The sequence below is a fragment of the Nerophis ophidion genome, linkage group LG05 (assembly GCF_033978795.1).
Source record: "Nerophis ophidion isolate RoL-2023_Sa linkage group LG05, RoL_Noph_v1.0, whole genome shotgun sequence".
In the NCBI taxonomy this organism is placed as follows: domain Eukaryota; kingdom Metazoa; phylum Chordata; class Actinopteri; order Syngnathiformes; family Syngnathidae; genus Nerophis; species Nerophis ophidion.
The window spans coordinates 58,097,669-58,158,516 of record NC_084615.1 but is presented as its reverse complement, the minus strand read 5'-3'; the positions used below and the strand labels follow the sequence as shown (position 1 = coordinate 58,158,516).

General features: G+C 38.6%; 2 protein-coding genes across 4 annotated transcripts; both read right to left on the bottom strand.

The window, feature by feature from the left end:
• Nucleotides 1-11,509: 11,509 nt before the first annotated feature.
• mgarpa (mitochondria localized glutamic acid rich protein a) lies at nt 11,510-46,552 on the bottom strand. Of its 2 annotated transcripts, XM_061901612.1 has the most exons (8): nt 46,256-46,551; nt 37,349-37,449; nt 34,088-34,193; nt 32,237-32,257; nt 24,024-24,266; nt 17,718-18,976; nt 15,201-15,243; nt 11,510-13,463 (listed from the first exon to the last, which is right to left on the bottom strand). In XM_061901612.1, the coding sequence occupies exons 1-7, from the start codon at nt 46,329-46,331 to the stop codon at nt 15,208-15,210; spliced, it is 1,842 nt and encodes a 613-aa protein (XP_061757596.1). In that variant the 5' UTR covers nt 46,332-46,551; the 3' UTR covers nt 11,510-13,463; nt 15,201-15,207. The 2 variants fall into 2 exon arrangements, with proteins under 2 accessions (XP_061757596.1, XP_061757597.1); XM_061901613.1 differs by lacking the exon at nt 15,201-15,243 and having other exon boundaries at nt 46,256-46,552.
• Nucleotides 44,316-52,434, bottom strand: ndufc1 (NADH:ubiquinone oxidoreductase subunit C1). 2 transcript variants are annotated; one of them, XM_061901617.1, is made up of 4 exons: nt 52,268-52,434; nt 51,836-51,939; nt 49,923-49,989; nt 44,316-44,327 (listed from the first exon to the last, which is right to left on the bottom strand). In XM_061901617.1, exons 1-3 carry the CDS (start codon nt 52,311-52,313, stop codon nt 49,930-49,932), a joined length of 210 nt encoding a protein of 69 aa, XP_061757601.1. In that variant the 5' UTR covers nt 52,314-52,434; the 3' UTR covers nt 44,316-44,327; nt 49,923-49,929. The 2 variants fall into 2 exon arrangements, with proteins under 2 accessions (XP_061757601.1, XP_061757600.1); XM_061901616.1 differs by lacking the exon at nt 44,316-44,327 and adding an exon at nt 49,206-49,290.
• Nucleotides 52,435-60,848: the final 8,414 nt, after the last annotated feature.

Here is a 60,848-nt window from a genome sequence, read left to right as displayed (position 1 = left end):
ACATGCCAATACGGCCTTTTTAGTTTACTAAATTGCAATTTTAAATTTCCCGCGAAATGTCCTGTTGAAAACGTCGCGGAATGCTGACGTGTTCGCGGACTGTAAGGAAATATTAGCACACACACAGCTAAAAGTCGTCTGCTTTAACCGCATAATTACACAGTATTTTGAACATCTGTGTTGCTGAATCTTTTGCAATTTGTTTAATTAATAATGGAGAAGTCAAAGTAGAAAGATGGAGTTGGGAAGATTTAGCCTTTAGCCACACAAACACACGGTGATTCCTTGTTTAAAATTCCCGGAGGTAAAACTTTACTATGGATCAGAGCGGTCGAGCGAACATGGATCCCGACCACTTATCAACCAGCAGTTTTCGGTGAGAAAATTGTGGCAAAAAGTCGCCTCTTACCGGATATCAGCTGAGCTTGTGCCGTCCATACAGCTGCCGTCGACTTCCATCAGACACTGGCGTCAACACACCCGTGGACACACCCTTCCGACTATCAGGTACTGTTAAACTCACTAAAACATAGGCAACACAATAGAAAGATAAGGGATTTCCCAGAATTTTCCTTGTAAATGTGTCTAAAAACATCTGAATCTGTCCCAATGCAATCGCGGTTTTTTTTTTTTCGAGTCCGTCGCTATCAATATCCTCAAACACGAATCTTTCATCCTTGCTCAAATTAATAGGGAAATTGTCGTTTTCTCGGTCTGAATAGCTCTTTTTGTTGGAGGCTCCCATTTAAAACAATGTGAGGATGTGAGGAGCCATCAACATGTGATCTCATCGTCTGCGACTTCCGGTAAAGGCAGGGCTTTTCTGTTAGCAACCAAAAGTTGCGAACTTTATCGTGGATGTTCTTTACTAAATCCTTTCAGCAAAAATATGGCGATATCGCGAAATGGACCTATCCCTGTTTAAATAAGAAAAATCTCATTTCAGTAGGCCTTTAACCCATGTTTTCAAATAGGGCTGACTTGCTAATTTGTATTTTTCTGACATTTGGCAACCAATAGTACAGAGTATTTTTTTTTTTCAAACTTTATTTGTATTAGCACTTTTCATGCACACGTGTCACAGGCAAGTTGCAGCACAAAGTGCTTTACACCAGTGGTTCTCAACCTTTTTTCAGTGATGTACCCCCTGTGAACATTTTTTTAATTCAAGTACCCCCTAATCAGAGCAAAGCATTTTTGGTTGAAAAAAAGAGATAAAGAAGTAAAATACAGCACGATGGCATAGGTTTCTGATTTATTAAATTGTATAACAGTGCCAAATATTGCTCATTTGTAGTGTTCTTTCTTGAACTATTTGGGGAAAAAAAGAAAAAAAGAACTAAAAACTTTTTGAAAAATATACAAGTGATTTAATTATAAATAAGGATTTCTACGCATAGAAGTAATCATCAACTTAAAGTGTCCTCTTTGTGGTTTGCTATAGTGATCCATCTGGATTCATGAACTTAATTCTGAACATTTCTTCACAAAAAAAATAAATCTTTAACATCAATATTTATGGAACGTGTCCACAAAAAATCCAGCTGTCAACAGTGAATATTGCATTGTTGCATTTCTTTTCACAGTTTATGAACTTACATTCATATTTTGTTGAAGCATTATTCAATAAATATATTTATAAAGTATTTTTGAATTGTTGCTTTTTTTAGAATATTTAAAATAAATCTCACTTACTCCTTGGCATACCTTCAAGTACTCCCAGGGGTACGCGTACCCCCATTTGAGAACCACTTCTTTACACCATCCATCCATCCATTTCTACCGCTTATTCCTTTTGGGGTCGCGGGGGGCGCTGGTGTCTATCTCAGCTACAATCGGGCGGAAGGCAGGGTACACCCTGGACAAGTCGCAACCTCATCGCAGTGCTTTACACCAGCTAATAAAATAAGAGCATGCATGCAAGCACAGGATTGAGGTGGAAAAACACCACTTCACTGTGTGAATGTGTGTATGAATGGGTGAATAGGGAAATAGTGTCAAAGTGCTTTGAGTACCTTGCCGGTAGAAAAGAGCAATACAAGTATAACCCATCTACCATTCATTTATTTACCAATGATTGTCACACACACACTAGGTGTGGTGAAATTAACCTCTGCATTTGACCCATCCCTTTGTTCACCCCCATGGGAGGTGAGGGGAGCAGTGAGCAGCAGCGGTGGCCGCGCCCGGGAATCATTTTTGGTGATTCAACCCCAATTCCAACCCTTGATGTTGAGTGCCAAGCAGGGAGGAAATGGGTCCCATTTTTATAGTCTTTGGTAGGACTCAGTAAAGACTGTAAACAACCTACCGATATCAGGGCGGACAATCCAAACACGAGTCCACTGAGCAGGTGTTTTTTAGATATTAATCTAAAAATAAAACATATATAGTAAATTACTAAAAACATAAAATAGTGTGGATAATAGTAGTAATAAAAACAATAAATAAAAAAGCAAATAACAGAATAACAATTAACAACGTAGGAAGAGTTTAACTGTAAAACAAATCTGATTAAAGAGGTATGCCTTTAACCTTTTAAAAAAAATGTATGTATATAAAACATTTCTGCAGGCTGAAACTGAGGTCTGAGGCTCTTTGGCAGGCTCTCCCACAGGTGGGGGCCATAGTGGCTAAATGCCACCTCATGAGTCTTTGTTGTGGTATTCGGTTAAGCTAAAAGTTTGGTGCCAGAAGACCTCAGGATTTGTGTGGGTTAAAATCGTAAAAGCAGGTCAGATTGATAAGAAAACATTCAAAAACTAATTTAAAAACACGTAAAAATCTACCCAGAAGTGAACAGAGAGCCAAAGCAGTGACATTAATACTGGTGTAATGTGGCCCTGCCCTCTGGTTATGGACCGCACGCGTGCAGCTGAGTTTCTTAGTAATTGTAGAGCTCTAATATTCTTTTTTGGGGGAAACCAGAGAGCAGAGCAATAGTGTAAACAACAGGAAATAAAAGCATTTAGAAGATATTTTAACCCTCCAAAAGAAAGTGAACGAGGAGTTTGTCAAAGCACTGCCATTGTTTCTAGTTTGGAAAAGGCTATGGAGTTTAACCCAGAAAAGAGTAAAGACTGTAAACAAACAATGAAGACACTGCAAAAGCAAAACATCCACTTGTGCATAGAAAATAGTGATGTGAAAGAGCAAGAAAGATACAGAAAGAAGTGACGCTTCAACCTGCTCAGTGGCCTTGTGGTTAGAGTGTTCGCCCTGAGATCGGTAGGATGTGAGTAGGGCTGGGCGATTTGATTTGGCTTTTACCTGATATTGATTATTTCACTGAAGTCATTTGTATTTTATATTTATATAGCGCTTTTTGGTAGAGACTCAAAGCGCTTGTACATAGTGAAACACAATATATAAATTACATTTAAACCAGTGTGGGTGGCACTGGGAGCAGGTGGGTAAAGTGTCTTGCCCAAGGACACAATGGCAGTGATGAGGAACCCTCCAGTTGCTGGCACGGTCACTCTACCAACCAAGCTATACCGCCCATTTATGTTACCGTATGTATAATATTATACTGTATATTTACTGTATATTAATTACCAAAGACTGTATTGCATTTTATTAATCTTCATATGTTTTACTTATATTTTATTCTTTATCTCTATTCAGGGTTCTTACTATTTTACATGTTTTGTTATTTTTATTTTCCAACCTTCCTCAGATGAGCCATCTGCCTCAGGGGTTATCGGGCATGCTTGTGGGGGCGCTTTTGTGTCAGCGTCTTGGTGGCCATGGTCTGATGACCTCCTGGTGCAGATGGCTCTTGTGATGGTGTTTACTCACATGTGATAATAGGGAAATAGGTCACCAGGGTATTGTTTTTTACTTTGTAAAGCACTTTGCATTGCATTTATTTTATGTATGAAAAGCGCTTTATAAATAAAGTTTGATTGATTGATTGATTGAAGTGGGGGTCATAAGCCAGTTGGACACAACCAGCCCCAGTCGGGTCGCCTGGCACACGGTGTGTATTGCAAGACCCGAAACACCCTGTGAAGCCAGCTCACAACACTGATGATGTGTCCAAGCTTGTGCATAGGAAAGGTTGATCGGTAAAATTCAGTAAAGAATTGGAGTGAACAAGGAGTTAGGATCTTGACATTAGTGACAACACATGAGAGCCTAACAAATTAATACAAATTCAAACGTTTTTACAATTTTACAAATTTACAATAACCTTTATTTGGAAATATCCCAGGAGTTCACAGCTTTTAACATAATTTTTCGAGACCTGTTTTTCATACCTACCCTTGTTCTCCGAGTAATTTCACTTCATCAAACCTTTTTTAACATTGCGCACTATAACGTAATAAAATTATGTGCTTTGATTTCTGCTGATATCGTATCAAATGAATATCGGTATCGGTCAACACTTATGACTACAATATTGGTATTATATGGGAAGTCAATAAGATGTACTTAAAGATTTTATCTTTGCGGTATGACATTATGATGATATGCTATACAATAGGTTTTCCAGCAAATATTTAAGCGCCCTTTCATAAAATGATGTACCTTCTTTAGTTCAACTTCCCTGGAATGAGAACAATTTGTAAAACAATATTTAAGGTGTGAGAACATCATAGCGTGTAAAACATGTGAATGACAGTCTCTATAGTGTCTGAGGTTGAGTAAGGTGAAGTTGATAGTGTTTAAAATCTTTTCAACGTGATTTTTGAAAGTCAGAGAGGAGTCAAAATACTTACATTCTGTGATCAAATCAAACTCCTCCTCCCTCAAAATAGTTTAAAAAAAAACGTATGCATATATCTTTTTAATACTGTATTTAAGAGAAGACACATTTTTGTGAGGCAATCTGGGACTTGGCTTAAGAAACTGTAAGAATGCATCCAGCTTCTTGTCAAAATCTGCTGGTGTTGAACCCCAAGATGCAGGATTGGCAGGCGTAACACTGGAAAACATGACTTTAATGTCAAAAGGAAATGCAGGGAAAATAGAAACAGGAAACAATCATTGAGCCCTGACTGGAGGGCAAGACAGGCATTAATAGTAGCCAGCTGATTAACAACCGGTGTAACCAGGCTGGCAATAAGCAGCAGATGAGGGGAAATAGCGCTCTCAGGGAGACAAGCAGGAAAAGAAACTAAACATAAGAGTACTACACAGGAAATAAACACAAACATAGGAAACACCACCAGACGTGAAGTGACAGATCGTCACAGTACCCCCCCCACCCGCCTTTAGGGACGGATTCTAGACATTCCCCTGTCAGGAACTGCTGGTGGGGAACCTTAAAACCCAGAGATGGCAGGCGTAGCGAAGGTAAACAAGACTTTAATGCCAAAAGGAAATGCTGAGAAAACAGGGACTAGGAAAACAGGCAACAGGAAACAATCATCTAGTCCTGAGTGGTGGGCGAGACAGGCATAAATAGCAGCCAGCTGATTGGCAACAGGTGTGGCCAGGCTGCCAATCAGCGACAGGTGAGGAGAAATAGCGCTCAGGGAGACAAGCAGGAAAAGGAACCAAACATAAGAGCGCTACACAGGAAATAAAAACAAACCTAGAAAACACCACCAGACGTGAAGTAACAGATCATCACAGTACTCCCCACCCGCCTTTAGGGACATATTGTATACGTCCCCCTGTCAGGAACTGCTGGTGGGGAACCCTAAGATGCAGAGATGGCAGGCGTAGCGCAGGAAAACAAGACTTTAATGTCAAAAATGACTGCTGCTCCAGGTCTACTACTAACCACATTGTGAAGTATGCGGACGACACAACAGTAGTGGGCCTCACCCGTGACAACGACATGGACTACAGGGAGGAGGTGAAACATCAGGTTGACTGGTGCAGAACCAACAACCTGGTCCTCAACGTCGACAAGACCAAGGAGATCATCGTGGACTTCAAGAAGCACCAGTCCGGCCACACTCCACTCTTCATCAACGGCACACCAGTGGAGATGGTAAGAAGTACCAAGTTCCTAGGGGGTGCAGATAACTGACAACGTGACCTGGTCCCTACACACTCTTGTAAAAAGAGCTCAGCACCGCATGCACTTTTTGCGTCGGATGAAAAGAGCGCAGCTCCCTCCCTCCATTCTCACCACATTCTACAGAGGCACTATGGAGAGATCAACTGCATCTCTGCCTGGACTGGAGTCTCTGCAGAGAGGGAAGGACGGCGGAAAAGATCATCAGGGCTCCTCTTCTTTCTATCCAAGAGATCGCAAAAAGCCGCTGCCTGACCAGGGCTCTGAAAATCTACAGAAACCAAGGAAACCACCACCAGATATGAAGTGACGGATCGTTACCCTTTTTCTGTATTCTTTGTGCAGGAGTATGTATTATTACTGCATCATCGGCGTACAATATGTCCATCCCATCCATCCCATCCATTTTCTACCGCTTATTTCCTTTCGGGGTCACGGGGGGCGCTGGCGCCTATCTCAGCTACAATCGGGCAGAAGGCGGGTTACACCCTGGACAAGTCGCCACCTCATCGCAGGGCCAACACAGATAGACAGACAACATTCACACTCACATTCACACACTAGGGCCAATTTAGTGTTGCCAATTAACCTATCCCCAGGTGCATGTTTTTGGAAGTGGGAGGAAGCCGGAGTACCCGGAGGGAACCCACGCATTCACGGGGAGAACATGCAAACTCCACACAGAAAGATCCCGAGCCTGGATTTGAACCCAGGACTGCAGGACCTTTGTATTGTGAGGCAGACGCACTAACCCCTCTGCCACCGTGAAGCCCCGTACAATATGTGAGTATTACATATGCTGAGAAGATAGAGAAAATAACTGGTTCATGTATGGAACAATGCGGACCCCAATACAATCCTCAAGACAAGTTAATATTAACACATTGCCTGGTTGTTGGGATATGATTGCATCCTTTTAGAGCCAGCTCAGAAAAGTTGGGTTGAACTTTTTAGATATAAAACAATGGCTTTGACACAGCTTCTCCAATCAAAGAAGTTCTTTTTTTTAGCTAGCCAAATATCATCTGTATGACGGCACTATGTTTTTTTTTAGGACTGCTGCAAAAATGTGTGTCTTTCACAGGTTTTTTGGACTGATATTGCGGGCCATCAGTTGAATAGCTCAAATGATGTACATATATAAATCACACTACAAACAATGTGTGACTGCCAAAATGAAGGGGAGGACTTAAAGGGGAGTCCTTATAGAAACACCTCAGTTATGTAAATCACAAGTTTGGAACCCAGTGTTCTATGTTTGTTAGCAAGGTTTAAATGTGTTTACACTGGTCCAACATCCTCTGCACAATATGAGCACTCCAGTTTTGTTTTGTTTTTTAGAAATTTCGATAGGAAAAAATGTTTGTCTCCCAAATTTTGAACTGAATTTGTGGTCATTTTTTGGGCCGCCAGTTGAATAGAACTGTTGTGCAGCTTTGATTAAAAACATGTTAAAGTCAGAGGCAACAATGGACCATTGACCAACCGGTTTTACCTCACTATTGTCTATTTTCTCATGCTTACCGGAAAGTTTATTCATACTATTCCCTTTCATATTTTCTATGATGCCAATAAAAATGTTTGCTTATTACGTGTTACTTTGTTTCTTGCTGGCGTCAGAGCTGTTTTGAGAAGGTGCTGGTTGACCTACTTTTAATAATTCATATGGACTCTGAGTCTAAAGCCATCATGTTTGCCCTAGTGGTGATGGTATCAATAATTGACTTAACTTTTGGCAGGAGAAAGAATTTCCTAAATGAATTCAATCCCTTAAAACATTCAAACCTTGTTAGGCATATAGTCCAATGTAAACATTTGTTTATAGGGTTTTTGACGTATACAGTCCAGAAATACAAATAAACACATGCAGAATTTTATTTTCTCCCCTAAATAATTAACGCACAAAAATTATATCCATCCATCCATCCATTTTCTACCGCTTATTCCCTTTCGGGGTCGCGGGGGGCGCTGGCGCCTATCTCAGCTACAATCGGGCGGAAGGCAGGGTACACCCTGGACAAGTCGCAATCTCATTGCAGGGCCAACACAGATAGACAGACAACATTCACACTCACATTCACACACTAGGGACCATTTAGTGTTGCCAATCAACCTATCCCCAGGTGCATGTCTTTGGAGGTGGGAGGAAGCCGGAGTACCCGGAGGGAACCCACGCATTCACGGGGAGGACATGCAAACTCCACACAGAAAGATCCCGAGCCATATAAAATAGGTACAGGCAAATATTGACATGAAACCAGACAGCAATACACAAAACCAGACAAAAGGTCCATCAATTACTTTTCAATCATGGTTAAAGGGGAACATTATCACCAGACCTATGTAAGCGTCAATATATACCTTGATGTTGCAGAAAAAAGACCATATGTATTTTTTAACCAATTTCCGAACTCTAAAAGGGTGAATTTGGCGATTTAAACGCCTTTCAATTGATAGCCTGTTGGAGCGATGACCTTTCACCCGTGATGTCACAACATGAAGCGATCCGCCATTTTCTCAATCTTATTACACGCACCAAGTCAAATCAGCTCTGTTATTTTCCGTTTTTTCGACTGTTTTCCGTACCTTGGAGACATCATGCTTCGTCGGTGTGTTGTCGGAGGGTGTAACAACACGAACAGAGACGGATTCAAGTTGCACCAGTGGCCAAAACATGCGAAAGTTTGTTCTGCACACTTTACCGACGACAGCTATGATACGACAGAGATAGCAAGAATGTGTGGATATCCTGCGACACTCAAAGCAGATGCACCCAACTTTTAACATTGTGCACGAATGCACAAAGGTGAGTTTTGTTGATGTTATTGACTTATGTGGAGTGCTAATCAGACATATTTGGTCACGGCATAACTGCAAGCTAATCGATGCTAACATGCTATTTAGGTTAGCTGTATGCATCATTATGCCTCATTTGTAGCTATATTTGAGCTCATTTAGTTTCCCTTAAGTCCTCTTAATTCAATTTACATCTCATGACACACTATCTGTATGTAAAATGGCTTTTATTTTTTTGCAGGTCCAGACAGATTTGTTTTTGTATTTTTGCTCTCTCTCCCTCACACACTGCATCCAGCCTTTCCCTCCACCCACATTTAATGCCAAACAAACACATACCAATTGTTGGTTAGAAGGCAATCGCCGAATTCGTCCTCGCTTCCTCCCGTGTCGCTGTCTGTCGTGTTGTTTTCGCTTGTATATGGTTCAAAGCGATATGGCTCAATAGCTTCAGTTTCTTCTTCAATTTCGTTTTCGCTACCTGCCTCCACACTCCAACCATCCGTTTCAATACATGCGTAATCTGTTGAATTGCTTACGCCGCTGAAATCCGAGTCTGAATCCGAGCTACTATCGCTATACCTTTCTGTGCAATCCGCCATATTTGTTTCGGGTGGCTTCACGCTGATAATGGACGGGTGGAAATACCGATGGCGAAAATCAGGCACTTTGAAGCCGTTTTTTGGGACATTGCGTGATGGGTCAAATTTTGAGAAAAACTTCAAAAAATAAAATAAGCCACTGGGAACTGATTTTTATTGGTTTTAACCCTTCAGAAATTGGGATAATGTTCCCCTTTAAATTTGAGAACAGTTTCTTTTACAAATTTTAGGAAACTGCCGCATACTTCCTGAAATTTCACTGAACAACCGTTCAATGTCAGCTTAATTTTCTCTAATTTAAGGAAATAAAGAATATCTCTAATCTAAATAACATAGCAAGAAGGCGCTGCATCCTTCCAATTTAGCTCAATGAGTCTTCTGGCCAACAAAGTAGTGAATGCTACCAAGTTCTTTTTTAATTTGCTAAGAGAAGATGACCGAGGCGCTACCCCAAATAGTCCTTTTAAAGGATTGGGTTCGACCATTTTGGACAATTACCAAATACCAAGTATTAAACATTTCAGTCCAATAACCACACAGGGATAGACAAAGCCAAAACATATACACAACCCAAAGCCAGTGGAGTTGGCACATTGTATAATTCATAAATAAAAACAGAATACAATGATTTGCAAATCATTTTCAACTTATATTCAATTAAATAGACTGCAAAGACAAGACATATATTGTTCTGAGAAACATCATTTATTTTTTGCAAATAATCATTAACTTAGAATTTAATGGCAGCAACACATTGCAAAAAAGTTGGCACATGGGGCACATCCTTTTAACAACCTTTAGTAAACAAATTTTGAAGTTTTTTAGGAGGAATTATTTCCCATTCTTGCTTGATGTATAGCTTAAGTTGATTAACAGTCCAGGGTCTCCTTTGTGGTACTTTAGGCTTCATAATGCGTCACACATTTTTAATGGGAGACAGATTAGGACTACAGACAGGCCAGTCTAGTACCCACACTCTTTGACTACGAAGCCACGCTGTAGTAAAACGTCGCTTGGCAGTCTTGCTGAAATAAGCAGGGGCGTCCATCATAACGTTACTTGAATGGCACATATGTAGGTCCAAAACCTGTATGTACCATTCAGCATTAATGGTGCCTTCACAGGTGTGTAAGTTACCCATGCCTTGGGCGCTAAGACACCCCCATACCATCACAGATGCTGGCTTTTGAACTTCGCACCTAGAACAATCCGAATGGTTCTTTTCCTCTTAGTTTTGCAGGACACAACGTCCACAGTTTCCAAAAACAATTTGAAGTGTGGACTCAGCAGACCACAGAACACTTTGCATCAGTCCATCTTAGATGAGCTCGGGCCCTGTGAAGCCGGAAGTGTTTCTGGATGTTGATAAATGGGTGATACTCACTTTAGAATGACAAGTGAGTATCCAATTACAGTCTCATTGACATCAGGCTACCTAGATAGGCTACTGTCAACAACTTGTAATCTGATTGGCTATTGCAACTGTCTATCAACTGTATGTGTTCTAAAATTTACCTGCTAACGGTCCCAGTGAGTATCCAATCACAGGACGCATAAATGTCACGTTCAACGTGAGGCCAGCTAAAAGGCCTTACTGACAAGAACTCGTGATCTGATTAGCTATCAAAATTATCTATCAACTGTATGTGTCCGTTCTCTTACAGTGCACAGACGCCCACATTGTTGATTCTAAAGGCCCTGGGCAGATTTGGTACAGCATGGCAACATAAGTTAGCTGAATTTTGATTGGAAAAAAAACTCTAAAACAAAAACAACAGCGCTGGAAGGAGCATTATATGACATGAAGAGAATATGAATACGTTTAGATATTTAGGCAAAGTACATTGAAAAACTTTTTTAACTTTAAGTCATGATCTTTTTATGGTCATGATTTCAGGTTATGTTAGGACAGCAGAGTAGGACTTGATGGCCCTGACGGCACACCACTGCAATATTGGTAATCCTGCACTTGTCAAACTTGGTAAACATTTGCAGTAGCACCCTTCCTTTTAAAACAGTTCATGCATACCTGTGTGGTCAGCTTCTTGCATAATTAAAAATACATTGATACATTTTAGCATCTTTGTTTAGGTGCCAGGCATTTCCAAATAAGGTTAGGAAATAAAGAGTCCATGCATATTTTCAACTCCTTTTATTCTGTAACAATAGAAGAAATACCATGTTTTTTTTTCCAATTGCTTTTAGCCCAGGGACATAAAATACTGAAGGATAGTAATAATGGAACGTGCAAAATGAGGAAATAAAACTAGAACTAACATGTAAACTCTACCAACAAAGCTGTAACTTCTGATTCAAGTGTTTACAGACATTTACTGGCATGTCGTCACATTCCATTCTGCACTTGCTGCAAACCTGCTTTGACACCCCAAATTTGTGAAAAGATGGAGCAGGGAATACTTATATATCTTGCTTCTTTACTGAGGTGGAGGATGGGCAATTCGCTCTCCTACCGGTGTGTTACAAAACTACTACTGGAACTATTTTACATCCAAACAGATGACTATAAAGTGGGGTTGCCTGTAATTGGCCCCGCGGCAACAGGGGCGGGTCCATATCGTTGGAGTGACAGGTAAGTAAACTTGAACGAGCTCCTGTGTGTCGCTAAATGTGTGCATTGCTGACCATTGCCTCCTTTTTTCAGTTTGTGGGATCATTGTTCACATAAATTTAAGGACATTTAATTACAGAGAAAAAAAAGTCTAATCAATTACAAAATTCCCAACCCCCTGCTTTGACACTCCCACCTGCGCAGCCACACTCACTTATTGTTACCATGAATAAAGTGATCCTTATCTAACAATATCTAACTTTCTGCTCGGAAAGGGAAGCTTGCAGGAAGGGCTTTGTGTTTTCATTTGAGTTGAGATTAAAAGTATTGAAAATTGATGTAAATCCATACAACAAATGCACATTTCCATCAAATGGTTAAAGTTGTCTAGAAAAATACACTTTTAATTGAATTTATGTTTAAAATAGGACAGATTGCATTCCATGGTTATTTGTTTAAAAAACCCTGAGTGCCAAATTTAATGAATTCCAAGTTTCCTGGTCTTAGATATATGATATAAAATGCTATATATTATATATAAATATGCCATATATATAATATATATATGCCATATATATAATTTACATATATAAAAATATATACATTATATATATATACCCACACACATATATATATGTATATAAACACATATGTATATATATATATATATTTATATATATATATATATAGATACACACACATATATATATACACATATAAACACACACACATATTTATACATACATATATATATATATATATACATATAAAATGCCCTATATATTTCCATTCAAATATATAATATATATAATTTATATGTGTGTATATTATATATATATATATACACATATATGTATATATATATATGTGTATATGTGTATATATGTATACATACACATATGTACATACATACATATACAGTACATAAATACACATAATCCACATGTACCTATATGTGTGTGTGTGTGTGTATATATTGAGCCACCCCACATATTGCATATTATAGTGTGACAACTAAAGATGATAGCAGCGTAGTGTAGTGCAATGTTGCTTTAAAATGTGTTTGACATTGATGAGGTCTGTGGAAATGAACATTTGAGGTAGGTGAATTTGCTACAAAGTCACGGCAGCTGTCAAAGACAAACCAAAGCGAAACCGTTTTGAATTTGGAATGATTTGTACCGTAGGTAGAGAACACTGTACAAACATATCACATGGCTGATGGAAGAAATGTTGAACATATACAAGGAGTGTTCACGAGTTAGTAAAGTATCGTACAGTAAAATAAATGGCTCAAAAATGTCTGCAGTTGTTTCACCAAAAAAAACTCTCCCTTTAAGTGCTTCCTAGACTTGGATTGTCACCTACAGTGTACAGGTAATAACTATTTAATGTATATATCACATTGCAAATATAGCACACCCTTTTCAGATCCTATTTGTGCATAAAAGGAAAAACAAGTTGAAAAAGGCACACCCCTCTTCTTCTGTTACACAGGAAGTTGTCATTCAGGAAATGTTACCTGTGTGATAAAGAATAGAAATGTTCATTTTAGTATTCTAGCTATCAATTCAAATACACATTTTTTCCAGTAAAAAGCTAAGTACTTCAAAGTGGTCCTATTATGCACTGTTTTTGTGTATTTGGGATCCCCAGAAGACCTGACAAGGTGAAATCAAACCATGGAGGCATGGCAAGGATATTATTAAAATAAAAACTTGCCTTTTTCCAAACTTGTTTCAAATGAGCCGTTTGGAATTTGAGACATTAGTAACGTTTTTTGCCTTCGTTACGTCAGTAGATATCTCCATACATACTAGTTTTACCTGAAGAGCTTTGCCTTTTTTCCAGTTGTGGTCCAAAGTTGTAGGCAATAAGTTCCTTCTTTTTTTCTATACTCTTGTTGTGGGTAAATGCACCCTCCCCTGTTGCTATTTCGAATAAAACGTAGTGTAAAGTTCTAACTTATATATGTCAGTAGACTCCATATGGAAGCGTTAAAAACCACAACATGGCTGACAGGGTGGAGATGTAGTCGAAGGGGCTTAGCCTGGAGGACTTTGGCATGTAAATATGACTGCCCGAAAATAGCGCCTTCTGAAGAGACGGTCAGTAAGCGGCTTGAAGGGTAACTGTAACACATAATCTTTGCAACAGTTTGACTAGATAACCACCATTACATGTTATGGAGACATCAAGCAAAAAATCATAATATGACCCCTTTAAGTACTTAGAGAGGAACGGCACCTATTGGGGAATTTTCCCTATCGTTCACAATGATTATGAAAGACATGAAGATGGATGGACTTCTTTTAATGCATTCTAAATATTAAATAAACACAAATAAAAATGTGCTTATAGGGGAGCTCCACTATTTTTCCCCTAAAGTCCGATAAACAAACATCCAAAAACTGCCAACAATTCTCAATTTACATTTTGTGACTTGAATATTAACCAAGAATTAGTATTGTTATTATAAGCGCTAAAGCAAACAAACTATTCAAGATGGCGCCCTGATCACTTCCTGTGTCCCTATATTTACATCACCAAGTGCTCTGCTGCTTCCTCGCTTCCTTGCTCCCTGGAAGTTCATTGTAGATCATAAATCATGCCTCTCACCTGGACATGAGGCGTCTGAGGAGGTAATCCGACAAGTTGGTACACAGCCATATAGGACCTCGAACTGGCACGGAGGACGAACCAAAAAGAGCTTGCCCCCCCAAACCTCCACCCCGTTTCTTTGTGAGGATTATGAGTCACTCCTCATCGAAATGGGAATATATGAACATCCCAGCAGTCGGCATCCTAGTGACAGCAGACATTGTACAGTAAGTGCTGTTGTATGTTTCTTTGCTCTCATAAAGTCTGCAGTGAATAGAAATCAGTAATGAAGAAAAAAAAAAGCAAACGTGATGCGTTTTTGAAATCAATGCACCACGTATGCTTTAAATAATCAAAATACGTAAATATTAAATATAAATGTGCTCGATACTACATTACATATATATTCACATCATGTATATAAAACCCTAACGGAGGTGTTTGGATGTTTTTTAGGGGTTGTATAGGCAGAATTGAATGGATCCCATAGGCTCCATTGCAAGCGGACTTTTGATCACATGTATTTAATATTTTGAATACATTAAAAAATCCACCCATCGTCATGTGTTTCATGATTGTGAACGACAGGCAAAATTCCCCAAAAAGTGCAGTTCACATTTAACCTCCACAACCTATTATAATATTAATAGTTCAGTACCTCAGAATTACTGCATTTGCATCCTAAGAAGACTCCGCTTGTCCTGAGTACCAGGAACAAAGATCAGTGTTATTTTTCTCCATGATCTCACAGTCAAAATAGGAAAGTGTCACACAAATATAAATATAAACATAGTGATGTCACATCACTATCATACTTAGGGAATAAGATGTGTTGTTGGTGCTCCCTCAGCAGCCCAAACAGTATCTATTTCAGTCTTCAAATTGTGGGAATTTTTGCCACATTCTAAGCATTTGGAATGTCAGAAAATCATTGGTAATCTATAGTTCATCCAATAGATGTTTGATAAGGCTAAATTTATAATGTTGTAAAAAAATATGCTGGAACAGACAAAGGTCATCATCCTCTTAACTGTTCCTTCAGAGCTAGAATCATATACAATTAGGGAATATTTGCTCACCTGCTGATTTTACAATGATATGTACGGGACAGAAATGAATGGTAGCTTTTTTGTAATGGAGTCAGAATGTAAAATAAAATCCTGAAACAAATCTATCATGGGAACTAAGTATTTGATCCGATTGCAATTTAATACCTAGTGTGTGAAAACCTTGTTTTTGGCAAGAACAGAGGTAAGACATTTCTTGTAATTGGTCGCCAGAGAAGACTTCGATCAGAGAAACAACCCAAAAGCAGAATGTTTCCACTTGGATGATGTTGGACTAATATTTAGTATTCTGGGCTGGTTCCTCAGCTATCTTGCGATCATCCTTTTTTCACCAGGTGGAACCTTGTATGAAACTCCAGAGGCACGGCAATTGACTGTTACTTTTGTATTCCTTCCATTGTTGAATTACTATATTAATAGTGGTCTCTTTCCCAAAGAGCTTCTTGTTGATGGTCTTGTAGTCCATTCCAGTTTTGAGCAGGCCTACAATGGTCCTTTAAAAGTGCTTTGGTCTTGCTGTGGTGGTGAATGGAAGAGACAGCTTTCTTTTATCCACATAACTAGATGAGATTGGGTAGGCTACTTTCTTAAAAGGGCAAGGAGTAATTATGTGCACATACCCGGTCAGAATGCTTGTTGATCATTTGAGCATTGAATATGTATTTCCCTTAATGTATCAGTGGAGTAAAAAATAACAAGTTGTTGCCTCTATATTGAAGCTATATATATCTGATTCATTACACCTAAAAACTTCCAAACTTTGCGAAAAAATACATATGATCAAAATAGAATCAATCTCATGGAGATTCCCGAGCCATTTTGAGAGAAGATGAGGAAGCAGACATCGCATGAAGTAGAGGTAGGGACCACAGATGCCTTTATCACCAACAACAATGCAAATCATGCAGACTTTGTAACAGTCAACAATTACTTTGGGCAGTATTATGATACATAACTTTATATTGTTGATCCTGAACATAAGGAAAATGAGTTACACGTTTTAGAAGCTTTGCTTAACAGATCCAGCTTTACTAAAACACAAAGCATCATGTAGCAATATTGCTAAGTGATAAACAAGAAATACAAACTACAAACATAATAAATAAGAATTAATCATGACGCACATGAAGGGTTAAAAAGAATAAGTCTCCTTGCAGACATTGTCTTCGTTTGTGTGCGTTTGTCTTCAGCTCCGGGTATAAATTGAATGTCACAGATGACCAACTTCTAATATTTGTTTAATATTCAGGTTACGATATGTGTAAAGAGTATTGTTGGTGGGTTTTGAACAGTTATTTAGATGTGTTTGTGGGCAAAAAAAATGCGGCAGTTGACTACATTGTTAGCGAACCTTTTATGTATTTATTTACAACTTAGAATGCATGGAAAACAGAAAAACGTGTTCATATCTTATATAAGGATTGTGAATTATAGACAGCACATCTCTCTCTAATTTTTGTATATTTCCAGTATGACTGATCTGATAATATGGTCATAGTGCAGAAGAATTCCTCCAGCGACTTCAATCTACGGAAATTATTAAAGCCGTTCGGAGTGGAATATTTTATATGGATGACTGAATTTGTGGCATTTGGTGATGTTTAAACTATGTTTTTAAATACTTTGTGGATCATAAATACGATTGGATATGGTTTAATGGTTACAATGAAACACAATCAAGCAAACAGTATAAAATCAACTTGTTTGTCCACTCTGCTGGTACTTTAATCAATACATATTACTTTAAAACATTTAAATCAATCAATCAATGTTTATTTATATAGCCCTAAATCACAAATGTCTCAAAGGACTGTACAAACCATTACGACTACGACATCCTCGGTTACTTACGGTTACTTTATTTTTTCAGGATTTTATTTTACTAAAATTTTAATACAATGTAGGCATGTTTAAAATCTTTGTAAGGGGGTAAACAACACAATCAGCAAATACTAATTTCCCCACCTTACAAGGTATAGGTGAAGAAACACATTTCTGGGGTGACAAATGTATTTGCCCACAATGGCAATGGAAGTGTATTAGAGTATCTCCGAAACATCTTTTCAACTGTCTAAAATCAGTTATTTAGGAAGAACAAAAACACATACCTCATCTTCTGGAGCTGGGATAATTATTTCACTTATCGGTGCCACTCCTAGAACCCTAGGTGATTTATCTACCTTGGGTGTTCCTTCCAGAACCACAACAATGAACTCCCGTTTGGGTTCTTCTTCTCGGGTCTCCACTAGAGCTGGCGATGCGTCTCCCGCTATCAGGCTAGTTAGGTTGATATTTGATTCGACAGCAGCCTCCTCTGTTGGAGGAACATCCTCAATGATTGGTTCAGTCTGTATTGGTAACGTGGAGTCCTCAACAACTGAGGCTAACTTTACTGGTGCATGGGCCTCCTCAATCACTTCTGCCAATGGTTCTTTAACGGTTTGTGCTGTGTCTGCAGTCACAGGGGCCTCTTCCAACAGTGGTGCAGCCACAAATGGTGCGAGAGCTACCTCGTTTACTGGTAGTTCCTCTAACAGGGTAGGATCCTCCTCCACAACTTGTGACACAACTGATAATGGAGCCTCCTCAATCACAGATGCGGCCAAGACATCCTCAACATGTGCAAGCACTTCCCTAAGTACTGGTGCAACGTCCTCTGCAGTTGCAACTTCCACTAGTGTAGAGTTTTCTTCAATGGCAGGTGCAGCTTCCAAAATTATTGCAGCCTCCTCAAGCATTGGTGCAGCCTCTACGGGTATGAGAACTTCCTCAACCACTGGTGCAACCTCTTCTGCAGTGGCAGTCTCCACTAGTGTAGACATTTCTTCTATTGCAGGTATGAGCACTTCCTCAACCACTGGTGCAACCTCTTCTGCAGTAGCAGCCTCCATTAGCGTGGGGGTTTCTTCAGTGGCAGGTGCAGCTTCCAAAATTATTGCAGCCTCCTCAAGCATTGGTGCAGCCTCTACAGGTATGAGAACTTCCTCAACCACTGGTGCAACCTCTTCTGCAGTTGCAGTCTCCACTAGTGTAGACGTTTCTTCTATTGCAGGTGGAGCTTCCATAATTATTGCGGCCTCCTCAAGTATTGGTGTAGCCGCGACAGGTATGAGAACTTCCTCAATCACTGGTGCAAGGTTTAATAGTGTTGGAAGCTCCTCCACTACTGCTACAGCTTTTGTTGGCCCTGAGATGTCTTCATCTGCCTCCTTGTATTCCATTATCACAGGTGAACATTCATCCACGGATCTAATTTCTTCTGGTGGAGGGGGTATATCCTCTGGTGCTGCCTCATCAGCAACTTCAGCACACACTGCTTCTTCCCTTACTTCAGTTATCTCCGGCGTAGGGGATACTGTCAGCAGCACTGCAACATAAAATTCAGCCATCCAAACATCACTGATGCTGAAGTTGTATATTGTTTTATGTAGTTCATACTAGATGAGCTTGGTAACCCAGGAGAGCAAATGGCAAATCTTTTAAACCGGCAACGTACAAAGTGCTACATGGGGAACATGCCCATAGTGTGCATGCAATGTGTATTTAATTGAAAATATTATCCCCCAAAAAACTTTAAACGTCTATTGGACAATCCCAAACAAACACACAAAAACAACGGAAAAAATTAATGACAGTAGTAATTCTTTGTGGGATTGTATCAGCTTTATTTCATGGCTGTTCACAGCGCTCATTATCCAGTTATATGCAAAATAATATATGATCAAATCTGGTAGGGATATAAATTGAACATACAATTTGGATTTTGGTAAAGGAAAAAAATGTTGCAGCACGTTACCTTAAATACAAAATGTAAATGAGTCTACCTACTCTATCTACTTGATTGGGAAAATGAAAAAAAAAAAGGTTACACAGTTTCTCAACTACTCAAATTGCATATGCAGCTTTATGTTCAGTGGAGAAAATAAGTTTGTGAATCCCTGCTGATTTTATAAGTTACCCCTTTACAAAGATAAATTGTATACAGTTTACTGTAACCGAGAAATGTTTAGGACAAATTCAGGGGGAAAAAAAGTAAATAAATATTATAAGTTAATTTGTATCGTAATTTGACTGGAATAAATACATGATCCCCCCCCAAACACAGAGAAAGCATTCTGAGCCCCACTATGTCCACAAATTTTTAGAAAAATACTCATCTTATGTGGTAAAGACACAGAAACACAGAAAGTATCTCCTATTTCCATTAGCATTGGAACGATTGTAAAGCTGCCAAAGTACCTCAGGAACAAGACTGAAACGACTTTAAAGACCATGATCAAGAAGCTTGGTAAGAAAGAGACAACGATTGGTGCAATGATTGAGAAATGGAAGAAATACAAGTCAATCTCCATGCATGATTTTACCTGGTTGGGTGAGGATGATTGTAAGGAAGGTGAGGGATAAGCCCAGAATTATAAGGAAGGAGTTGATTAATTATCTTAAAGGGAGTGTGGTCCACCGTCAGTTCCTGTGCTTGCTCCATGTGGTTGGAGAGCAGGCTGATGTCGTCCGCGAAGTCTAGATCTGTCAAGACTACTGCAGGGGTGTCTTCTTGACCTCCTGGGTGTAATAGTAAGGCCTAGATCCTGTTCACGTCCGTTGATGGCCTTCCGAAGCGTATAGTCCAAGACTATGACAAAAAGGAAGGGGGCTAGGGTGTCTCCTTGCAGGTTTTCCCTCAGATGAGGGTTGATTGCATGGCCGGATGCGGTTCAGTATCATGTGATTGTAGACCTTTGAGGTGATACAGGTCAGGCTGATGCCCCGGTAGTTGTCTGGCTTCGAGAGGTCTCCATATTTGGGCACTGGGATGATGTTGTAAAGAGACCACATGTCAGGCAGCTTTTTGCCTAGAAGGGCAAGGTTGCAAAACTCGAGGATGATTCTTTACGACTTCTTTACAATCTCTGGGGGCATGCCAGCCGGCCTAGCACTCTACCCCTCTCAGCGTGCTTTTCGCCTTAGCATACTCAGTAATCATGAAGGGACCGTCCTGAATGTTGAGGTCATGGAGGAATGATGGTATCTCTTCTGAATGCTAAAGGATATAGAATCGCATACAGTACCGGACCCATGGGTGGCTGACCTATGATCTAAATAGTCAATTCGTTGAACCAAACCCACCTGTCATGTTAAAAAGAGACCAGAGTTGGAGGCAAAACTCTTCAGTCAGTGTACGTTCCTACAATCACCCAAGGTTAGAGGCTTTCGGTATGTTGGTGGGCCATGCGATGAGGTGGCGACTTGTCCAGGGTGTACCCCGCCTACCGCCCGAATGCAGCTGAGATAGGCTCCAGCACTCCCCGCGACCCCGAAAAGGGACAAGCGGTAGAAAATGGATGGATGGGAATGGTGGTGACCCAAAGCTAAATTGCGGATGAAATAGGCCAAAATTACTTTCTTCCACAGGAAAGCTGGACTCACCCTAAAGCAGGGGGTTTAAACTGTTGGTCCAGGGGCCAAATCTAGCCAGGGAATGACACTAGACCAGCGCCTGAATTTAATTCGAAACGTTGGAGAGACTAATATTTTTGCAGCAATTTAGAGTTAAAGTACCAATGATTGTCACACACACACTAGGTGTGGTGAAATTTGTCCTCTGCATTTGACCCATCCCCTTGATCACCCCCTGGGAAGTGAGAGGAGCAGTTGGCAGCAGCATTGCCGCGCCCGGGAATCATTTATGGTGATTTAACCCCCGATTCCAGCCCTTGATGCTGAGTGCCAAGCAGGGGGGCAATGGGTCCCATTTTTTTTATAGTCTTTGGTATGACTCGGCCGGGATTTGTACTCCCAACGTACCGATCTGAGGGCGGACTGAGTAGGTTTAAATACAATAAAAACACCAGAGTGGTCCAATCGTATAGAGGAACATGGACCAGTGGAAACACATAGGTATATCCTTGCATTGATATTGTAACTTCCTAAAAAACAACATCCACTGCTTTGGACACTAATCAATCAATCAATCAATGTTTACTTATATAGCCCTTAATCACTAGTGTCTTAAAGGGCTGCACAAACCACTACGACATCCTCGGTAAGCTCACATTAGGGCAAGGAAAACTCACACCCAGTGGGACGTCGGTGACAATGATGACTATGAGAACCTTGGAGAGGAGGAAAGGAATGGATGTCGAGCGGGTCCAACATGATACTGTGAAAGTTCAATCCATAATGGATCCAACACAGTCGCGAGAGTCCAGTCCAAAGCGAATCCAACACAGCAGCGAGAGTCCCGTTCACAGCGGAGCCAGCAGGAAACCATCCCAAGCGGAGGCGGATCAGCAGCGCAGAGATGTCCCCAGCCGATACACAGGCAAGCAGTACATGGCCACCGGATCGGACCGGACCCCCTCCACAAGGGAGAGTGGGACATAGAAGAAAAAGAAAAGAAACGGCAGATCAACTGGTCTAAAAAGGGAGTCTATTTAAAGGCTAGAGTATACAAATGAGTTTTAAGGTGAGACTTAAATGCTTCTACTGAGGTGGCATCTCGAACTGTTACCGGGAGGGCATTCCAGAGTACTGGAGCCCGAACGGAAAACGCTCTATAGCCCGCAGACTTTTTTTGGGCTTTGGGAATTACTACTAAGCCGGAGTCCTTTGAAAGCAGATTTCTTGCCGGGACATATGGTACAATACAATCGGCAAGATAGGATGGAGCTAGACCGTGTAGTATTTTATACGTAAGTAGTAAAACCTTAAAGTCACATCTTAAGTGCACAGGAAGCCAGTGCAGGTGAGCCAGTACAGGCGTAATGTGATCAAACTTTCTTGTTCTTGTCAAAAGTCTAGCAGCCGCATTTTGTACCAACTGTAATCTTTTAATGCTAGACATGGGGAGACCCGAAAATAATACGTTACAGTAGTCGAGGCGAGACGTAACAAACGCATGGATAATGATCTCAGCGTCTTTAGTGGACAGAATGGAGCGAATTTTAGCGATATTACGGAGATGAAAGAAGGCCGTTTTAGTAACGCTTTTAATGTGTGCCTCAAAGGAGAGAGTTGGGTCAAAGATAATACCCAGATTCTTGGATAAAAGGGGCTATTTTTTCTGAAATAGACAAAAAATTCCCACTACAAAGAATGCTTGTTCCAAAAATAAGAATGATAGTGATGGAAGAAGTCTGGCATGCCGGTCCACAGCTTTCTGGAAATGTAGCCGCAAGAAGAATTTAGTTTATTAGCCCTGCCCAAAGAGGTGAGGACCTTGATAATCCAGGAGAAACCCAGAGTAGAGCCATTACTTCACATCAGTAGGAGCCATTTAGGGAGGCTTGGGAATCCAGAGTATATATCCCTTAAATGTCTCCCTGATCAGGATTTCCAGGCATACCCACTCGGGAGGAGGCCCTGGAAGGATTATGTCAAGCAGCTGGTCTAAGAACCGAAGGAGGTGGACAGAGACTCGGATGTCTGGTCTTCTCTACTAAGATTGTTGACCCTGTTACCCGGACAGGGATAAAACGGAAGAAAATGGATGGTTGGTGTCAACTGGACTCAACGTGTTTAGAGGCAGATAAATGCTGAGTATGATCCTAACAACAATATCTGTACTGTCAAACATGTCAAAAATATTCTGTTTTGGGATCTTAAGATGTGTGCAACCCTGGTGACCATCTACAAGAAACTCCTGACCTCTTTGCTAGCAAACAAGTCACCTTTAGCTTGGACATACAATATGTATTAACCTTAATCAAATACAAATAGAATACAAATTTGTATTTAATGGTATTTTTTCTAAAATTGTTTTATATTCTGTCCATCTCCATAACAATACACCTTCAAAAATATGGACAGTTCCAATCTTAGTAAGAGGGTAAACTTGCACAATCAGCAGGGATCAAATATTTATTTTCCTTAATGTACATAAGAAATTGATTACGATTTAAGTAATTTCTTAAGCTTAATCGACCTAGGAAATGTACATCCATACAAAGCTTTTTGTCATTAGGCAGCTAATACATAGACTATACATTATATTTGTCTTGCAAAGTGAATCAAATTGAAATTTTGACATTTAGACTGATCAGATATATTTCACCCATTACTGCAACTGAGCGCTTACACTGTCGTAACTCTTAACCTGTTAGATTACTAACCAGGTTTGAAAATGGTAGTTATAGTTGAAACCGATACCCGCAGCACATAATTCTTGTGTGAAGGAAACCAGTGAGGGTAGAAAATACTGCCCGGTTCTCTCCCATCCCTCATACACCCCCTTAAATAAATTAAATAAGAACACTAAATTCCCGTGAATTTAGGTTTTCTTTAAAGACAGTGATTAAAAGCCCTGCTAGCAGCAATGTAACCCTAAGTGTGTGCATGTATGTGTGTCCTCCTGAATGTGAAGGAAGGGACTCAAGATTCGGAGGTAGTTGTATCTTCATTAGAAGAGGAAGTCATACCGTTGCTTTCAGGGTCCTCAGCAGCAACTTGTTCGGCAATGGCATGGGCAGTCTCCTCAACATCTTCTGCTACTTGGGGCACTTCGTCTGTCTCAGCCTGCACTTCTTGGGCAGCCTCCGCAACTTCCTCTGCCACCACAGCAACCTCAGCAACAATTTCTACAACTCCTTCCGGCTCAGTCTCCGACTCAGCATCACCACCTCCTTCTTGACTGACATCTTCAACTGCCTCCTCTTCTGGACCTACAACGCAACAGCAAGGTTAATCAAATATTTTATCAATATTTGTCTGTTTTGATTATTTAGGAATCTTCTCAAAAAGCCTTACTGAGAGAATAAAAGAACAGGAAAAAATCCTTGAATCTTGACATGCAATTTTAAGATGTAAGCCGACAAATAATGTCATGAAAGCATGCTAAACATGACCACTAGAAAGTGAAACGCATCATCACTTAGAAATTAGTATGACAAAGCAGTTTAGAGGGGAACTGCACTTATTTGGAATATTGCCTATTATTTACAATCTTAATGTGAGATAAGAATACATGTCTTTCTTATTTTTGTACAGCCTGAATTGTAAAAAACTGCTAGTAAGAAGCGGCTAACAATTTAGCTGACGGGTTTAATCTATACAACATCCAAAAACTGCTAACAACACTCAATTTACATACTGTGACCTGCATATTACCCAAGTTATAACAACATTGTTGTGTAAGAGTTAAATCAATCAATGTTTACTTATATAGCCCTAAATCACTAGTGTCTCAAAGGACTGCACAAACCACAACACAAACCACTACGACATCCTCGGTAGGCCCACATAAGGGCAAGGAAAACTCACACCCAGTGGGACGTCGGTGACAATGATGACTATGAGAACCTTGGAGAGGACGAAAGCAATGGATATCGAGCGGGTCTAACATGATACTGTGAAAGTTCAATCCATAATGGATCCAACACAGTTAATGCCGAGGGACTAATTTTGTAACACAAAGCCTTGTTCACGAAAGCGTAAGCTAACTACTGCTGCTACTGTTGCAAAATTGCCTCTGATTTTGGAAACGTTTTTGTAAGATTTTTAATCATGCCTCACTCTTGTATATTAGAAGGTTGTGGCCATACGTTGAGAAGTTGGTCAACTTTGAAATCTAACTTACACTCGCACAGAACACAGCAAGATGCTCGTTTGACAAAAGCTTCTTTTTTTTTTTTTTTTAACTTGGGGAGTGACGATCAAGGTGAATTAGTTATCTACACAGATAGCACAAGTCTTGTACTAAAAGCTACAAAAATCCCATTAGTCCTTATCTCAGTGAGAGCAGATATTGTACGGTGATTGTTTCGTCATGTTTGTGGTTTGTACTTCTTGCTTAGCACATAGCAATATTGCCACATGATGCTTAGTGTTTCACTATAACTGGATCTGCTGAGCACCCCGCTTCTAAAACTTGCAGATCATCCTCTGAATATTCAGGCTCAAAAATATAAGGTTCTGTATCATCATTTGACCCAAGGTAGTCGTTGTCGGCTCTCATGAAGTCTGCCATGATTAGTAATAGTTGTTACTGTTGAAGGAAATAGTGAATGTTGTGATGCGCTCTGTTAAAACAATGCGCTCAACAAATAATTTACAGTAATGCTTAAAATGACCAAAATAAGTAAATATTACATGTTATTATGAATGTGTCTGTTTCTACAATACATATATACTTGCAGCATGTATTTAAAACGTAGGAAGTTTTTGAATGTTTTTTAGAGCGCTTTATAGGCAGAATATATCAAATTCCAATTACCTGCATTGTTGACGGGCAACTTGCTGCATTTTCCTAGCGATGTCTTTGGGTCCAAATTTAATTTCAAAATTGACCAACTTCTCGGTTTACGCTTGGCAACTTTCTACTAAGGCATGATTTACAACCTAGAATTCATTTAAACTCAGAGGAAATTTAGCAGCAGCAGTAGTAGGTACATTAGTTAGCTTAGTGAGCAAGGCGTTGTGTTACTAAAAGCAATTCCTCGGCTATGTCGTTATAGCTTGGATAATATGCAGGTCACGGCATGTAAATGGTGGGCTTTATAGCCAGAATAGATTACCGGTAATCCCATTATCTATATTGTTAGGTGACTCGTACTGGCAAGTTTAGATTTAGACAAAAAAGCTAAAGACATGTGTTCTTGTCTCACGTAGGTATTACAAAAAAAAGTGCAGTTACCCTTTAAAACATGAGACAGGAGTATGATATGAGTATTAAAAAAAGAGTAGCTCATTTCCATCCAACTTTTCACATCTAATCAAAATTATCCAAACTCAGTCCGAAAATATAAATGCAGCAGTTTTTTTTTTTTAAATAAAAATACTACATTAGGGATATAATATCAAACCAATTAATTCGGAAGCCTCTTTTACAATAAATTTGCATTCGTGAATGTACTTTACGGTCCGGTGACTACAGCAAAGATGAAAATCACAGTTAATGATTAAATGACCTTGATTTCGGTTAAAACATGATTAACCCATAAATCTACTACTGTACTTTTTGGTCGACGGCATCCTTATTGTAACCAAAACATATACTAATAACCGAGACTGCAATTTTACGTCGGTGAGAAGCTCTATGGGTCAGTCTCCACTACTTAATTATCGGCCAGCCCTAATGTACAGTACATAAGTTGAGACTCGCAAAGGTATAAGTAAGCTTGGATATAAATCATGACAAATGGGAATTTGTAACTGTTCAAAAACCTGGGCTGAAAGCATCTTAGGCATATACCCTTTTCTAGCAAAGGGAGTCAAATTGTAAAGTAAGTGAAAAATATACAATAGACATTAAAATTCTACCTTTGTGTTACAGTTTTAGAATATTTGTCATTTGTTACATATTTAATATTTAGCTATGTCTAGCTGAAATATACAAGAAGATGAATGGAAAGAGCAATAATACTATGTCTTTTGAATCATAAATATATTAAGATTCATAAGTGAAAATGACACATTACAAAACAACTGCATGCAAAAAGGAAAGACAAGGCAAGGAGACAAAATAAAATAATATTATAATGGTGAATGCAATGGTAATAGAGGGGGAGAAGTTGTAGATTAGCTTACCATCCAAATAACAATTTATTAGGATCCCTGTGTCACACTTTGCGTTCCATCTGATTTATTTGTTGTTTTTGGCTGGTCCTAATCTTGTTTTCTTTTTCCGTAATTACTACAGCTGGGCGGAGTCACGACCCACACCTGCATCCCATCACTAATCTACACCATATTTAAGTTGGAGGCTAGCGGCAATAAGGTGTTTGATTGCTGCTACTCTGGAGTTGTCCTTCATCTTCCTGCCTTTCCTCTGGAGTTTATTCCCCTCGCGCCAAGTATCACTTCTTGCTGTTTTTATACTTTTTGTCGAAACCCTGAGCTCTCCCTTTTCGTTTCCCCCAGCTGGCGTTCTGTATACGCCTTTGGAGAACTATTTTTGAATTTGTTTCAAGGCTGTCATTAAAAGACTATTTGACTGCAACAACACAACTTCTCTGCACCTCGGGGTCCAAACCCTAACATAACACCTTACACGTTAATGGAATAGTGAGGTAAAAAAACTAAGTTGTACATGTTGTACATCATTACTCTTGAAGTGAAAGAATGCTCAAGCTATTGCTTTAGCCATTAATGAAAACCTCACTGCTCCAAAGAAGTAAATTAACCTCGAGAACACTAATGCATTATGGATGCATATGCAAAAGTGCAATATATTTATCTGTACGGTAATCTACTTATTTATATCGGCACCTTATTGTTCTTTTATCCTGCACCACAACAAGCTAATGCAACAAAATTTTGTTCTTATCTGTACTGTAAATTTCAAATTTGAATGAGAATAAAAAGGAAGTCTAAGTCTAGTCTAAGTCTAATATCTACAACACAACTTTGTAAATGTATAATTTTTGGCCCTGCTTGTCAAATCATTATAGGTGAACAACAAACCTAGAGGCAAGAACGTAATACAGTGGATCCAATTTATTTCTACGTTCCTCAGGCTCGTTGACATTGACATAAACTGTTGCCCAAAAAAAATTATTAAAACATTTACTACTTTTACCAGAGACAAAAAAATGGGCAATAATACAATGTTTTGCAATTTGCTTAACTGAAAACATTATTTCACCAAAGATACCAACCAGGGATATTCAACTAAATTGTTTTAGGGGCCACATATCCAGAATATATCTCTTAACTATTAGTTTCATTTTTTTATATTCTGGAGAACCTCCTGTACATTTGATTTTGTTCTACTTATTTTGTCAGAGCTACAGGAGCGCTCTGATGTTTTGAAAGACCTTCTGCAAGAACGCTCCTCAAAGATCATCTCTATGACAGCATTCTAGTGTTATTAGGAATATGCTGCAAATTGTCTTTTTTTTTTTAACGGAACTTTCTGGCCTCCAGCTAAATAGCCCAAATGATGAAAAAAAGAGGATCTAAAATGGAACCTTGAGGAACACTCCTAGAACTAAAAAAGTTGAACAAATGACTACTGACTGCATCTGAAGTAAACAAGCTACATCAACACCTTAGTTACATAAATCACATTCCAAAAAAAAATGTCAAAAAGGAGAAGACTTAAAGGGGTGCCTTTAGGAACGCCTCAGTTAAGAAAATCACAAGTTTGGACCCCAGTGTTCTGTTTGCTAGCAAGGTTTATATATCAATACAAGGATCTGCCAATGTGCTATGGGTGGTCAAACTTCCTTCATATAACAAGACCCTTCTTGCGTTTTTAGAGATTTGCAGTTTGTCTCCCAAATTATGAACAGAGTTGTATGGTATGGTGTTATTCCCGGGCCGGATTCGGGTGCCAATTGAAAAGTGTTAAAAGTTTTAGCAGCACTGGGCAACAAACATCGGAAAAGTCACTAATGTCCAATGGTTTGGGAGGAGGAAAATTGAGTTCCTTTTTAGATCCGAAGTGTCCACTTTTATGAGGAATATCCAAAGGATTACAGAGGACCTTAGTGTTACCTTTACACTGGAAAGAGTAAAGACACAGAGTTAGTGAAATGAAAAATAATTAAGTACAATTAAGCACAGTTATTGTAAATGAGTCATTGTAATCAGATTTGTAGACACACAACCTTTGGTGTGGTACAGAGGTCTACCCATTTCCCGAACAGTGCAGTTTAAGTGAAAGACAGGAAGTTATTTGATGATAGAAAAAAATACTACTCCAGAGTGAGGGGGGAGAATATAAGGGAAGGTAAAGTTATAAGGTTTGAGGGTAATCACAAGTGGTTGATGGGGTTAGGATTAACCACACAACAGTGTATTAGGTGACACAGTAATGTACATATAAATTACCTGGATATCACAGTTCAAAGAACCCACATTTAAAGAAAATGTAGGAGGCTTTGTACAAATTTACATATTAAGTATAAGTAAAAAAAAACTTTGAGCTTAGAGTTCTGTTTAGGGATGGGCGATCTGGCCTAAAATCTACATTACAATACACAGAGCCATGTATTGGCCAACGCTGTAACCTAATGAGGCCGCCGGAGCTAAGAAGTCCTGTGACATTATAAAAACTGTAATATCTAGATCAGGGGTGCTTTGCAGTCGGCCAAGTCGTTAGTTTGGCCTGTTAAAGCTTGGCTTCAAATTTTAATCGAAAATCATACTTTCAACCTCACACAATCATTGATGAAATATCTACAAGGCTAACTACTGTAGATGCTATATGGTAAATGGATATAGTGCTTTTCTACCTTCAAGGTACTCAAAGCACATTCAAACACTATTCCACATTTACCCATTCACACACAAATTCAAACACACATTCCCACGCTGATGGTGGGAGCTACCATGAAGGGTTTTGCTCAAGGACACAAAGAACGTGGCTCGGATGCCGGATCGAACCAGGGAACCTCAGGTTACTGGCACGGCAGCTCTACCAACCAAGCCACACCGTCTCTGCTTTCTATTGAACGTGACAAACTCCACTATCTCATATATGAATGTATGGGGGTTAAACTCCTCACTCATGACTGTGAGCTTAAAATCGCCGTGTTAGACACATTTTAACTTTGGTCTTTGTAGGCAAAGGATTGTGGCACCCCTGATCTAGGTAATCTAAATCACATAAAAACAGTAGTTTCTTTCAGGACATACAACTGCGAGTTTGCTGTCTTTGAACTACCTAAGCTTTGCTGTAACATAGCATGGCATGCGCACAGCAATGCTGGTTGTGCTCGATAAAGTCTGACGAAGCTGCACGGGTACTTTAATTCTGTTTTTTAAATATGAATAGTGCCCTGAAAAATCAAAACATTAAAAAGCAAGACTGAAGATTATGCATTTGCTTTGAAAATAATAAAATTAATGTATTCTAAGACAGTGGTTCTTAACCTGGGTTCAATCGAACCCTCGGGGTTCGGTGAGTCAGCCTCAGGGGTTCGACGGAGCCTCCGCCGCGGAGGTCAAGACACACCCGACTCAGGGGTAAATAAAAACTTCTCCCTATTGGCTTTATGGATACGGCAACAGCAGAAGTCAGACTGATTTGCATGTGTGTAATTTGTTGTGAGTTCATGCACTGTGTTGGTTTTGTTCTTTGAACAAGGTGATGTTGATGGACAGTTCATTTTGTGCACCAGTAAAAAAATACATAAGTTTGTATTGAATTTGAAAAAAATATTTTTTATTTTTCACTAAAGAAGGGTTCGGTGAATGCACATATGAAACTGGTGGGGTTCGGTATCTACAACAAGGTTAAGAACCACTGTTCTAAGACCTTCCATAGTCGTATTTAAGCTATTTTATGAAATTTTGATAGGATTTAAAGAGGAACCACACTTTTTTGAAGGATTTGCCTATCATCCACAATCCTTATGTGAGACAAGAACACGTCTTTACCTTTTGTGTGTATTCTAAAAAGAAGCAGCTGACAATGCAGGTAATGGGAATATGATCTATTCCGTCTATAAAGCCCACTAAAAACTTCCAAAAAGCATTTAATATACATACCGTAAGTAACGTAATTTCCAGGCTATAGAGTGCATTGGTTTTAAAGCTGAGCCTACCAAATTTTAAAAGAAAAAAAAATGTTTACATATATTAGTCCTACGAGACTATAAGTGGCCGATATATACCTGTACAAAAGATTTTGGATGTTTATTTACATAACTTACATTTTGTCTAACTTTGCCTGTCACACGGCTGATCAAACCAAACAGAAGGACGGTAGCTCTCCAATCAGCTAAACAAATTCAATAATTCCACGTTGCCATGTTGGTGAATTTACAAAACTGATACAATACAAAGAGAATGCCATTTTACATTAATATTACTAACTTGATTATATATACTACTATATATACTATAATTCTCCTTTGTAAACATGCTAGCATTGTAGCTAATGCTAACGAAATATTCTCCCTCGGCGTGCGGTGGTCCAGTGTTTTGAATATCCACCACCACCCCGTGGTGGTGGATATTCGTTCATCGGCCATTTCCTTTTTTGGGCCACTTTATGTGCATTTCGTCGCGTCTTGATAAGGGTAGTAGAATAATGCGCTAAATGACTGACTGAATGATATTGTACCGGCTTGATTCAATGTGAACAAATTCATTGGTCTGATGTGACGAGGCAAAATATTTTGGCGGCATGTGAATCTTGTGAACCCCCAAAAAAATCAATAAAGTAGCTGCAGCATTGTATAAAGCGCAGGGTTCAAAGTGTAAATTACAAATACAATTCCTATATTAGCTCCTACAATAACACCTATAGCTTGGTTAGCAGGTTACGGCATGTAAGTAGAGCGTTGTTGGCATTTTTTTATAGGGTATATTATATGCGGAATAAATTAATCCCATTACATGCTATGTTAGCTGCCTCATACTAGCAGTTTTCTCATACTAGCAGTTTTCAATCTTTAGAACACAGTGTGTGCTCTTGTCTCATGTAAGGATTGTGGATGATAAGCAAAATTTGAAATAAGTGCTTTTTAAGACCTTAAATTCAAATTATTGGATTTTAGACATTTTAAAGCTTTTCAAGACACTATGATTACCCTATTTATGTTCATATACAAATTTGAGATTTCTGGCATACATAGACTTTTAGTCAGATTTTCACGCACACTTTTTTAGAAGGAGTCTCAGAGCATTCGGTTGTCAGGTAACAAACAAACATAGCATATTTTATTTTTTATTTTTAACTTACCATCCTCATCATCATTCCTGCCTGTAAAAAAATAGACAAAGAGTCAGCGTTTTCTGGATCAGACAGTGACACTATTGTAAATGCATTTATTTTCATGACATACGAGCGCATTACAATTGTAAACACATGACCATGTAGAGAGAATATAATATAAGGAGGGAAATAGGGGCAACTTTTGTTAAGATTTAACAAAAGTAAAAGCGAATAAAAGCTGAACTTGCTTTGAATTATTGCTGTTATTTGTAATTATATAAAAAAAAAAGTTAAGGTAAGAAAATAAAATCATAACTCAAAATATTTGTGAAAACATTTAAGATTTTGTTTTAGGCCATTACACCCAGCTCTATTCTAAAGTGATTCAATCTAATTTAATTAATTGCAATGCAAATAGATTTATGACAGGAATTAGGGCTGAATGTTTAAAAAAAAAATTAAAAAAAAAAATAATAATTTTCCTCGTAATAGCGGCTGCGATTTTATTCAGTTTTTATCTAGAACACATGATAAAATATTTTAATAGGACCAACTACATATTTTATATGTAGGCTGAGCCTATTTGTCTGAATAAGGTCAGATTCACAGCATACAACATAAGTCTCTGGATTTCCCTTGCACAATGAAGTAATTTAACTGGCTCAGCAATGTTATCCACGTTGGTACTTTAAAATTCTGTGGGGTACTATAACTGGGTGGGAGAGTGTCTTACTTACTGTATTTTTCAGACTATCAGGCACACATAGAATAATTTCATTTTCTCAAAAACCAACAGTTCAACTTAACCCAGTGCGCCTTGTGTATGAATTATTTTTAGTTGTGATTACCTTGAAGCAAGTTTTATATGATAAATGGTATAATGAGACGTGTTGCCAATCACACATAAGAGATATGAGTGGACTGCAGGTTGATAAAGCCTGTTCGATAAATGACTCGATAAAAGACCAAAACTTTGAAGTTTTATTGAGCAAATAGAACATTACACATGCCGCTCAATAATCTGGCCAAATGTTTCAGTAAGACAATCCATCAAGCCGCACCGCTTGATGGATGTTGAAACAGTCCCTCAACTGCTCACATGCCCCCTCTGTCCACGTCAACACACCGCCGCTCCTTTGTGGTGGCTGTTTTTTCACCACAGGGATGTCATGTAGCAGAAGATGAACAAGGTTGTGAGCAGAGCATCCAAGAGGGGGCAGTGGGGTGGCTGTGTATGTGTCCTTGACATTAGCACACAGCAAGTCCAAAGTTTTACTGCCCCTTGTGTGGCACTTCACATACTGTGTGAAGGTGGGCAGGGTGCACAACACTGTGGAGGCCCTGTATAGCTCCTTCAGCATTAGACTATTACATCCATAATGCAAGGAGTGCTACCGCAGGTCCTTTCTACCCACAGCCATAAGACTTTACAACATACCTACGTGATCACTCTGATGTTTGATTTTTTCCGTGGTGTGTAATACGGATGTTAATGTTTTTGTTGTATTTTATCTTCTATCTATACATATTAGTGAGCAATATGTAGTATTTATTAAAAATGTTTGTTTTGTCATTACGCTTTACTCCTATAGTTGTATGTAAAAAAAAAAACCTGCACTGCAACAATGTGATTTCCCCATTGTGGGATAAAAATAAAGTCTATCCAATCTCTCAAAATGGATCGGGAATTTTTGCAGGATTGATATTACTTTAATCATATCTATTTACACACAAATGTGTAAGTCTTTCGGTGTTATAAATCAGATCTATATGATAACAGCTTTAATATAGAAGAAACTTGTTTTTTCACTCTACTGGTACTTTAAACTTAGGGGCAGTGAATTTACGATTATTTTTTTCGCCTTAAGAAATACTTACTCTGAGGAGGCCATGGTTTGGGAACCCACTCGCCCTTGTGTCTAGCACCGATTTCCTCAATGCGATCTTTGTACTTGGCATTGTCAGTGGTCACAGCCTTGTATACCTGAGGAGAGAAATCATGATCGTCTTACTTTAGTAATGTTTGAAAATGTCTCATATGGATCATGCAGGGTTTTCCCCAGATTGCCAATATACCTGTGGCGCCTAGGGGCGTGGTCAATATGACATCAACGAATTTGCATAATCGGTGAATGCAAATATTTTATTTTAAATGGCTAAAAACATGTTTTACATACATTTTAAAACATCAGTTTTATTAGGTATTAGTATTAAGTTAAACATTTGTATTATATTGTATTGTTTTGCTCTATTTTTCAATTGTTGCTACATATTGAACAATGTCATAAATAAAGGCTGCGCTTTCAAGAATTTTTCAAGTTTCTAGAGACTTCTCCAATCCTTTTAGATATGTTTTCCCTCTGAAAAACAACTAGCAACAAATCTAGCATCTATTTCTAGTGTTCTTGGAGACTACTCGTGTTTGGAGACTCTTTGCTTCTGTCGCTCCATGTCCGCATAAAAAACAGCGATAGCCTCTACTGTCACTCAAAAACACTGATGTCCCAATCGCTTTGCGCTGCTGCCCAAGCTGCACTTTCTCTCTTTGGAAGAGCGCCACTGTCCTCTTAATATTTGCACATTGCACGTTTTGTAGACCTCTATCTGGAGGCATATCTCGAATATATTAAAGTACGTCCAAGTACGCCCTCGCTTCAGACAATCGCGCATGTCTTGCTGACATCATCACAACATCTTGTTTCAGCTTTGCTGTTTGGTGATCAAAATATTTTATGGTTGCCAAATGTTTGATGTGTCGTTTGTCAATAGTGCGTAAATATTAGGCAAATCTTAAAATATATTGCTTAAATTTGTTTTCACATAAAAAAAACACATGTTTAGAGTGTGGCGGCCCGTTGAAATAATTAAAATATGACTACATACCTGCTGGGGCATTCATAATTTAAAAGCAGTTAAGTAGTGCCAGGATGGCGTCTTCAAATGTATAAAAAACATTTGTGGATTCATAGTTGGTTTTATTTGCACAAATCTCTCAATCAACTTCAGTCATAGATAAAAATAACCAAAGCATTTTGGATTGACTTGTTAGTTGTTTTATTTTATTTTGAAAGATTTGCAAAAAATTATTCATCCTATCACAAAAAAAAATAAAAAAAAGTTTTATTATTAACCTTATGCATATTCTGGCCTGATCTCCAGTAATCCAGCCCTTTAACATGTACTGTATGTATGATTACTCAATGTATACACATTTTTTCAAAATAAAGAAAATGACTTAATTATATCTGTGATGAGATGGCGACTTGTCCAGGGTGTACCACGCCTTCCACCCGATTGTAGCTGAGATAGGCTCCAGAGCCCCCTGCAACCACGAAGGGAATAAGCGGTAGGAAATGGATCACATAATTAGATCAAATGGGAATTTAAAGAGTTAAAAAAGGGGGAACAACATGACGTATTTGCTATTTTTATTTAGGACTGAAATTGATAATGATATTTGTATCAAAAAAGTTGAAAATATGAATCTAAAATCGTTTGACTCTTAACTTTTTCGTCTACTACTTAACTGGACTAAAATTATTTCCCTGTGAATAGAAATTAAATACTACAACTAAATGTTAAAAAAAACCTCAGAAAAAAATAATCCCATTTGGAGTTACAACCAAAAATGATGGTCAAACAGAGCAAATATTTACCTGAAAGACCAAAAAAGTTCCCACTTTGCTGTAAGGGTTAATCATGAGAACAATTTGATACTATTATTTGAATATTTTCATTTACTGCCAATTATTTTCATCCAAGTGTTAAAATGGTGGTTTTATTTTCAGTGTGTGACTGTGTTTAGGCACACTCCCTGCAATAATGCACCTACAGCGTTAATTCCTAAATAGTAAAAGACATCTTTGTCACAGCTCAGAAATTAAGTTGACAGTTTAAATTTCACTTTCATTCAGATTTTTTGACTGATTTATTTCTAATCCATTGTGGTGGTGGAAACTGGAAAGGCAATATCATTAAAAAAACTGTCACTGTCCAGACACTGGACCAACATTGACCGCAAAGGATGTTCAGTATTGAAACTGTGGTTCAATTTGATGGGGTGAAGCCAGGTTTGCAGCGACGTTGTGAAATGTTGTTATAATGCTGTTTGTTACCTATTTTATGTTATAGCTATTTATAATTGTTGTGTCAATTTGTTCTGGCTTGAAATAAATTGGCCCTTTGAATCATATATTTGTCTTTGTGTGTTGTATGTAGACCACATTGCTTAGCAGAGTTCAGTGATGCAAATGCATGTCAAGCTGATCAACAGATTGTATTATTATTCAGTGCAATTACAGTACTGAAATGAAGGCTAAAATGACATTAATGGAAACCTTAAAAAATAAAAATAAAATATAGTTTCTTTTCACAGTAACGTATTACTTTTTGGTGTAAGTAACTAAGTTAGTAACTGAGTTACTTTTGAAATAAAGTAACTAGTAACTAACTAGTTACTGGTTTTCAGTAACTAACCCAACACTGCATATAACACATCCCTAATTCATACCAGTTATAATACTTTTACACTTATAATGTTGGAATGTTACTAAATGCATATGTTCCTTTTTGACTGTACTTAAATGTATAATGTATTACTATTATTCACTTGTGAATAATGTTGTAAAATAGACTGTATTTATGTTATTCACATGTGAATAATGCTGTATAATAGACTGTATTTATATTATTCAAATGTGAATAATGCTGTATAATAGACTGTATTTATATTATTCCCATGTAAAAAAATACCCAAGTGTTTATTGTCTATTGTGAGCGAACTGTGGTGCTGAATTTCCCCCAGGGATCAATAAAGTACTTACTATTCTATTCTAAAACAGTGGCTGTACAACTAATCAAAAGATCTCCGGAACAGATTTTGGGAGTGACAATGCATCCTGGAAGAAGGGGTTCTTCTAGGTTTATTATTTCGCAATCTGAAGAACTTGGAACTCAACCTGCGTCCTTGATTGTGTTTGAATTTAGAGGTATAATTGGGTTCATTTTCGGGTCCCTAAACATCCCATCCATCCATTTCCTACCGCTTATTCCCTTTTGGAGTCGCGGGGGGCGCTGGCGCCTATCTCAGCTACAATCAACTATGTTGAAAATACATAGCAATGAAATACTATAACTCACGTAGGTCACAGCACCAACAAATGCTCCGCCACACAGCACAGCGTAAAGTATGTTTTCTCCAGAGCCACCAGGCATATATGACATTTGCCTTCGTTGCAAACCTGGAAAGACAAAAAAGACACAAAATTAAAATGAATAAACAATCACACAAAACTACTTGACATGGTATGAGCACCCCCCAACCCCTTTTTTTAAAAATGTGTTTGGAGTTTGGCATATGTAACTCAGTTAGTTTTCCCAATCTGTAAACTGGCCAGAATGAATATCAAGTGCATTGACACCAAGAGCTAAACTACGAAATGGAAACAAACTACTTTTCTCAGAACTTAATACATGAGAATAATAACCGACACAAAATGGCATTCAGTCTACATTTTTTAAATATTTTGGTAGCAGTTCCGATTTGATATTTGTTTTAAATTGCTGCTATTTTGAGTTTGTTCTTCATTTATATAAAAAATAAATACTTTATTTTCACCAGAACTTTGCCGTTCCTTATCTTTAAAAGGGATAGTGCACTTATTTTGAATTTTGACTTACAATCCCCATGTAAGCCAAGAACACAAAGTACGTCTTTCTTTTTTTTATGCATTCCAATCTGTAAAATACAGCAAGTCTGAGGTGGCTAACAATGCAGCTAATGGGAGTCCTGCATTTTTCCCACAAAGCCCTTTAAAAGAAACATCCAAAAACCGCCAACAACACTACATTTAAATCTTGTGACCTGAATATTAAGCAAGTATTAGTACTGTTATTATAAGCGCCTAACCAGCTTATGCAGCACTACTGACATACTGAGCAACTGTTTAATTCTTTATCTAAATGGGAAGTTATAAACATCCCGTCAGTCGGCATCGCAGTGAGAGCAGACAGTGTACAGAAAGTAGTTGTTTAATCAGGATCGTAGGGTCTATTTCTTTTTTTTAGCAATTAGCAATATTGCTACATGATGCTATATACATCACTAAAGCTCGATCTATTTAGCACGTAGCTTCTAAAACTTGTAGATCATCTCCTGTATAATAAGTCTCAGAATATAAGGTTCTGGATCATCATTTGTCCCAAAATAGTCTTTGTTGGCACTCTTGAAGTCTGCCATGATTAGTAGCAGTTGTTGTTGAAGGAAATAAACATTGTGATGTGTCTGTAAAATTAATACACCGCCGTATGCTTAAAATTACCATATGTTATTATTACTTGTTATTATGAAGGTGCCTGTTACAACATTAAATATATACTTACAGCATGTATATAAAACGTTGTTGGAAGTTTTTGTATGTTTATTAGGCACTTTACAGGCTGAACCGACACACTTCCAATACCTCCATTGTTAACTGATATTTGCTAGCTTTTAATTACGACAAAGAATGCATAAAAAATAAATAAAACACATATGTGTGATGGTCTCACAAAAGAATTGTAATTAATAGGAAACATTTCCCAAAAAAGTGCAGTTCCTCTTTAAATGAAAAAAAGTGTAATAGTTGTTTTTATTCTTGTAGCAGCCAAATGAGCAGCAAATGTACAGTATAAATAAATACTTCTGAATGGAATAATAATGTTTATTGTTAGTTAACACATGCCTACAAATGTCTCAAGTGAAATTTAAAAGCTAATGGTGAAATTAGACCTACTGAATAATTTGTAGGAGTGCATTTTGTAATTCAATTAAAGGACTAATCGTTAAGCGAGTCAATGATCAGGTGACTGTCATAATAGTCCTTAATTGCAGCCCTAATGAACGGTGCTTACTGCCATTATTTTAAGATCAGATGCAATAGACAGACTACAGAGGACTTTTATTCATCTGTGTCATTAACTCTGAAGAAGTTCCACACTTGCTGCACGTTCTTGTCTTATTCAAAATATTGGCAGCGGCCTCCTAATTTCAATTGTGATATAATTTACTGGTGCGGTAAATTGGACATTAGATTGGATTTTACTGATTGCATATTTATTAAATTTTTTGGGGGGATCCCATTGGTTTCAATCAGATTGGTGAAAATCCTCCATATATCTAGTGTTAGGCATCATACCGTTAGATAACGGCTTTACTAACAACAGATATCTAATTAATTACTTTTACGTACATTACAAGTACATTTGATATAACGTGGAATGCTACTTTTGATGTGGTTCAATTTAGGAAGTCTCTTTTATCTAATGCAAGCAACAGCCACCCAATGAACTTGATATCCTATATTAACTAGCGCTAACACAAAACAGTGAACACATTGAACAGAGCTGTCTTCACTGCCCGCAAACTGCCGATGCTGAGCTAACAAACACAGCTGTTAAATACTGTCCTGAGCTATGGCTGACATCTCTGTCACTTGGCAACAGGCACCGCCTTTTAAAAAAGGGACACATTCTGCTCTCATGAAACATCAATCAGCTGCATTATTTAAGTAACACATTGATTACATTCCCTAATAACTAATTACATTTATTAACCAACAATTATTGTATTAGCAATTCAATTATTTGTTTGCAAAAGTAACAAGTAACTGGAGTAATTACTTTTATAAAAATATTTGCCTAACACTGCGTACAATCTCCACATATCATTAACCTAATCAGAGTTGCAGCATTTTGACACGACTCTCTACCATTCTTGCGCAACATGTAATCCACTCAGGTCTAAGGTTGTGCACAGGGAAAGGTGGTACACATTAAGAACAGTAGAGGAGATTCAGGTCACAAGATTAAGCCATGATATCCTGTGGTTTAGATTTTCTCCACACAAACACAGCTAATTTTAAAAGTCATTATATGCCTTTTTACATTTCGTCCAAACATAAGCAGCGTATTTTGGAGATCTCTACGAGTACAATTTGGTCCATCACAAATGGAATTGGAGCTACTTTTTGGCACTTGCTCATAAAAACATTAAAGCGCACCTGGTCTGCCAGAGAATAGGAAGCCAGAGCAGGAGGGATCAGGGTTTCAAACTCAACAACTTTGTCACTATATTTACTGTGTTGTCAGACCTCTTTAGATACTTCTCAGGGCATTGAATCAATCGTAACTGGACTGATCAGCTTAGGGCTGGGATAGGCTCCAGCCCCCCCACTACCCCGAGAGGGAAAAGCGGAAGTGCTGGGCGATAAAAAGTATTAATATATCGCAATAGACACATAAGTGATATTAATAAAGAATGCATTTGACAAAACGTTCAATTATTTTTTTTCTTTCTATGTTAGAAGAAACCAGGAGTTGATAAGCAAGGTTGGTTGCATGAACAAATCCACTAGCGCTCTGGTTACCGAGCAATTCAGGAAATTACCACGGATCAGTGGGAGTGATTCGCTAACAGACAATCAGGTAACAGTATCAAGTTATCAACTATCAAGTATGGTTGCGCTATCTTGTTGTCTCACAATTGATTCTTTGCACAGAGTGTGAAGAGAAACTAAAACTGTATGCTCTACAGCAAAAAAATTGTCGATAAAACATGAAAAGTCACTTTGACAGTACGACAGGACTTGTTTTTTTCAAAAGGACCGTAGTTAGACCAATGTGGACTACCTTAGCCGTGCTCACCCGAGCAGAGCCCCAACTTCCTGGCACTAAACTTGCATAATATACTTCTTCTCAAATTTCTCTGTTTAGATTTTCACACTTTGCACTATTTTTTTACACTTTATTAAAAGCATTTCTTACATATTTCTTGTTTCTGCACCTTCATTTCAGTTATTATTAGGTGTGACTGTAGAATTTCCTTAACGTTGATTGTTTTCCATGGTTGTGTTGACATTTCCTTTATGTTCTGCCTTGATTGCTGAGGGAATTATAATCAGAGGAAGGTTACATTTTAAATGAAAACGATTTCATTTAAAAATATTTTTCCCCTGGGCCCTCATGTAACAAGCTTGCGCACGCACAAAAACCTGCCTTAAGCCCTTTTTTACGGCAATTTTTAGATTTAGCAAGACTGATGTTGATGTGGAAATGTACGCTGCCTCACAACAACATTTCTACAGGCTGTGGATGCTTTAGTAACACACAGGAGATGCTGGGTAACAGTTCACATAAAAAATGCCAAATTGTCCTACTCAGACTGGCTGATGTCCCCATTAGGTACATATGAACAATATTTTTAATTGCAAAAGATTTTAAACAAATCCATCCATCCATTTTCTACCGCAACTGTCCCTCTGGATTGCGACGGGGTTATTGTTGGTTTCTACAATGAACTGTAATCTGACTAATATGAGCAACTGTATAAACACATTTTGTTATAAGTTACAAAAAATATTTTACATTTGGGTTAATCACTCACCCCTAGGCTTTTGTTCAGAATGTGTCACTGTTTATAAAGGGGTGCCTCAGGAATCTGTATTAGGGCCCATCTTATTTATCTTATACATCAATGATCTCAAACAACATTTCTCTGATACTAATACGCTAATGATACAATTATTTATTGCTGTGGATCATCTGTTGAACAGGCTGTTAATTTCCTGCAGGAAGCTTTTGTCGCTGTGCAGAATTCACTTATTGAATTAAAACAGGTTCTAAAAGCTGACAAGAAAAACTGCCTCAAACTCCCCTGGTAGTGTCCACTCTTGAAGGGAATGTCATAGAAGTGGTGCATGAACATAAATACCTTGGTGTTTTAATTGATGACTCTCTCACTTTTAAACCTTTTATTGATCAACTGGTGAAGAAACTAATACTTAAATTGGGGTTCCGTAATAAGAGATGTTTTTGTTTTAGAGTTAAAAAGTGCCTGGTCTCTGCCACATTTTTATATGAATGCTACTCGTTCCTGTCTTCAGATGGTGGACTGCGTTTACCATGCTTCTTTGAGGTTCATCACAAACTGTAGAGGCATGACACACCACTAAAAGTCGTACTCTCGGGTGGAATGGCCTTCTCTGTCCATTAGGAGACAGTGTTATTAGTATATTTTTAATTACAAGGGTGTTCTGGGACTATTGCCCGAATACATGTGTACAGTGATTTCACAGAGAAGTACGAACTCTTATGTACCTATGTACAGCTCTCTTATGTACAGCTGTTGCTCTTTGTCTCTTTTTCTCGCACTGAGCTAGGGAAAAAAGCTTTTGTCTATGCAGCTCCTTATGCTTAGAACATGCTACAAAGAGACTGGAAGCTGACTGAATTTTTATCCTTAAATGCTTTTATATCTAAACTGGGAGCGTTTGAAGGAGCCTCACTTATCTGTAACTATTTTACTTGATGTTCATCGTGTCATTTCAATGTGTAATGTGAATGTCATTTTATGTGTAACTCTGCTGCCTCTATGCCAGGACTCCCTTGAAAAAGAGAGTTTTTAATCTCAATGGTATTTTTTTCTGGTTAAATAAAAACATTTTTTTAAAGTTATATGTATCATTAGCTATGTACACATGGACACACTGCAGTTTGCTCCAAACACGAGAAAGAAGCACCTTCTACTCACTTGTGATTGGTCAGACTGTGCCGAGCTCAAGCACATGGCTATTTTCATTACAATTAGCGTGCCAGGCCATGAACACGTCTGCGGCGGATTACAAGTTATTTGCAACGTAAAAAATAAATGTGCTTGGATTTGTGCATACGAACACTTTAATATATCTGAATTCTTACTTGCCTATGCCGTTTTCTGGATTTGTCCATTTTTAGTAGGAAACCCACGCAATTCTCTTCACATGAGCTCCCTGGTCCTTATTTTCAATAGGTCATAAAATATATATATAATTACCAATATCAACCGATATTAGAACACTTATATCAGGATAGAGTTTCCAGCCCTAGTTCAGATTGTCTTAAAAGACGTTTCACCTCTCATCCAAGCAGACTTCATCAGTTAACGCTCACTTAGATAAGACGGATCTTGTCTGTATGCCTGGTGCCGGATCCAAGATATTTATCTTCTACAACAATGATTTTGCTCTATTGTGGCGCAAACACAGCAGTTGTTAAGATGCAAAGTAAGGCTAAATGTATGTGTCATTGATGCAACTGAATGGAATTCTGATATGTTTATATGTAATATATTTCAGTCTACTCGATGGCAGCTGTGGCTACAAAATGTGGCTTTCCACCTTCTCGCTTTGAGTGTTAAGAAAAGCACTATATGAAGCTAATCCATTATTATTATTATTAGTCGTAGAAGTATTAGCATTATGCTTTACTTTGCATTAGGAGCTGTCGTGTTTGCACCACAGCAAAAACATTTGTGCAGAAAAAAGCACCCTTCTGTAGAGGATATTAACTGGCGGATAGGGTTGCACAAATAATTCAATTTTATTAACGATTGATTATAATAAGATAGCTTGAATATAAAGTATAGAAATACCTGAAAAATAAGCTCTATGTACACTTCATAGGTAAACTTATTGTATAGAAGTATTGTCCTAGCAAAAGGATTTGCAAATGCGTATCTCAATTTGTGTGTCTGTAATCCAATTCACATGTGTGTATACTAATGTGTGTGTCTGTGTGTCTCAGTGTGTGTGCGATCAAGGCAGCATGTGCATGTTTTAAGTTGTCTGTCCGCACAATGATTTGTCTGTGGGTAAACAAAAATTTGCTTGTCCATATTTCCTCGGTCTTTTTACACATTACTTTTTGCTCTGTGTCTGCCGTTAAAGAGTTGTGTGTCTTTGTTCAGATTTGTGTATTTTTAATGCAATCTGTGTCTAAAAGTTGTGCGTGCGTAAAAATGTGTGTACCTGTTTGGTTGTCTTTTTATACTTGACCTTTGCGACACTGCTGCCGTGTAAATGTTCTCTGTCCATGCAATGATCCAAACTTGTAAAAATAATGGTCCGTCTGTAACTTCACCTTTCACGATGGAGACGTGATGGTGGCGACAGGCGAAATTACACTGTTCCTTACACCCACCCAGCCTCTTCCCCGTCGTCCGTCCGCCTGTCCCGGGCGGCGCCCCCTTCCACTTGGAGAGACAGCACCTTAATGAGCAAATTTTCCGGGGGAAACACTGCTCACCACTTATCGGTCCCTTGCATACACTCGCAAAAAACACAAAAACACTGTTATATCGATCGTATAATGGTATTATACTTGGTATCATTACTGCCTATATTTGTATCAATCCGCCCACAAGGACTGCAGGACCTTCGTATTGTGAGGCAGACGCACTAACCCCTCTTCCACCGTGAAGCCCCAGTAGATCAAAATAATGCCCCTGACGGGTTTTTTTTTTTTGGTTTTTTAAAATCTAGATTTAAAACATTACAAAAGTCTACAAAAAAAAAACATGTAGACCACAATAATGTTTTAAGACTAGATTTTTTTTTAAATAAAAATATACCCCTTTAGGATGTTTAAAGGCCTACTGAAACCCACTACTACCCACCACGCAGTCTGATAGTTGATGTATCAATGATGAAATATAAACATTGCAACACATGCCAATACGGCCTTTTTAGTTTACTAAATTACAATTTAGTAAACGTCGTGTAATGATGGCGTGAACGCAAGACGTCATGGGTTTTTAGGAAGTATGAGCGCTGCGCACACACAGCTAAATGTCGTCTGCTTTAACGGCATAATTATACAGTTTTTTGGACATCTGTGTTGCTGAATCTTTTGCAATTTGTTCAATTAATATTGGCGAAGTCACAGTAGAAAGATGGAGTTGGGAAGCTTTAGCCTTTAGCCACCAAACACACAGTGATTCCTTGTCTAAAATTCCTGGAGGTGAAACTTTCCTATGGATCAGAGCGCGGTCAAGCCAACATGGATCCTACCGAATGTCAACCAGCAGGTTTCGGTGAGAAAATTGTGGTTAAAAAGTTAGTTCTTACCGGAGAAAAGCTGAGCTTGTGCCGTCCATAACTGCCGTCGACTCCCCTGAGACACTGCGCATCAAGACACCCATGGAGACACCCTTCCGACTATCAGGTAATAAATAACTCACTAAAACACTAGCAACACAATAGTAAGATTAAGGGATTTCCCAGAATTAACCTAGTAAATGTGTCTAAAAACATCGGAATCTGTCCCAATGCAATCGCGTTTTTTTTTTAAACTTTTTTTTCTAGTCCGTCGCTATCAATATCTTCAAACACGATTATTTCATTCTCACTCAAATTATTGGGGAAATTGTCGTTTTCTCGGTCCGAAAAGGCCTTTTTGGTGGAGGCTCACCTTAAAAACAATGTGAAAATGTGAGGAGCCATCAAACATGTGACGTCATCGTCTGCGACTTCCGGTAGAGGCAGGACATTTCTCTTAGCACCGAAAGTTGCGAACTTTATCGTGGATGTTCTCTACCAAATCCTTTCAGCAAAATGATGGCAATATCGCGAAATGATCAAGTATGACACATAGAATGGACCTGCTATCCCCGTTTAAATAAGAAAATCTAATTTCAGAAGGCTTTTAAATGCAATTTAAAAAGCACATGAATTGAGTAACGTGTACCCCGACTAAACAAGTTGAAAAACGTATTCGGGTGTTACCATTTAGTGGTGAATTGTACGGAATATGTACTGTATTGTGCAATCTACAAATAAAAGTCTCAATCAATCAAAAACAACAACATTTTAACCAAACTCAAGCAAAAAAGTTCATTTTTTTTCGCGTGCATGACAACATACTGGCTGTTGAAGTTCTGGCGGACCCCAGTAAGCCAGGGGCAACCTAAATAACGGGAGTATGGTGTTATGTAATCTTCACATTAGATGGTTGGACCACGGTCACACACCACGTGACGTGCAGTGGCAACCATGCTTCCATACAGTTGTGCGCTCAAGGTCACATTTCAACCTGACCAGGCATACTTTACCGTGTAACATTTGTACAATTGATTCCAGAGTTGTATCTGCGGTATTTAAAATGGCAAATGTGAAAGGAGAGTCCTTGCATATTTTGTGTGGACAATAAAAAGTAATGAAAAGATAAGAAGTAATATTCAGTGGAGACACTCACCATTCCGCGGCAAGTTGAAGGCTGCTGTCCTCGCCAAAGGTCCACACCTTTGCCAGGCCGCTCTGCAGGAGAACATGTCTTCGTTACGTGGCTGCTTGCGTGTACTGGAGACTGCCCGAGCTGCTCTGGGCCGGTATGTGTGACAGTGGAGCAATGGCGGACAACCAGAGAAGAGCGAGTCGTTCAAAACTGGCGAGTCTTCCACAGACTGACTGGAGGACAACTTGAGTCAGTAAAAAGAATCGAGTTTGCCGTCACTACGTGCTCCTCCTTCTTTGGCTCGATGGATGGTGGAACACAACACATGTGGTGTGTCGCCACCTAGCGGAGGGGAGTGTGTACATCCCTGCGGTATAAAACGTGACATTGGACCAGTGCTGAAGGGAAATCTCTGATTATTATTATTATCACTATTATTTTTATTATCTATAATCATCTGAGTACAGGTCGGTTGTTGCAATGAGTAAATGAGGCCTCAGTGAGTGTATGACTCACTGCACATAGTGTTTCTTTCTGGCTAACTGCTGAATTAAAAAAGCACTACATCCGACTTTCAAATAATTTAGCTGTAAACACATGAGCAGGCTTAAGACCCACCTTTTTGATTTGGCTTTTACCGAATATTTTCTAATTTTATTGAAGTCATTTGTACATCACTCTATTCCAGTTAGTTATGCTAGATTTTCTTTATTTTTACTTAGTATATATATATATATATATATATATATATATGTGTGTATGTATGTATGTATGTATATACCGTATTTCCTTGAATTGCCACCGGGGCGCTAATTAATTTAAAACCTCTTCTCATTCCTGCGCTTACCAAAGGCATGCGGTAAAAGTAAGCATGCGCTAATTATTTTAAAACCTCTTCTCACTCTGGCACTTACCCAAGGCAAGTGGTAAAAATTTGAGTGTGATGTAAGCTTGGACCTTAAATACTACTGAATAGCTCTTAATCTTCTTCCCTTTATGCGATTTCAACTTACCGGTATTGAAATCAGCCTCCTCCATTTTGAAAATGATGACAGGGGAAGTGTCACTCGTGACATCAAAGAGTTTGACCAGAAGGTAAAATTAAGCATGCGCTAATCATTTTGCAAACCGAGTTTGACCTGGCAGTAATTCAAGGCAGGGGCATACTATATACCCTACGGCAATTCAAGGAAATACGGTGTGTGTATATATATATATATATATATATATATATATATATATATATATATATATATATATATATATATATATATATATATATATATATATATCCATCCATCCATTTCCCACCGCTTATTCCCTTTTGGGGTCGCGGGGGGCGCTGGTTCCTATCTCAGCTACAATCGGGCGGGAGGCGGGGTACACCCTGGACAAGTCGCCAACTCATCGCAGGGCCAACACAGATAGACAGACAACATTCACACTCACATTCACACACTAGGGCCAATTTAGTGTTGCCAATCAACCTATCCCCAGGTGCATGAGTTTGGAGGTGGGAGGAAGCCGGAGTACCCGGAGGGAACCCACACATTCACGGGGAGAACATGCAAACTCCACATATATATATATATATATATATATATATATTATTTTCATGTTTTACTTGGGAGGAGACCCTGCCCCAAGTGGAGGAGTTCAAGTACCCAGGAGTCTTGTTCACGAGTGAGGGAAGAGTGGATCGTGAGCTCGACAGGCGGATCGGTGCAGCGTCTTCAGTAGTGCGGATGTTGTATCGATCTGTTGTGGTGAAGAAGGAGCTGAGCCGGTCGATCTACGTTCCCATCCTCACCTATGGTCATGAGCTTTGGGTCATGACCGAAAGGGTAAGATCACGGGTACAAGCGGCTGAAACGAGTTTTCTCAACCGTGTGGCGGGGCTCTCCCTTAGAGATAGAGTGAGAAGATATGTCATCCGGAAGGAACTCAAAGTAAAGCCGCTGCTCCTCCACATCGAGAGGAGCCAGATGAGGTGGTTCGGGCATCTGGTCAGAATGCCACCCGAACGCCTCGCTCGGGAGGTTTTTAAGGGCACGTCCAACCGGTAGGAGGCCACAGGGAAGACCCAGGACACGTTGGGAAGACTATGCCTCCCGGCTGGCCTGGGAACACCTTGGGATCCCCCGGGAGAAGCTGGACGAAGTGGCTGGGGAGAGGGAAGTCTGGGCTTCCCTGCTTAGGCTGCTGCCCCCGCGACCCGACCTCGGATAATCGGATGAAGATGGATGGATGGTTTTACTTGTATTTTATCCTTTATCCTTACAATTTTACATATTTGATTATTTTCACTTTCCAGCGTTCCTCGAAGGGAGTCCCCTGCAATCAGGGATTATCGGCCATGGCTGTGGGGTTGTTTGCATCAGCGTCCTGGTGGCGGTGGTCAGGTGATCTCCTGGTGCAGATGTCTTCTGTGATAGTGTTTCTTCACCTGGGTCCTCTGTACTCAGCCATGCATTAGTTTGTGTGTGTGTATGATTATTGAGGATGTGGTCATTGGGGCACTGTTTTAAAGTATGTGAAGGACTTTGTGTTGCTTTTCTTGTATGTATGAAAATTACTTTATAAGATGTTGAGTGATTATAGCTTGAACCATGCATAATTTTTATTGTTGGTTAATTGTAATGCAAAAAATATTTCATAATTTGACTTGTATATTCATTACAAAATCCCATTCCCTTTGAAGCCAATCTTTAAACTTATTCGACCACTACCGATACATCTGGAGCTGATGTCTCTTCATAGTCCAAATGTAAATGGAAACCCAGGATGGGTGATATGTCCAGGATGTACCTCACCTCCAACCCATAGTCTGCTGGAAAAAACTTTACAGGTTGCTTCCACCAACATGCTGTAAAACATGGGACGACTTCCACTGGAGAAGCAAGCGGTTCTGAAATTTTACACAATATTGAATATATGGAAACAATGGAACTGTAAATACAGTTGACTCATCTATATTTCACATGACAGATGTTTATTACAGAATTCAAATCATGAGGAACGAAACAGACACATCCTGAAGGATGTGGCCCCTTGCACTGAAAAAGAAAGAAAAACATGTTTTATTTGATCATCAATACATATTTATAGGCATATATTAGGGCTGTCGAATTATTAACATTGTTAGAGCCATATACTTTTTCTGTCCGTCAAATTCATGACGTCACTAAAGGGGTTGGTTCAAGGCCAAGTGCCGGTCTACTAAGAAAGGAGCTTGGATCTTGCTCAGGTGTTGCTGAGTGGAGGCGCAACAGTTTTTGACTGTGCCAGGCTAGTATTTGTTTGCTCCTGTGTATTTTCCGTTTTTGTTACAAAGTGAGTTATATAAATGTGACTTTATGATATTAAATACTTTTGTTAAATATGGACACAATTCTGGACATCAATTATTAGCAGGCTGCACGTGTCTGAACTAGCTTCATTTATATTCGGCAACCAATAGCAGTAATAGTTTAGGACTTTACCGCTAAAAACATATTTAAGAGTAATCCCATTTTGTCTGTAGTTGACTCACAATTAATCACAGATCATTTTTATTTTAAATTTTTAATACAAGGTACTTTTTAAAGTTTGTAAAATTATAAACAAAAGAATGGATAATTTATTTGCTTTAAGAAAATGTTTGTTTTTTCAACAGTATGTTTTCTTAAAAAGCACACAGACACCTTACCAGGATTTCACTTTAGACCGTTCCTAACTTTATACTCATGGACATCGTCACTGTGCTGCTTGAAGAGCTGCAGGGGGACACACAAATACAAAAAAGTACAAATTGTATTACAATCTGATTAACAAAAAAATTAATTAAAAAACAGTTAGTGCAGGTGTCATCTTCTTGCTGTTTACTAGACACTGAGACATTACACACAATATTAACAGTATATAATCTAGGACTCTTTATTATTATAATTTGTTTCTGTTATTACATTATAAAACAGACAGATTACCACCTGAAATAAATGGTTTATAAACCGCATACCATTTTTTTCACACTGCCTATGTGCACCGCCACTGTCGAAAAATTAATGCGGTAACTGATGTTTAATTTTTTGGTTTTTCGGCTCCTCCCATCAGAGGTCGCCAAAGCGAGTCAATCGAATGTGTGATTTTGCTTTGAATTCATACCGGACAGCCTTTGTTTTATCTGGGCTTGGGACCACTGATGTGTTTCTGATGACAGTGACCAAGAATAATGCATTTACATAAGACAATACAATGACATTGCCAAGAAAGTGGAGCCTCATTCAATTTACAGTTTTATCTAACAGGACAAAATATCTGGACTTTGCCAGCTCTTCATTTTATGTAAGGTATATATAAATACATAACCTCAGGAAGACAGCAACACATGACAAACATAAGAAGGCGTGAGCCGATACATTGATTGTTAAATGGGTCCATATGCGACACGTGACTTTCAATATCGATTAGTAAATTAATTATTTTCTGTGATCGATAAATCACAAACAGAACCGCAGTACCTGGAAGTAAATGATTTTGTTTGGAAGTCTTTAGTATTTCTGCAAAGGATGAATAAGCTACTTATTTTGTATTCAACTTGCTCATACTGAAATAACTGTGAAAACAGTAAAACATTTTGGTGAAAGGAAGTCTTATTTCAAAAGGCACTTTATGTACTTCACTTCACATAACAGGAGCAGCTTTTTGTTGTGCATAGTTTGGTCTGAAAAAATAAAATATAATGGAGATGAATATGTTTGTTTAGTTTATTTAATGGATGCTGACAAGCATATCGTGTTCAAAATAAATCCTGAATTGGGAAAAAGAGGCATCAATATTTGTGATAAACATTATGACGTTTGACGTGAAGTAATTTGTAATGAAATAAGATAATACAAAAAAAAACACACGACGAGTTGAGTTTATACAAAAATGGATACATGGATGATACAGCAGAGGATTGGGAGAATGTCATGTGGTCAGATGAAACCAAAATAGAACTTTTTGGTATAAACTCAACTCATCATGTTTGGAGTTAGAAGAATACTGAGTTGCATCCCAAGAACACCAAACCTACTGTGAAGCATGGGGGTGGAAACATCATGCTTTGGGGCTGTTTTTTCTGCTAAGGGGACAGGACGATTGATCCGTGTTAAGGAAAGAATAAATGGGGCCAAGTATCGTGAGATTTTGAGCAAAAACCTCCTTCCATCAGTGAGAGCTTTGAATGGTTGACAAAATACTTATTTTCCACCATAATTTACAAATAAATTCTTTAAAATTCCTACAATGTGAATTCCTGGATTTTTTTCCACATTCTGTCTCTCACAGTCAAAGTGTACCTATGATGAAAATTACAGACCTCTGTCATCATTTTAAGTGGGAGAACAATGCACAATCGGTGGCTGACTAAATACTTTTTTGCCCCACTGTATATCGGATATAAGTAAGAATATATCGAGATATACTTTTTCGTCCATATTGCCCAGCCCTACCTTATTTATATTTATCTGAAGACTTCACCACACCTAACCTAAAAACTGAAAAATAGTATCTCGAAAACGAGGACATCCTCAGTTTTTACAGTTCCTCAAGTAAATATGTCTATTATTTAGTATTTACCAGGCCCCACAGGAAAGCAGACGATCCAAAGGTAAGACCCACTCGCAACCAGTTGGGAGAGGTTGTGTCATTCTTGGAGGCTGTAAACATAGACCTGGATCCAGCTGCAAACATGTGTAATTTCAGCATAACAATCCAGACATTTAGACTCAGCTTCATTCCCGAAACACATGGGTTGAATCACTCATTTATTTGCAGTTTGGCATCACTTATAACGATACTTATTATAAGCGATCATATTTATCCACTACAGACAAAATAAGTACCCAACATTAAATCAAACGACAGGTGCTTTATTAACAGTAATAGGATACTTTGCACTACGACAATGCAGCGAGACTGCTAAGCTAAGGTCACCCTTTAAGAACAGCACTTACATGTTTCAGAACGGCCACTATGGTCAAAATGAAGGACAATGTGAAATATTCTCACCTTTGTTGACAATAGAAGCTCGGGCAAGTAATTTAATCAAAGTCATTTTCTCGCCGTGCTGTTTACTTAGTTTCCAACGTTTCTTCTTCGTGTTTAATTCTTCTACTTTTTCTTTTATTTAATGGCGGTTGGCAAGCAACCTTCTGGTGCGCACTACTGCCACCTACTGAAATGGAGTGTGGACCGTGGTGGAACCATGGACATTTTATAAGGGTACGCAGCATCGACCACTTCTGCCGACTGACGCTGACGAGACGCGGGGCCGCCATCTTGGAGTGGTGATCTGCTCCACTCAGTGCAGTTCATTTGGCAGGAGCAATGCACTGTCAGCGCATTTAATTAATCTTACCTCACTGAATTCCACTGATTTTCACGCGCTTTTTTGTCATACGTGTCGACATGATAAAGGACACATGTTTTGGCGTGTTTTATTTTTCATAGTTTGCTTAACAGCAATAGATGTTATGACTGTATTATGTTGATAGTATATATTTGTACCATGAATTGATTAACGTGGACCCCGACTTAAACAAGTTGAAAAACTTATTCGGGTGTTACCATTTAGTGGTCAATTGTACGGAATATGTACTGAACTGTACAATCTACTAATAAAAAAAAGTATCAGAAACAAAACTCTCATGGGTTAAAAAAGCGAGCAAATATTGGATTTCTCAATGTTCAACGGTTCAACGTGTGGCAAACTAAGGATGCCTACTGTCAACAACTCGTAATCTGATTGGCCACTGCAAATGTCTATCAACTGCATGTGCCCCGCTCACCCACATTCCACAGACCACCGCATTGTTGATCCAGAAGCACTTTGCAAATTTCATACAGCATGGCAATAAGATAGATGAATTCTGATTTGATAAACGCTCTGACATAAAAACAGCAACAATGGGGATGAATACTTTTATATGGTTTAGGGAAAGTAAATTTAAGATAAAATTAACTTTTATCAACTTATGATCATGATTTATGTTAAAAGAGAAGGTCTTGCCCTTGCCCTGACGGCCCAGCAGTACCTAATGATATATTATAAGTGAGGATGCAGAAATATAATGGGAATATCAATACATCACTTCATTAGCCGTGAATGTGTGTGTGAATGTGGAAATAGCGTCAAAGCGCTTTGAGTTCCTTAAAAAAAAAAAAGGTAACAAAGCGCTAAACAAGTATAACCCATTTACCATTTAAATAAGACAGCATTTGTTATGAGGTTTTTAAAAGTGTCTGAATTTAATTATGTTCTCACAAGTTACCCAGCAGGCACAAGACGTTGATACAACGTTGATTAAACATATATGTCCTTTAAAACTTACTTTGAAACAATGTTGAAAAATAGTTGCATTTGTAAATTGAGACAACGTTGATGTCTAGCGTTGGATCCACGTTGTTGGTTGGGAAATGACCAAATTTTAAAGGTCAAATCAACAGTCACAACCTGACATTGAATAAACGTTGTCTAAAAGTGGTTTCAACGTTGTATTTGTTTTGTAAAATTATGGGTTGAGAAATTACCAACATTCTCTTAGCATGAAATGATTTACGTGAACCCCGACTTAAACAAGTTGAAAAACTAATTCGGGTGTTACCATTTAGTGGTCAATTGTATGGAATATATACTGTATTGTGCAATCTACTAATAAAAGTATCAATCAATCAATCAATCAATCAAAAAGAACCCAACATTGATTAGCGGTGTCAAAAGGCACATTGTTTCAACGTTATGTTTGAGTTGCTCAAGGTTAACAAGTTCTCAAGGTTGTTTCAATGTCTTATAACTCCTGGGTACAAGAATTAAAATAATTTACATAAAAACTGATTCAACAACTCTATGAAGACATTTGACTGTTTGTCTTCTCATGTTTTGTTCCTCTCTACTCCAGGAACTCGTTCATTAAACTCAGTTCGCTATCCAAAAAGGTGATCAAGTCGTCTTCATTTTTCCCTTCTGTCTGGAGTGATGCCTGTAACTTCCCATCCACGTCCCCGTTTCCTCCCAGCTCTAGGTAGCCTTTCCCATGAAGATTGGTTGCCCCGGCACTGTTCACCTCCATTCCTCCTTCTCTCTCATCTTTACTTTTGACAGGGTGGACCACAAGAATGCCCTCTTCATAAACAGGGGTCCCATCAAGGCTCACGACTCCCTCTGCTGCTTGGCTGTCACAGTCCGCACCCGACATATGAGCACTCGGATCCACGGTGACCGCGACCTTGCTTGCGCAGAGACCCATGACTTCAGTGTCTTTAGCTGGTCGGCAGCCAAATGTAAAAACAAGTTCCTTTTAAAGATTCTTCAACATATTGCACGCATGCTTTGTAGTAATGAATAGTAGGAAAACATCCATTGATAAAAAGTAGATTCCTTGTTTGATTTGTAGTTTGCAGGCGGCGGTTTCCTTTTTCTAGTTGCTTCGTCGCATAATAATTTCAGCTAAAGAAATGCTGAAGTGTGAGGAAAACCAAAGAGTTGCTCCATGAGGACACAGTTATGAACCAAAAAAATATAGAATTTCTTTAAATCATTCCACTGTCCTGTTCTGTGAAGAAACTCCAAGTCATGCTGCAAATAAAGTGACCTCTCAGTCAGACCTCCCTTTCCTCCCCTTTATACCATAGCACATGTCACATAGAGATACATAGAGCATGTTGCATAGAGATACATAGAATACAGAGATACATAGAATACAGAAATACATAGAACATATTGCACAGAGATACATAGAATACAGAGATACATAAAATACATTATTAATAGATAAAACATAGAGATACATAGAATACAGAGATACATAAAATACATTAATACACAAAACATAGAGATACATAGAACATAGTGATACATAGGACAAGTTGCATAGAGATACATTGCACATATCGATACATACAACATGTTGCACAGAGATACATAGAATACAGAGATACATAGAATACAGAAGTACATAGAACATAGTGATACATAGGACAAGTTGCATAGAATACATAACGATACATAAAACATTGAGATACATAAAACATGTTGAATAGGGATACATAGATATACAGTGGGGCAAAAAAGTATTTAGTCAGCCACCGATTGTGCAAGTTCTCCCACTTAAAATGATGACAGAGGTCTGTAATTTTCATCATGGGTACACTTCAACTGTGAGAGACAGAATGTGAAAAAAAAAAATCCAGGAATTCACATTGTAGGAATTTTGAATAATTTATTTGTAAATTATGGCGGAAAAATAAGTATTTGGTCAACCATTCAAAGCTCTCAGTGATGGAAGGAGGTTTTGGCTCAAAATCTCACGATACATGGCCCCATTCATTCTTTCCTTAACACGGATCAATCGTCCTGTCCCTTTAGCAGAAAAACAGCCCCAAAGCATTATGTTTCAACCGCCATGCTTCAAAGTAGATATGGTGTTCTTGGGATGCAACTCAGTATTCTTCTTCCTCCAAACACGACAAGTTGCGTTTATACTAAAATGGATACATGGATGATACAGCAGAGGATTGGGAGAATGTCATGTGGTCAGATGAAACCAAAATAGACCTTTTTGGTATAAACTCAACTCGTCGTCTTTGGATGAAGAAGTATACTGAGTTGCATCCCAATAACACCACACCTACTGTGAAGCATGGGGGTGGAAACATCATGCTTTAGGGCTGTTTTTCTGCTATGGGGACAGGACGATTGATCCGTGTTAAGGAAAGAATAAATGGGGCCATGTATCATGTGATTTTGAGCCAAAACCTCCTTCCATCAGTGAGAGCTTTGAATGGTTGACCAAATACTTATTTTCCACCATAATTTACAAATAAATTCTTTAAAATTCCTACAATGTGAATTCCTGGATTTTTTTTCACATTCTGTCTCTCACAGTTGAAGTGTACCTATGATGAAAATTACAGACCTCTGTCATCATTTTAAGTGGGAGAACTTGCACAATCGGTGGCTGACTAAATGCTTTTTTGCCCCACTGTACATAGAACATAGATATACATAGTGCATGTTGCATAGGTATACATAGAACATAGCGATACATAGAACATGTTGCATAGAGATACATAGAAAGTAGTTATATATAAAACATGTTGCATAAAGATACATGGAACATAGTGATACGTAGAATATGTTGCAGAGAGATACATATGACATATAGCAATACATATAACATGTTGCATAGAGATACATAGAACAGAGATACATAGCACATAGCGATACATTGAACATTGAGATACATAGAACATGTTGCATAGAGATACATAGAACACACACACACACATATATATATATATATGTAGAACATAGGTATACATAGGACATAGAGATACATAGGACATAGGGATACATATAAATACATAGGACATAGCGACACAGTACATTGTGATACATAAAACATGTTGCATAGAGATACATAGAACACAGTGATAAATAAACATGTTTCATAGGGATTCATGGGCAATAGAACATGTAGCATAAAAATTATTATATAGAGATACATAGTACATGTTGCATAGAGATACATAGCACATATATTTTCATAAACATTGAGATACATAGGCCTTGTTGCATAGTGATACATAGAACATGTTGCATAGAAATCCATAGTACATAGGGATACATAGACCATGTTGCATATAGATATACATAGACATAGAAAATACATATAAGTTGTTGCATAGGATACATAGTACATAGCGATACATAGACCATAGTGTTACATAGAAAATAGTTATACATAGAACATAGTGATACATAGACATGTTGCATAGGGATACACATGACATAGAGATACATAGAACATAGCGATACATAGCAAATAGTGATACATAGACATAGCGATACATAGACCATGTTGCATAGATATACATAGAACATAGAGATACATAAAACATAGCGATACATAGTGATACGTAGAACATGTTGCAAAGACATACATTGAACATAGCGATATATAGAACATGTTGCATAGAGATAGATAGAACATAGAGATACATAGAACATGTTGCATAGAAATACATAGTGCATAGGGATACATAGACACGTGTTGCATAGAGAGACATAGTACATAGAGATACATGGACCATGTTGCATGGAACTACATAGAACACAGATATACATAGTACATGTTGCATGGAAATACATAGAACATAGGGATACATAGAACATGTTGCATGGGGATACATAGCACACAGAGATACATAGGACATGTCACATAGAAATACATAGCACATAGAGATACATAGAAAATGTTGCATAAAACTACATAGCACACAGAGAAATTAGAACATGTTGCATAGCGATACATAGAACATAGACATAAATAGCACATAGCGATACATAGCACATTGCGATACATAGAACATGTTGCATAGAGATACATAGTACATTTATATACATAGAACATACAGATTCATAGGACATAGAGATACATAGAACATAGTGATACATAGAAGTTGTTGCATAGAAATACAGAACATAGTGATACATAGTACATAGTTATACATAAGACATGTTGCAGAGAGATACATAGAACACAGTGATACATAAACATAAACATGTATGTCATCCAAGATGGCGGCGCCCGAACGGGCTGCAACATTGCGGAGCTGCTGCTAAAGATGGAACATTTGGCAGAAATACTGGACAATTCCACAAACTTTATGGCTGGCTCACATCGTGGTCACTCCGTGATCACGTACGACCGCCAGACACTTCTGGATGTGGACACATCGGGCCGTTTTGGACCGATAGACACTTGCGTGCTAGACTTGCTAACTAGCATGGGGATACATCGGCGGCTACATCCAGCGGCCTGTGAAGCAGGGGAGTCTAGTAGCAGCGGGGGCCGTCTACGGAGCAGACGCCAGCGGTGTGATCGGAAACGCGGATGCCGAGCGGGGCTAAAAACAAAGCAGAAGGCTAATCCCCACAGAACACCACTTTCCTCCATCCCGAAGACGGATTTAGATGGAAAATGCGAGACTACTGGTCTGGGTAAGGAGTCAGTTAAATTAGAACAAGTTTTTTCTGCTTTGAGTGTTTCAGAGTTGGACATGTGTTTTACTGAGGTGGCTAACTATGATGCGTGCAGTTTATCAAAGCAACAAACAAACAATCGGAAAATCCCCGTTACTGAGGTGGCTAACCATGATGCGTGCAGTTTATCAAAGCAACAATCAAACAATCGGAAAATTCCTGTCGTATCAATTCCTAGATATGGTCGTAACTATACTAAATGCACCGGGCATAATAAACACAACATTATTAATATTGCTACTACGGATAATTTGATCAAAAACTCCCTAAAACAGCCCACTACCTATAATATAGGTTTTTTAAACATAAGATCATTGTCTCCTAAAACGTTGTTAGTTAATGATATTATCAGAGACAACAATCTTAACGTCATCGGTCTCAGCGAAACCTGGCTTAAACCAAACGACTTTTTTGCGCTAAATGAGGCATGTCCTCCTAACTTTACACATGCGCATATTGCCCGTCCGCTCAAAAGGGGTGGGGGGGTCGCACTAATATACAACGAAAACTTTAACCTTAGTCCTAACATAAATAATAAATATAAATCGTTTGAGGTGCTTACTATGAGGTCTGTCACACCGCTGCCTCTACACCTGGCTGTTATCTACCGCCCCCCAGGGCCCTATTCGGACTTTATTAATGAATTCTCAGAGTTCGTTGCTGATCTAGTGACACACGCCGATAATATAATCATAATGGGGGACTTTAATATCCATATGAATACCCCATCGGACCCACCGTGCGTAGCGCTCCAGTCTGTAATTGATAGCTGTGGTCTCACACAAATAATAAATGAACCCACGCATCGCAACGGTAATACGATAGACCTAGTGCTTGTCAGGGGCATCACCGTTTCCAAAGTTACGATACTCCCGTATACTAAAGTATTGTCTGATCATTACCTTATAAAATTCGAGGTTCAGACGCATGTTCGTCAAACTAATAATAATAATAACTGCTATAGCAGCCGCAACATTAATACAGCCACAACGACAACTCTTGCTGACCTACTGCCCTCGGTAATGGCACCATTCCCAAAGTATGTGGGCTCTATTGATAACCTCACTAACAACTTTAACGACGCCCTGCGCGAAACCATTGATAACATAGCACCGCTAAAGTTAAAAAAGGCTCCAAAAAAGCGCACCCCGTGGTTTACAGAAGAAACTAGAGCTCAGAAATTATTATGTAGAAAGCTGGAACGCAAATGGCGCACGACTAAACTTGAGGTGCACCATCAAGCATGGAGTGATGGTTTAATAACTTATAAACACATGCTTACCTCAGCTAAAGCTAAATATTACTCAAATCTCATCCACCGTAATAAAAACGATCCTAAATTTTTGTTTAGTACGGTAGCATCGCTAACCCAACAAGGGACTCCTTCCAGTAGCTCAACCCACTCAGCTGATGACTTTATGCAATTCTTTAGTAAGAAAATTGAAGTCATTAGAAAGGAGATTAAAGACAATGCGTCCCAGCTACAACGGGGTTCTATTAACACTGACACGATTGTATATACGGCGGATACTGCCCTCCAAAATAGTTTCTCTTGTTTTGAGGAAATAACATTAGAGGAATTGTTACAACGTGTAAATGGAATAAAACAGACAACATGTTTACTTGACCCTCTTCCTGGGAAACTGATCAAGGAGCTCTTTGTATTATTAGGTCCATCAGTGCTAAATATTATAAACTTATCACTCTCCTCGGGCACTGTTCCCCTAGCATTCGAAAAAGCGGTTATTCATCCTCTCCTTAAAAGACCTAACCTCGATCCTGACCTCATGGTAAATTACCGACCGGTGTCTCACCTTCCCTTTATTTCAAAAATCCTTGAAAAAATTGTTGCGGAGCAGTTAAATGAACACTTAGCGTCTAACAAGCTATGTGAAACCTTTCAATCCGGTTTCAGGGCAAATCACTCCACGGAGACAGCCCTCGCAAAAATGACTAATGATCTATTGCTAACGATGGATTCTGATGCGTCATCTATGTTGCTGCTCCTCGATCTTAGCGCTGCTTTCGATACCGTCGATCATAATATTTTATTAGAACGTATCAAAACACGAATTGGTATGTCAGACTTAGCCCTGTCTTGGTTTAACTCTTATCTTACTGATAGGATGCAGTGTGTCTCCCATAACAATGTGACCTCGGACTACGTTAAGGTAACGTGTGGAGTTCCCCAGGGTTCGGTCCTTGGCCCTGCACTCTTCAGCATCTACATGCTGCCGCTAGGTGACATCATACGCAAATACGGTATTAGCTTTCACTGTTATGCTGATGACACCCAACTCTACATGCCCCTAAAGCTGACCAACACGCCGGATTGTAGTCAGCTGGAGGCGTGTCTTAATGAAATTAAACAATGGATGTCCGCTAACTTTTTGCAACTCAACGCCAAAAAAACGGAAATGCTGATTATCGGTCCTGCTAGACACCGAACTCTATTTAATAATACAACTCTAACATTTGACAACCAAACAATTAAACAAGGCGACACGGTAAAGAATCTGGGTATTATCTTCGACCCAACTCTCTCCT

Excerpts from the sequence above, each read along its gene's own strand:
- mgarpa (XM_061901612.1), bottom strand. The coding sequence starts at position 46,331 with ATGTTCTCCTGCAGAGCGGCCTGGCAAAGGTGTGGACCTTTGGCGAGG. Across the intron at positions 34,194-37,348 it reads TTGTTGGTGCTGTGACCTAC|GTATACAAGGCTGTGACCAC; the intron begins GTGAGTTATAGT and ends TTCTCTCCTCAG. Across the intron at positions 15,244-17,717 it reads TCCCAGCTCCAGAAGATGAG|GACAAGCGGAGTCTTCTTAG; the intron begins GTATGTGTTTTT and ends CCTGGTACTCAG.
- ndufc1 (XM_061901617.1), bottom strand. The coding sequence starts at position 52,313 with ATGACTTTGATTAAATTACTTGCCCGAGCTTCTATTGTCAACAAAG. Across the intron at positions 51,940-52,267 it reads AGCTTCTATTGTCAACAAAG|CTGGATCCAGGTCTATGTTT; the intron begins GTGAGAATATTT and ends ACATGTTTGCAG. Across the intron at positions 49,990-51,835 it reads CTGCTTTCCTGTGGGGCCTG|CTCTTCAAGCAGCACAGTGA; the intron begins GTAAATACTAAA and ends GTCCCCCTGCAG.